Source organism: Gymnodraco acuticeps, unplaced genomic scaffold, assembly GCF_902827175.1.
Source record: "Gymnodraco acuticeps unplaced genomic scaffold, fGymAcu1.1, whole genome shotgun sequence".
Lineage (NCBI taxonomy): Eukaryota > Metazoa > Chordata > Actinopteri > Perciformes > Bathydraconidae > Gymnodraco > Gymnodraco acuticeps.
This window is the reverse complement of record NW_022991180.1, coordinates 6,085,836-6,157,924: the sequence shown is the minus strand read 5'-3', so window position 1 is coordinate 6,157,924 and position 72,089 is coordinate 6,085,836. Positions and strand designations below refer to the sequence as shown.

The 72,089-nt window shown below is 40.5% G+C and overlaps 3 protein-coding genes across 5 annotated transcripts in view; 1 reads left to right on the top strand and 2 right to left on the bottom strand.

Moving 5' to 3' along the window:
• LOC117560779 (cGMP-dependent protein kinase 1-like) overlaps positions 1-3,847 on the bottom strand; it is a 108,183-nt gene extending 104,336 nt beyond the window's left edge. The window contains 1 exon segment of the mRNA XM_034237797.1: positions 3,215-3,847. Coding sequence (XP_034093688.1) covers positions 3,215-3,519 — 305 coding nt within the window. The 5' untranslated portion in view covers positions 3,520-3,847.
• A 20,742-nt stretch (positions 3,848-24,589) lies between these two features.
• Positions 24,590-52,315, bottom strand: LOC117560769 (phosphatidylcholine:ceramide cholinephosphotransferase 1-like). Its single transcript, XM_034237775.1, has 6 exons — positions 52,162-52,315; positions 40,515-41,394; positions 39,427-39,544; positions 27,376-27,529; positions 26,200-26,366; positions 24,590-25,540 (listed from the first exon to the last, which is right to left on the bottom strand). Exons 2-6 carry the CDS (start codon positions 41,117-41,119, stop codon positions 25,364-25,366), a joined length of 1,221 nt encoding a protein of 406 aa, XP_034093666.1. The 5' UTR covers positions 41,120-41,394; positions 52,162-52,315; the 3' UTR covers positions 24,590-25,363.
• A 1,710-nt stretch (positions 52,316-54,025) lies between these two features.
• minpp1a (multiple inositol-polyphosphate phosphatase 1a) lies at positions 54,026-71,500 on the top strand. Of its 3 annotated transcripts, none has more exons than XM_034237774.1 (5): positions 54,026-54,702; positions 54,777-54,971; positions 55,632-55,729; positions 56,503-56,633; positions 57,493-58,121. In XM_034237774.1, exons 1-5 carry the CDS (start codon positions 54,126-54,128, stop codon positions 57,869-57,871), a joined length of 1,380 nt encoding a protein of 459 aa, XP_034093665.1. In that variant the 5' UTR covers positions 54,026-54,125; the 3' UTR covers positions 57,872-58,121. The 3 variants fall into 3 exon arrangements, with proteins under 3 accessions (XP_034093665.1, XP_034093664.1, XP_034093663.1); XM_034237773.1 differs by lacking the exons at positions 54,777-54,971; positions 55,632-55,729; positions 56,503-56,633; positions 57,493-58,121 and adding exons at positions 62,267-62,461; positions 62,943-63,040; positions 63,756-63,886; positions 70,544-71,500 and having other exon boundaries at positions 54,029-54,702; XM_034237772.1 differs by lacking the exons at positions 54,026-54,702; positions 54,777-54,971; positions 55,632-55,729; positions 56,503-56,633; positions 57,493-58,121 and adding exons at positions 58,710-59,386; positions 62,267-62,461; positions 62,943-63,040; positions 63,756-63,886; positions 70,544-71,500.
• Positions 71,501-72,089: the final 589 nt, after the last annotated feature.

Here is a 72,089-nt window from a genome sequence, read left to right as displayed (position 1 = left end):
GAACGTTTAAGGTCACACCAATGCTTCTCCATCAAATCTGGAGACCCATTTATCACTTTTGTGATTGATGTGATCTGTGATACTCTTTCTCCTTCAAAGAAAAACTGCCAAAGCTGTGAAGGATGCACAAAGGATGCTCATCTTAGCTCGCATACATTCTTAACCTTGGCAAGCATCTACAGATCATCATTTTCATCAGCTGAGTGATTTGTTTCTCAAATAGCACGCAAACAGATTCCAAAAACAAGGTTCTCATAAGATGTGTTTTGCATTCAACAATTTGAATAATTTTCAATTACAGTTTCAAGGTTGGTGGATTCCCAAAAGGTATTGCTTTTACTTTGACAGCAGAGATAATTGTGAATGAGAGTGAGGAGCTAAATTACTGGAGACCATTAGCTTGTTGTGTCAATCTATTGAGAAAACACAGCTTATGTACTTTGGATTTGTACCCGGTCAGAAATCCTAGTATATTGAGTTTTTGCCATTTATATGCCTCTAGACAAACATTTGTGGACATGCCTTTTCTGCCTTTATTTTAGGAAACTCCTTTGTCTGGCATTTATAGATATGAAAAAGATGAAAGCGACAGTGAATCCTCCAATGTCTCAGGACTTTTTTTTATTTGAACCAGGTTGATCCAGAGGATTTTTGTTAGATATGTTTTATACCGCCTTTGAGTGTCAGAACAAGTCTCCTGGGAATTGAGTGAGGAATGAGGTGTTGCACCTATTTTAAAATTCCCATCCTGCAATCCATGTTCTTTCCAAACTGCTCTCTTTTTCAGCAGAGACATTAGGAAAACAATGTGTTGATCCTTATGATGCTAACTGGGTTAATGATGCTTTATAAAGGGCTATAATTCCCTAAACGAACTTGAACAAATAGGAAATCCATTATTTTCCGAAGCTGACCTCCAGTCCTCTGGAAATGTGCCTCATTGACCCTCTCTCTGTGGCTTTACTCCCGGGAGATCTCTGGACTTCTCAACCCTAAACTGGACCCCCCGACTACAGCCTCTGATAGCAACATCTTCTAACCAGACCCTTGTAAAAACATCTGCCTTCCTCTCCTTTGTGAGGATGATATATTTGCCGTCATCCACTAGTGAAGTTTAGAGCTGAGCAAGTTCAGCCTTCCTTAAAAGGAGAAAATATGCTCTTTTTAGGAGGAAAAAAAGGAGAGGGGTGGCAAAAAAAGTGGGAGAGGCTAACAGGAATAAGAGGCATATGGAGGGAGAGGGATGGATAGCGTACGTGTAAGGAATGCTCTATGGGTTTTGTAATAAAGATAAATTGGTTGAGAATGAAAGAAAAATCTAAACATTTAGCCAAATCCAACAGGAATTATCGCTACACTTCCTTAACCAAAACAAAATAAAAAGGTAATGGGGTTGTTTTTATCCCATGAGGAAAGTTGGGAATTTATTAAATAAGAAATAAGATAACTTTTTTATTTTCTTAATTGAGCAATAACAAACGTTAGAACAAAATAACTTTAACTCAAATGGATTGTAATAGATGTCCAAACTAAATAAATAATACTGATTGCTAATAAGAGAACACTGCTCAAACACACTCAAGTAATTTGCATTCAACAGCCTGCAGCTTTCCAATCATGTTTGTTATTATGTTTATGGTTATTTTCAAAAAGGAAATATGAGCTAAATGTCATTCTGTGTGAAAGGGGTGGCGGATTTACAGCAGGAAATTTAAGCTGTAGTTTAAAGTCTTTGAGTTCAAACAAGCTCTTGGTAAAAAGCTGTTCATTTTTCATTTCCATAATGAAATGTTCCATTCAGCTTCCCTGTGGGCTTTATCATCACAATCATGCAATCGTTCAAACCCCCATTACTCAAAACTTTCTTTTGTGTTTGATAATACTGTCAAATCTAAAACTAACCATTGTTACTGACAATTAATTGTGTTAAAACTGAGACATCAAACTCTTCATGGAGAGAAATGTCTACATGCGGGACAAAGTCGATCATTTTGGTCGTTTTTCTTGCATAAGACTGAGCAACTCAAGAAAACATCGGAAATACTTTTTAATGGAAAAAGTCCCATATAGTGAAAGTGTACTATAATACAAGTGACCACTGTCGTGTTTACCTAATATGCCATTCCAAAACCAGTGTCCAGCCAAAGTCTAATGCTTATTTACGACAGAGAGACAAACAAAACAAACACCACAAATAATGTTGCTTTCTTTGTTATTTCGCCCAGAGCTGACAGGTGTAACATAAACTAATGGTCTTTCGTCCTCGGATAAATAATCCCTGTTCCTTTTGAATCTTCTTTGATGAAATCCTTGGAGCTTTGTTTGTTTGTATGACGAGAGAATAATGAAATTCATGTCTGACACATCTGATCTCTCTGCAAACTCTTAAAACACCAACATGAGCATACTCTCCAATCCTGATGTAATCCTGATGTTTTTAATATGTCTATTCCAATGTGCTTGGAGAATTAAGAGAAGACATTCTTCCTGTCAACCGAGTGTATTGATTAATACTAAGTCAACCTTCACGCTTAAACCGAACAGATAGCCAGATTATTTCACAGCAGGAGATCATTTAAGTGCCAATTTCAGTTTGAGACGTCAGGTTGCAAACGGAGCTCAGTAGCAGAGAGACGCTTGGTGGAGAGTTTGAAAAGAAGAGAGCTCTAGACAAATCACAAGATAAACATGCCCGAGAGCCTGTTAAGACTGCCTGTCACACAACCACAGCTTGTATAAAATAGCCACTGGTACATTACACAGAGCTGCCAACACCTGCTCTCTGAAACTATAATTCCCATCACTGGATGACATTTGATTTTCCTGTTAGGCTGTGATCAGGCTTATCGACGTCCAGCCTTTTATCGCTGCCCTGCAGAGAAAATCCTATCGATAACTGTCACTAATTAATTTAATTAGTGACATTTGTTGTGTGTGTGTTCATGTGCGTGTGTGTGTGTGTATGTGTGTGTGTGTGTGTGTGTGTGTGTGTGTGTGTGTGTGCGTGTGTGTGCGTGCGTGCGTGCGTGCGTGTGAGCATCCCTTCAGAAAGTGCTACAGGTGCCATACCTGCTGCGCCACACTTAACATTACGCACCGGCATCAGGTGTCAAAGGGTGAATCATATCAATATGTTTAGCAACTGCCAATCCAACAATAATAACATTATCGTTATCCAAAGGAAATATTGTGCGTTTGTAGTTCGGACACCTACTGTGGGCTTTTGGGGTTGAAAGGTAGGGTGACTTGGCTAAGATCCTGGATGTCGAAGGCGGTGGGTTCGGCCGAGATCGCCTGCCTCTTGGTACGCTGCTGCTCGTGCAGCTCGGTCTGCTTGACGACCTGCTGGGTCGCCGGTTTAATAACGGAGCGGTATTTGTCCAGCTCGGTCTGTAGTCTCTGTATAAGCTCGTCTTTCTGGTCGAGCTCCAGCTCCAGCTCGTCGATGAGCGCGTCCCTTTGGCGCAGCTCCTCGATCTTCTCCTGGAGCGCGTACTGGAGGTCGCGCAAGGTGCCCATTTCGGGTGGCGACAGAGCGACTTCCCAGTAAGTTTATCGAAAGGTATGCAGTCTAGTCTGTATCTCCTCTCCTCTACCACGGTGCTCATAAACTTTATCCGGCATGAACAGCTTCAGATGATGCAGCCCCGGTCTCTCCTGAGGGGGAATCCTCTCCTCTGTTCTGTCCAAAGCGGATGTTGGGAATTTACGCGAAGGTATGTTCACTGGTTGACACGATAGCCAAGGTGAGCCCGCGTCTGAGCCACTATCACGCAAAGTTTGCCCTCTCTCTCCCCTTTTCTCTCTCGTTCTCTCGCTCGCTCTCTCCCTCCCTCGGCGGAGTGACAGCGGAGGACAGTCCTCCCCGAGTGCGTCAGGCTGCGACCCAGAGAGAGTGCATGGTGAGGAGGGCGCCTACAGGAATCTGTGGCACAGTGCAGTCTGCCACACTCGTCTCACATGAATAATGGACTCCGTGAGAGAGCCACTGCTCGGAAAAGCATGTCATCGTACCTCGTCAGATCACCCCGAGACTGCTCAATTACAAATAGATGAGCACTGGAGCCCTAAAGGAAGTTGAATGTGATGGAAACGTAATGACCCTCAGTGTTCAAATAAACAATGCGTGTTTATATCTTTTGGGGAAGAAGGCAGATTGCATTGTGTATTTTTGTCCTATATGGACTAAAGTGCTGTGAAATGTTCAAGAGAAAATAATAATGTTCTCAAATACCTGCTGGCAACTATTAATTTCGTGACAGATTGAATAGAGGAGCAGCAAGTGAAGGTGCTAAAGGCGAAGAATCGTACAGATTGTCAAAGAGCAGCTGCAGACGTGAATCTGCCAAAATTACTGAGGCTCAAGGCAGCAGCTCCTCAGTGACAATCCTCATTTGATCTTGTTTTGTGTGTTGACTCTGAGCAAGGCTGGTGTCACTCACTCCACATTATTCCAATGAGTCATCGGAAGCTCAGCGAACAGCTTTTGGCCTCACGTGCTCTGGACACATTCAGGAGGAGGATAAACTGCCAAGGACAATCTGATAGGATGAGGAGCTACAATAGCAATTACTGTGCTGAATGAGTGGGGACTCTCCAGCTTACAGCGAGGACACATAATATGTTGGTTGTCTTCGGCTGTAAGGATAGGTGTTTCGGTGTGGCAGTAAATAATAGCATATTTGTCCTGACAGAAAACATGTAAACAACGCTGTAGACAGGAAGTTGGTCTAATTGTGGATCACAGATGCCCTCTTGTGGTGGGAAAAAGCATCAACGCAGGCATGTTTCTGCTTGGCAAACATGTCCAACAGTTAATGATGAGTTTCTCTTTTAAATGACTGAAAGCTATAGCTTTTACTCTGCAATTAATTATATCATTGCAAATATACTGACATGCAAGTGACAACAAATGAACACCAGCATCCTGCTAATAGAGCAAATACATATTGGAAATGTCAGCTTTCTGCAAGACTTTAAATGTGATAAAGCTACTGTGAGGAACACATAATAAATCTTTATATTTCCTTCCTAAACAGAGTAGTTTTATTGGGCTCCACTCTGAAAATGTTAATGATGCCTAGGCAGCCAACTAAACACCATATTTTGTTCTCCTTTTATCCCTGTCAGGGGAAGGGCACAGGGCACCCAGCCTGAGCAGCAGCACATTTTCCCTTCATGTCAGGAAACTGCAGGTGCCCAGAGACTTCAGGTTCTGTCCTGTCCAGTGATACATCCCCACATCCTCCCATCATCAAAAGGCCCTCCCACTGCCCTTCAAAGCACCTCTGCGCTTTAAATTTCACCTCTCTAACCATCTAGCTCAGCCCTTTTCCTATGCAGATCAATAGAAACAGGATCCGAGGCTTCATGCTGCGGTAATCCGATGAGCAGGGTGGGCCGCCGGCTGGTGCTACGTCCTGACTCTAATGGGGGTCACACCGTATCTGAACCCGCAGCGGCCCAGCGGGCAGGTGGACCCCTCCTCCATTCTCACAAAAAGCAATCACGTCATCTCACCGGTACTTTAAAAAAAAAAAAATACAAACAGGTTTACTTCTATTTCACTGCACATTGTATGGCCATGTGCAATTAGCCTGCTGTCCACTGAAAGCCCATTCAAGCACTAATAGTGACTCATCAAAAGACCCTGTCAGTTTTCAGAATGAACCCTCATGAGAAAGGCTGAGAATGGATTATTAATATTTGTCTTGGGTTAGCTTGTTAGTCGTTTTTTCTCAATGAACCTGGGTCATTCATGACGTTCATGCTTCATTCACATTTTATTGCATTTTCCTTGCCCGAGGACTTCTTCTGGACTTGTATTCTTGTTTGAAGGCTCACTGATCATCAGTTAATGAGGACCTGCCCTGTCTGCAGTTCATTAATGCAAATGAGGAGTGGAAATTGTCTAGCCATCTTAATAAAGTTAACCTCATTGTCTATTGAATTAATTGAGTCAGCAGTGTAGTTTCTGCCTGTGTGTGTGTATGATTATAGCAACTAATTTGTTCTGATGGGGTTGTTATAATGTAAATGGAGATTAAAAGAAATGTAAATCTGAGGACAAAGAGTGTCAAACTTTTTTGCTGTAAGTAATTAACGCAAAATTAAATTGAATAGACTCAGACAAAGTCTGACAAACTAAGAGATTATTATTGAATGTTCAGAACTTGTGAAAACTCAAAATCAGGATAACCATACAGTGAAGCTAAAACGAGCACCTAAAGGTGATGAAGGAAGCATATGGTCAAACAAAGCGTTTTCTAATGGAGTATTAAATATCCTCAGACATGCACTTCGGGTCCTCAGCGTCCAGCTACTAAAAGCCAATAATGCATCGCACTTCCTCCTGTCTGAGCCCCCTGGGACTGCCATGATGGATCTGATCAATTAGGAGCTCTTTCTGAAGCTCGCCTTGGAGCTGCGTCATCGGACACAAGAATGAAAGTGCTCGTCCATTCATGGCAAACGACTCACTCTCATTTAGAAAAAAAGGACAAGAAAAGGGAGAGAACAGACATAAATAAATGCTTTTTGGACATATCAATCAATGTTTATTTATATAGCCCAATATCACAAATGTTACATTTGTCTCAGTGGACTTTACAGTTTGTACAAAATATCAGTATGACAATACGACACCCTCTGTCCTTAGACCCTCACATCGGACACTGAAGTGTCACAACAACATGTGAAGTTACTGTCATCACATTCAGAGATAGTTGTGTTTTAGATGTAGTCTACACCATGCATGGCAAACTATTATTGATTCTGGTAGTGACGAGAAAACACTTTTAGGGTTTGAAGATGGTACACAACGCTGGCACATGTGTGTAATAGAGCATTAAAGTGAAAAAGCTGGCTAAGTCTTACCAGTCGGACTTGGCATATTTCCGAAACGCCTGCCTTGACAGGTCCTGGTGCGTTTGAGGCTCCGCGGAGATGCCCTGCGCCCTGCGGGTCCTCGGTCCAATAAGTTCAGCACTGGGCAAAACAGACTGATATTTGTGTAATTTCCTCTTCAGTTCTTGAATATCGTCTTCCCTGTCCGCCAGACGCCTTTCCAAGTCCCGTATCCTCTCCTCCTTTAGCAGCAGGATCTTGGCAAAGTCGTCCTCCAGGTCGCTCATGTTGAACGGTAAACTTTGACGCGATTCCTCGAACACAACAAAAAAAACGATTAAACTCCCAGTACTCGCACAGGTTGTGAAGACGGACACAAATCCCCCTCTAAATACGCGCAGAGTGATGAGGCTCCGAGGATCCCCTTCACTGCCCACTTGTTTATTTCAGGAGAAAGGAGCAAAGCAGTGTTTAAAGCCGGGGAGCGGACGGCAGAGAGAGCAGCGCTACGCTACAGTCCAGCAAACCTCCGGGGAGCTGCTGATGATCCTTCATTGAGAAACCAATTACAGCAGCTCTTCCTCTCCGAGGACGCAGGCAGGCCGTCAAACTGGGCACTAAAGAGCTGAGACAACTCCTGTATAGTTCACCGCCTCTCACGCTGCAAACACACTACAGAGAAGCCCAGCGCCGGTGCTGCCTCTGCTGCTGCTGTCAGATATGTGTTTACCATCATCGGCACAATCCTGATCCCCCTAAACACCCACATCACCTCCCCCGACCTATTGGAAAATCAATTGTCCCGCACTCCATTCACAGGACACTGCACTGGACTATATTGTTTGCATCGGTCACATGGTGCAAGCTCACATCAGTAAGTGGAAAGTAATAATGGAAATAGCCTTTATATAGACTGGAGGTTGCACTTCTGTATTGATGTGGAGATGAATTTATCTCTGGATCATTGCACATTGTTTTAATCAAGGTGATTGTGGGATTGATCCAACCTATTTCAATCAAATCTTCTGAATAATCTAGTGTACATAGTGTGAAGAGGAGAGTTCATTATTTACCTAAAGGTTGTGAAGTTACTACACATTAGATTTGAAAACTAGAATTCAACAACAAATTGGATGATTCAAAGTTGCAGATTTAAAAAAAAAGAGTAGCTGTTATATCCGTCCAACATTAGGAGAAGTTAATTACTCAATGGATTCAGAGTCTGTCAAATTCCTGATTAGAATAATCAGGAATAATAACTTTGGCAACACGCTCATCACTTTCATCCTCAGTGCTGTGCGGACTGAAGAGAGTTCAGTAATAAATCATCACTTCTCCTGCTCTAATATTAATCTCCAAACCCAGGCAGTCATTTATATTCATCATTTTTCATTCTGCTGCCTAAATCTGTTTCAACTCAATGAATTCATTGGGGGGGGGTGTTTCATTAAGATTCAGAGTTAAAAATAGTGTGAACAGATCATCCCTTTGCTGGTGAACCTGAACATCTCTCACCCTTGTCTATTGCTTGCTTTCTTATTATTCAAGCTTGTTTGGATATGTACGGATGCTTGCTGGAAAACGTAGCTGTATGTGTCCTCTTGCTGAGTTTTACTACACATCATTTGACATTTTATTTTCCCATTTCACCTTGCTGCTCTTCCAAATGCATCTTGGATGAGAATATTACCATAATTCGTTGTAAACCCTCATCGTCTCCCATATGAGACTCGTGACAACCAGTGTTAGTGTCGAGAGTTATCATGTGTAGATTGCAGTGGTTCTCATAATGAAACACATATGATCCACTTATTTACTGCTGCTTCTCTCTGCCAGTGTGTTACATGTCTCACAGTTATGGAGAGCAGTAAGGTGAACGCAATCAGCATTCAAAGACAAGGTGAGGACTCGGGTTGTGCTGTTATCAATGTAGCAAACAGGAATCGATTAATTATGTATGCAGCAGCAGACACTGTGCCCATAATGACAGTGGTAAATTCAGTGTCACCTCCTGTGACCTTATCCATATCCACAGATAATATTGCAGCACTGAAAAAGCTACTCATTCAAGAAAAGGGCATTTGTTGCATTTGGACAAAAAGGGTGCAGGATATCATCATCCTCAATTGTGTTTGATCTAATGTTATATGTTACCCCGATACCAGCGTCTGGGCCTCTGCACACTTATTACCACCTCACCATGGCTATAACAGCATCATTGGTCTAAAAGGTGTGTCTGTGTGGCCTTCACACTCGACTATTCCCATGTTTAGGATTAGCAATGCTGCACTACCGGTTTCAGCGTGTGTTGTCTGAGCACTACACGGGTCATCTCACTTGGATGTAAGTGATGGACGACAAGTTAACCTCACGACATGTGTGAGAGTGTGATCAGGATCGGCTGTTTACTGGGTGCCATTGAGTTCATGATTGCGAAGTCTGGCCGCGCCATAATAAAGGCTTGAGGCACTTGTCTCTGCAGCGTTTTCTGAAGCGTCTCTGGGCCGAGATAAAGCCGGTGCCTTCTCGTTCGCCTCAGGGACAGATCAGCTTACGGAAGAGAAGAGGGCAGACATTAGTCACTGTTTTCCTGTAATACACACACAATTGAGATACAGAGAGGTATCTTGGGTATACCCAGACATATGCTTGCACATCATTATCACCCACGCACACACTTGCATGCAAAGATGTATGTCACCATTCACAAAGCTAAAATCCCCGCACACATACACACACACACAGACACACACACACACACACACACACACACACACACACACACACACACACACACACACACACACGATCATGGCAGAATGGAAACTTTAGAGGGGATTACTGTAAGTGCAACGGTAGGAGAGGAATGCTTCTGCGTCTCTGGAGAATCATCCCCCTGGAGCCCCTGATGTCTTTGATACTACATCTGACTGTGCTCTGATTGTCTCTGCTGCCGTCCCAGTGAGACGCCACCAGCTGCCCTGCTGTCCCGGGAGGGGGGGTGGTGGTACGAGCGCTGAGTGGAGAGAGACGTCCCGGGACGAGGACAGGGAAGTTGCAGATAGCCGAGGGGCAATCTATTTCAGAGCATCTCCTAGTGCCGTCAAACAGCAAATCCTGCACCATCACACGCGGACTTCACTTCACATCGATGCTGTCTCACAATGTAACATGATATGATATCCAGAGCTGCAGATTGATCACTCGGCTCACGCTGGAGATGGATAGAAACAGAGATCAGGAAATTGACTTAGCAAATACAATGATGATACTTCCTTCCTGCCTTCCTGTATTAGCACTATCACAATTAGATAGGTGAGAATGAGGTGAGGTTCACAGATTTTTATGAAGCAAATTTCAGTTATTTTTTATCATAAATTAAACTATCACAGTCAAGACTCTTGGTCAAATACAATGCTATTGGTGTGGATAAAGAATTAATACACTTAAAAGCTGCTATAAGGTTTTGGTTTTAGTGACAAACCCACATGGGAGCATTTTAGCCTCTTTTGACTCTTTTGTTTTGGTTTTACAGACGGCAACTTAAGGGTTTTAGTTCACGCTCACTGGTAGTACTCTTTCCAAAGTTATCGAATAAGAGAATAATGGTTATTGAGCAAATGTTCCCCATACACTTTATATGAGATAGTATTTCAGTACTAAGTTTGCAACTTATTAACACTACACAACAAAAGCAAAACATTTGCTCTTTTAAGAAGTTCAGTTGGCTTTGATGTAGCGCTTCAAGTCTTAATTGAAACCTTCAGTCATATAGGCTTATCATAAAAAGCTATACGATAAACATAAAAATGGCCATCACAATTCTCCTGTCCTCAAGTTGAAATCATTAAATTGCTTATTTTTTTCCAATCAACAGTCTAATAATACCAAAATATTTTCTATACATTTTTTTTATAAAAACCTTCACTCTTAAATCTTGAACCAGCTGATGTTGGACAATGTTTGTTCAGTAAATTACTTCAACAAATAATCGATTATCAAAAGTGTCAGTTCATTTTCTGTTAGCCTACAAATCATGTAATCCTTTATTTGGTTCAGCCCTAGACAATGCTTGAACAGGAAAGTCGGAAAACACTGCTTTGATCCAAAAACAACATGACAGTGAGTGTGAGAAAGAACACAGCTTCTGGTGATACAGAGAGGAGAAATGTGTCTGTGAGGCGAGCAGGAGGTCAGGGGTCGCTGGTAGGAATGTTGGATTCCCATCATCCAGGTGTGCTGGGTGACTAACAGTGATAATGGCCTGAGTCAAGTGTACGGTGGCCCTGAGAGCACAAACCAATACATTAGACACAAAAAGAGATTGTACAATGGCAAATAGAGAAACAAATCACCTAATAGATAAAGAATACAAATACAAAAACATATTCCTATTAGAAGTAGTGACCGGAGTGGATTTAGTATTTTTACATTTTCTTTTCTGATTGCATCTTCCTTCAGGTAGGCAGTGTTTCTCTATTTGCATGATAATGTGGCTAATTCTGTCTTTCTATCTGGAGCGCATTTCTTTATGCTGTATATGTGTTGTCATATTGAAGGAAACATGGTCATGATTTCGTTTTTGTCATGTCTATTTGCATTTGTTTGCGCTTGTTCAGGGCCAACATACAGTACGCTGATGGGGTCATCAACCTTGTAACAGAGGGACTTTGTCTCAGAGATGCATCTTTTGATTAACTGAAAATAACAATTTAGAGGAATGAAATATTAGTATACAGCACACAATATGTCTTTTATTTTCTATGCCCTTAGCGTTAGTGTTATTCAATAAAGTAGCATTAGCAAGTGAAAAAAATACGTTTTGGTTTGGCTTTGTTGTCACGCTCTTAGTCCGCTGATGTGTTCTAGTCCTGATAATTGAATGGCTCTGAAAGTGTTTGCTTTGTGGATAAACAGGAATATCATCCTCACCTCTTATCCCTGATTCTACAAGATCCACAGCTGATCATTCCCAAATCAGCTCGTCTTTCTTGACGTCGTGCTGCTCTGTGCTTCCTTGCTCCAACAGGATTATTTTTAGCTCCTTCAGCAATTCTGAGGTGTAGAAGAGGTGTCTCTTTTCACGCATTTCCCACTCCGTCTGACACTGTGCCATCAAAGGGCAGTGACAAAACAATTGTGATGTTGTCAGCTCACATTTCACTTTCCTGCATGTGTTTATTTTAACCGCATACATAGGTTATCAGGCTTTATTCACCAATTTAACAGGCGAAATTGTGTCAGATCTTTGGTACAAAGGGCATCTTGATCACGAGAGCTTGTTTATCTTGTTATCACTGCACTCATCACATTATGGATAAGCATCTAGAGTTAAAGACAAAGGCCTGAATGTATTGAATGAAGAGAGACAGATTACGTAAACTGTGGAGAATCCCTCTCATCCCTCAGGCTGGGAGACAACAAATAACTGCCTCTCTCTCCAGCTTGCCATGAAGACACTGCAATAAAGCAACAAATTAATAAAGCAGTAGAGGTGGTTATAATTTCTGGTTTTGTGTGTAATAAAATGACCCAGTTGACCTCAAACATGTCAGCCTCAAACACTTAAACGCTGTTTCACTCTCTCTATCTTTGCCTCTCTTCCTTGGTGTTTGTGTTGGGGAAAGGACATGTTTGAAAAGGTACCTGCTACACATTTGCGATGAATAAATGCCTGAGAGGATGAGCTGCTTTGACTGTTTCTTGGCGTTCAAGAAACAAGTTGCTCTGAGGGGTATTCTGTCTCCAGAGAAAATTATCTTTCTTGCGCACTAAGCAGGAAACACACCTGAGTGATGTGTCACCTCACTGGAGAGCTGCGATCTATAGCATGCCATTATTGGCTGTTAACAAGGAATGCGTTTAATAGAAGCTATTTTCAAAGAACACACATTCCTCCCCCGGTGTAAACCGTACCATATGGAGGCTATATGCCTGGCTTTCTTCTGCGAAGGCCAGGAAATAAATCTGTTTGCACAAAGCTTTCACATACACAAAGTTGTTTCTACTGGAAAAAGACCGGATGTTTTCTTAGCCGTTAACAGTTTTTCACAACCATTTGGTCACAGTGATATTGTGCAACCACTTGCAGCTACAATGACCCTGGTGTTGTTTTCACCCTGTGAGTGGCATCAGAAACGCATTATTCATTTACGCCAATTTCTAGATATGTAGGTGAACGTAAAATGAAGGCTGAGTTTCAAGATGTGGTTCGAGCATGGGCAACAGATGTCGGAATGGGCGTTGGAAGATTGGAAGGCATCCCTGGCCTGATTTGTCTTTGGGACTGGTATGAGCCCGTTGCAATATAGGTTCTTGTTGAAAATTGAGGTGTGCGCAACCAGAAAGTAAATTTCCAGCGCAAAGTCGAAGTACACTGAACAAAAATATAAACGCAACACTTTTGTTTTTGCTCCCATTTTTCATGAGATGAACTCAAAGATCTAAAACATTTTCTATATACACAAAATAACCATTTCTCTCAAATATTGTTCACAAATCTGAAAGAATCTGTGATAGTGAGCACTTCTCCTTTGCCGAGATAATCCATCCCACCTCACAGGTGTGGCATATCAAGATGCTGATTAGACAGCATGATTATTGCACAGGTGTGCCTTAGGCTGGCCACAATAAAAGGCCACTCTGAAACGTGCAGTTTTGCTTTATTGGGGGGTCTGGGGGGGTCTGAAAACCAGTCAGTATCTGGTGTGAGGGGTAGGGGTAGGGTTAGGGTTAGGGTAATGTTGTGAATCGAGTGGCCTGTGTTCGTCGTCCATAACATACGCCTGCCCATACCATAACCCCACCACCACCATGGTTATTTTGTGTATATAGAAAATGTTTTAGATCTTTGAGTTCATCTCACGAAAAATGGGAGCAAAAACAAAAGTGTTGCGTATATATTTTTGTTCAGTGTATATAGAGCCAAAAAGGAACGGCAGTGTTAACCATCTAGGAGGTTTGCAGTAGAAAAATAACCCAGCATGTGGGCTATTATGGAAACGTTTTAAGTAAGTAATTACCAGCTGCAACAGCGTGTGGTTGGTATTGTTATTTCGTTTTTGTGTTTGCATGTTGGTGTAGTAGTTTGTCATCATGGCGTTAATATGCCCGTGGACACATTTTTACTGAAATGGTATCAGAACAAGATACAATCACACAACTTTGAAGGTTACTTCAGCTGCAATTTGCAGCTGAAGTAACCTTCAAAGTTTTGTGACTGTATCTATTTTGTGACTGTATCTATTTTGTGACTGTATCATGTACAACCACCTTTGCAGCCTGCAAAGCCTAATCAGGCAGCGGTGGTTGTACATGTAACCCCCTGCGCCCCCTACCTCCAGCAGCACCATTGCTAACCTACACACCTGTACATTTGCCTGAATGCATCATGCATGGTTATGACTCATCAAATTGAAAAAGTCTGTCCACAGACTTGGAACAGTGACAGTTCACTGGAGGCAGTACAACTTCTTATTTTTCTCCTTTATCCAACGTCTACTGACAATGTAATGTTAAATCTCTCCCTTTTTGACAAACTCTCAAATTTAATTGGGAAGTCAGTTTGTTTATTGTTTCCAAAGAAAATGACAAATTAAATAACATTTTAAACCACGTTTGGAGTTCCTTAAAAATATATTTTTGTGAAGCTTTTACAAGTCACCTTAGCCCTTTATTTAGCTTCAGGTGAATGCGTGTTAAAAAATGGAAAGGGGTTTTATGCAGGATGAAGTTGGATGTTTCTTTATCAAAAGAAGCAGAAACCAAACCTGTTCTACATAAGCAAAGGTTTATGGATGATCTCACCAATTTTCCCACACAAAATAAACATTACACATGGAAAATGTTATTAATATAAAAGCATAGGGCTTCAGTGAGCATAAAATTAGAAGTAAAATAAAAATAAACTGTCAGCAGTGAAATGGAAGAAAAATGCACACGCAATAAATAATACAACAGTTTGAAAAGGAACAGTTCCTAAAACAACAAATAGCGAATACTGTGGGAATACATACTTTATTTAAGTCTTTGAGTTTCAGGTTTCTTACTGATTTTAGGCAGGGTTTAGATGAGAGCTCATTCCAACATGTTCAACGACCCAATTCATAAAGGGTTGCTAAAATAGCGTAACAATGAGACCAAATGGTCAAATATTTTCTACACATTTTTATACTCAATTTAAAAAAATAACACAGGATCAATGTGAATAGGAATATTAAAAATGAAGCTTTGAAAAGAGTTTTTAAAAAAGGTATCATCTTCAAATGCTATAGAGAAATCACACTCGAACACATAGGTCAAACTCCAACATCAGACTGCGTGCATTATGAATGAATGAGGAAGAGGCGTGCTGAGATTCTGACCAATGGCAGCGCCTGGAAGCGGGAATCACACCTCTTCAGTGAGAAAAAAGGTTTCCTCTATAGCTCCATGGAGCTCACTTCAAAGCTCTCTCCTCTTATTACAAGAAGATTGCATCATGAGCTGTAAATAACTCTCTGCTTTATGATTTGATGAAGAAGTGTGGAGAAGGTAAAGTCATAGGTAGCTACACAGTGATGGGGGATACAGATTTTTAAGTAAATGTACATTGCACAATGTGAAAACAAGTTAAGGTCCGGTTTTGAAATGTTACTTTAGTAAAATGATGCATTATAAAAAATAAAAAATCGAGATGCACATGACAATGTCCCATTTATTGTAATTTAAACAAGCAGCAAATCTCTCATTTGAGATGATAACATGTTTGGCAATATTTCAACTTATCCTTTCATCTCTAATTTGACATACAATGAGGTAGTTTAATGTATAACAATGCAGCAGATTTTAAAAGGCTATCACATGCATTGTTTGTGAAATCTGTAAAGTTACATTGATTTGATAACTATAGCCATCAAATCAATGCAGTCAAAAGTGCAATGAAATGAAAACTGTCCAGTTAACTAAAGTACTTGTGTGCATTTAAGTACAAGATGTCCTGAGTAACACGTCACCACTAGGTAGCTGGAAAGCAGTAGCCGTTGTGAAGTCAATCACAGCTATTGCACTTTGAATTGCCTTGTGTTGAAAAGTGCTATATAAATAAACTTGCCTTGCCTATTGGACCCCTGAATTCCTGGACACATGCCTATCTCTGCAGGGTTCCCATCAAACTCAGCAAGCTTTGCATAACTTGTGCAAAGACGTAATGAAAAGTCACGACAGAAGCTGCCCCAGGCATCTGCAGCGAGCTCCGACTGCAGCGTCACAGCACGCCTTCAATCCAACAAGCTCATAAAAGTCTGTGCAGCTAAACATAGACACATGCAATAAATCAGTAGAAGACCCCCAGGGCCGGGCGACAAAAGGGTCCTCAGATGGTGAAGCTTAGCTTGCTGCCATTCTGCTGATCCTCGGCCTTTCACTGCTCTAAGCCCCCTTTCACCATGTGGCTTAAACACATGGCTTATAGTATTCTCTGGAGCCTGTAACGGTGCTTTGTTACAAACGATAACTTTTAGATTCTGTCGTACCTTTTAATAGACTAACTGTACTAATGTAAGCTAAATGCAATGTAATGTAAGCTCTGCAGCTTCTCCTGCCTTCACGCTGGAGCCCAACACCTAAAGGGCCTCCACATTCCTGACTCAGCTGGACACTCAACAGCATGTCAACAAACTGCACAGGGTTAACAATCCCCCCTCCCCTCGCTGTGAAACCGTTTACCATCACCCTGACTGTAAAAATAGTGTCTGGGAGAACCTGATAATGAATGCTGTCCAGTAATTTAAAAACAGAAACATCAAAGCAGTGATTGAAAATGAAAGATGAGATAAATAGAAACACGGATAACATAGATTATACAGCATACAGAAATAACGCAAACACTAAAGAGATGTTGAGGAATCAGCTGATGTAACAACAAATGGCTTTGAGTGACATTTTCCCACCATGGCTGGCAGTGTTAGCAGTGGGGGAAGGAGAGACAGCAGACTTGTCTCAGCTGTCACTTCAGAGCCTGTGGTGGGAAAATGTAAGAAAAAATGCCAACACTCTCAATCACATCACAAGCTGAGAACCGCTGCACCACCCTGGAACATCTTTTGTTCTTCTCCATCGCTTTGTATCGTTTCTTATTGTTTTCTTGTTCAGATCGTTGTGAGTCAGTGTGTGATCGTTAAGATTTTGAGTGTTTTCCCGAAGTCAATTGCGTTAAAAGAAGCATCATTTATTTTCTGTGGCAGCCGATCTGCTTTGATGTGTGATTTAAGAAACCATCCTCGGGCGAGAAGGAGCTGGCTCAGGGTGCATTACGCTCAAATGCAATTTCCATATTTGCATAACAAAGACAAGACTGATTGATATTAGGAGAGATTGAGATCTTATCTGAGGCTCTTCCTGGTTTTCAGTTGCCTAGTAGCCAGTGATGCCCTCTTCATTTCCAATCGACATCACATGGCGCCAGAGTACCTCACCCAGAATAACTGGACGTGGCCTCCAGAGGCAACTGCTCTCTAATGTAATATGCACGAGCTGAGTGGCCATCTCTTTCTTGGATATCACGGCAGAGAGTCAGTGTGAGAGATATTAACAGCAACATTCTCCATAGATGCTTGGATGAATCTGTGCCTCGTGTTGCATAACAGCGTACAGTATACTGACGTTTAGATAAGAGAGGCCCCCAGTACAAATCTGACCGTGTTTTCTGCATGAGCACATTTTAATGTTCATGAAAAAAAGAACTGGTGGATGACTCAGCCCCAAGGAGCGCTCGGAGATATCTGGTTAAATGTCAAGCATGGCTGCCGGGAAAACACTCCTCCTCTTCATGTTCCAGGCGTGTTCACTCTTCATTTGCGTGTGCTCCAGTAAATCAGCCATGCAGGTCTCCATTATGGAAACCTTTGACCCTTTACATGCTCATCAAGACAAACAGCATCACTCAGTGCACATGCTCATCCTCCATTTAGGTTTCCGCTGCAGTGATCCGTCATTGCCACTTGACGATCGTATATACATTATATTTATTTCTCTCTATCTGATCTCTGCTATTTGTCACACAAACCATTTTTTTTTTTTAAAGCAGAGCCAAAGGCAATGTTCCCACGGCCAAAAGAAAAGCATGATTACTTTATGAAGTGGACTTGAGAGGATCAGGTACATAAATCAGCTTTTAAAAACACAATAAAGAAGAGACAGTGACTGAACCGGCTTTTACTGGCTCTTCCCTGTAGGTAGTTTATAACATCCCTGAATCAAGCTGCTACAGAACACCGATTTATTTGAAAAGGAAATATTACAGATTCAGAGTTAGACGTTCAAAGTAAAAGTGGTCCTGAGGATTGTTTGATGTTTTAAGATCTCTTTATCTATGTGCTCTGGCACTCTACTGAATTACAGAAGAGCACCTCCAGTATTTTGCTCAAGGATGCTTGTGCTGTACATATTTAACAGCCTCATCACTCTCTATATATGGTCATCATGTTTGATATGTTGTAACCTACTGAACTAACTTGACAGTTGCATAGAGGGTTACCCAAGTCTTCTATACAGTCTGAATTTATTATGACCGAAGCTTCTTTCCAAATGCCCTCCAGAGGTAAAAAGTAACTTCCTGGATCCCAGGGGGCTCTTGGCTTTTTGAGGCTTTTGGTATTTGACCTACTATTACATGTGGATATTTTTGGGGCATGATACAAAACACCAGAGTCATCATCAGCGCTACTCACTAACCCACTGAGAATAATCAGAGGAGGAGAGAGGCTCGCTTTCAGTTGCATTGCAGTTGGCTGCCATATTTCAGAATCCTTCTGTATTGATTGGTTCCCTACTGACGGGCCTTTTAGGGCTCGTTCATGTCTGGATTCTAACTCTGATGGAAAAAGGATAATTTTCTGATATTAGACATATTCATTTTTCATTGTGGGCTTGTACAGGAAGTTGTGAATTTGTCTAATGACCAATCTTAGATTCCCATTATAACTTGGGAGACATGCGCTATAAAGGTGATGCTTTAGTGGGAGAGGGATCACTCATAGTGAACAACATTTTTAGTTCCCCTCAGCTGTTGTTTTGGATTTTGGTTCCCTTTCACTCGTTGAGCCATTTCCAGGCCCACCATCAGGCTGCTTTTTTAACAAGGTAATAATTACCAAAATACTAAGTTAACGACTAACTGGGTAATGTGATAGAGCCTTAAGCACTTTAAATATTTTTGATCTGCGGTTTTTAAAGACAATAAATAGAGCTAGAAGAGAGAGAATATTGAATACTTTTGCTGGGTGACCAGAACAGACAAATCCTGCTCATTGTGCCTTTCAGGTTACTCTTTTGTAAATGTTGGCATGTTTTAATATAATGATTGAAACAGGAGGAGAATCTTAATCCACATTCCTTCGAGCAAAAGATTCAGCAGCAGTCTCTGTCTAAGTGACACTTTGACTTCAGGATGTGACAGTGATCTCTTAGTTGTCTGCTCACCCGAACGTGTCGGCCTGTTTCCAAAGTCCATCAACAAAAATAAACTCCTCAGCAGCCAGAGAGCATGATGCATACAAAATTGGCCTGGAAGGTAGATTGGTATTTGTTCTGATGTGACAGCACTGGTGGCAAGGACTGTGGACAGATGGTCGCAGAAACTGTTTCCATTAGTCACGAGAGTCCCCTCAGTCGGCGTGAGTTGACTTTTGACTCGTTACATCACACAGTATGTCGCTCTCTGACACCACTCCAGCACCAACAGGGGACTCACTTCCATACTTGCAAACATTATAGAATGTAGAGGAAGCGATCACAAACCCAACTCATTGGTGGCGCAGTGGTCTGTGCGTTTGATCATCAGATCAAGGGGGCGTTGGGGAACTCCAGTTCGAAACCCGCTCCTGCGTCAGGCCGTTGTGTCCTTGGGCAAGACACTTCACCCGAATTTGCTCCTGTGGGTATTGTCCACAGTAGATGACCATTACATGTATGTGTAATGTGTATTTGTAAAGCGCTTTGAGAGTCATTGATAAAGCGCTATAATAAATATAAGGATTATTATTATTATTATTATTGATACGGTGGTATCTTGGGGTGACCCCCACCGCTGAAAATCCCCACCGTGCCATATTGGCTGTTACTGTGTGACTGCCAGTTACTGAGGCACCTCTCCAATGGTAGACAGACTGAAACTGCAATGCAATTTCAAGTGGGGAGAGGCTCGAGGGAGTGTTGGCCAAAGTTACGGAGCGTGGCGAGATGAGCAAGCTCTGAAGCGAGGATAAACTTCAGTGGTTAGCAGGAAAGAGGGGGGGGGGGGCTAGCACTTGCCGGTTCTGGTCATTTATGGCCCTTGAGATGTGTGAAGGGGCATTGCCTCTCACCCACACTGATAATGGTGTTTGCGATGAAAATAACTTTCATCATCACAACTGTCAGCGTCTTCCGCAGCAGCAGCCATATTTGTTCTGGGTCTGGAGTGCTCTGATAATATCGAGTCTCTTGAGAGGAAAGTGTATTATTTTCCGAAGATAGTGTTGCTTTACTGCTGATATGTTGGACCTTTTTGCAGTCTTTCACAACCCTGCTTGCAACAAAGTAGACCAAAACTACACAAAGAAGATTTCTGACGTCAGAGATATTTCAAATCTGTATCAGTCTGTATCAGATCCGTTGCAGCCCCGTTTTTAGAGATTTGGGTATGGAGGAAAAGAGAGAGGGTTGTTTTTTCTGACACAGGGGACACATATTCATGTATAAAAGACGTATAAAAGTGCACGCATGATAGGTCCCCTTTAAAGGAGAGTTAATATTGGACCTACAATCATCAAGTAGACATGACTCCATAAAAGAAAAGGTGATTCAGACAATGTTCAAATATTTCCTTTTACCTGTAGTGTTATTTATTAATCTAGATTGTGATAGAGTTATTCAAACTCAAGTATTTGAGTAAGCTGGTTGTGAGCAGTTTCATTCAAGAACTGTTTTCTTTTTTAATGAAAAGCAACCATGCATCTACTCACGGACGAAAAATCAGCATCACGCTTCTTTTGTTACGATTGGCATTTGTAGTTTATCAGAAAGAAAATAGGACCTTTGAGCACTACAAACCATCAGAAGAGGCAGACATCTCTATAGCCAATATGTCCAACACATAAATAGCAATACAGGTAACAAAAAGTTACGTTTTTTAACTGAACTGTTCCTTTAAGTACGTTCTGACTTTTTCATGCAATCCATTATAGATATAAATCACAGCTCTACAAAAAACACTCCACATCACTAGAGAAATGATTGAAAACGTAGAGAGAAGTGTGGGGGGATTATTCAACTGATCACTTGTTAACCTTTGAAAGACACAAAACAATCAATGGACTGTGTGTGTGTGTGTGTGTGTGTGTGTGTGTGTGTGTGTGTGTGTGTGTGTGTGTGTGTGTGTGTGTGTGTGTGTGTGTGTGTGTGTGTGTGTGTGTGTGTGTGTGTGTGTGTGTGTGTCTTCGTATCCATTAAGTATCCTCAGTACAAGCTCAGGAGGGGAACAAGATTGTATATATCATGACAGTTTTATTAGCCGAATCCTTCTTTCTCATACCACCCACTTTCCAAGCCATCCATTAATAGACAAAACTCCATTTGCACTCCAACAGCATTATCTTCACAGACTAAGTATGGTATTACGGTGAAAGACCGCAGCACTGCTGAGAATAGAATAGAGTTTGCTTGTGAAGCCATGAATCAGACCGGTGTTTTTCTTGGCGATTCGGCCTTGAGGAGTAGGTTACTCTGTAGCAGCAGACAGTGTTTTGTGATGCTGTTGTGCAACTATAACATTTTCTCCAATTAAGGCACACGCTGTAAAAATGTACTTCTTACAGAACATCATTGATGGACATTGAAGCGTAGAAAATGTCCAGATTGGAAAACTGGCGGTTGCAGTGTGGAGAACGCCAGAGCAGCATGGTATCACATTATTTAGGAATAATAATATGATTCCACCACTCTCATATGAAATGCAAGGTGGCAAGGCGGCAGTAATTAAGAACACAGCCTGCTTTCTGTCACAGTACAGACTAAACACCTGCGTATTTGAAATATTTGTAGCCACATTAAGCTATCTTGAGAGCATCACTGTGGCCTATTTAATGTCAGCAGAATCTAGGAGATGTTTAGAGCACAGTCCCACTCCCTCATTTGTGTACAGTGGTAATGCGTGGGAGTTCGGCTTGGCCGGACAGCTCAATCTCTCTGGGGTGCCAGCAAATTCTCCCACGGGCCAACGAGCTGGCTTCAGATAAATATATGGCCCCTTTTTTCATGCAGGGAATTATGAGAACTTGTTGCTATTTTAGCAAGCAATTACAGAAAACTCTTCCAACCCCCTTTCAACTATTTGAAAAGAGGTCATGCTCTTATTACCTTTTGTTTTCTCTAGAGGCTGAGATTCCTCAATAACCGGCACGGATTAGTCATTTAATAATTAGCAAGATGAAAATGTTGGACATGTTTACTTTACATTTTAAAGAGTATGTTTACAACTTCATTTCCTGGATGAAAGTCAGTAGCTAACTTCACATTTTGGCTGTCTTAAAGTCAAGGAAAACCTTCTTTTTTTTTTAACTGTGAGTGTTGGGATGCCTTATGAACATACATTTTTCTGACAGCTAAAAACTTTAGGTTGTTTTTATTAAGAGAGATATTGTATTTGTGTTTTGTCTGCACTCTTCTTACTGCTTAGGAATCAGTTAGTTGCCACACAGTTTAGTTAATCATTTAAAAAAGATTGTATTTTTTAAGAACCATAACCGTTAGACCTCATATTAGGCCCTTTCAAGTTTTTACAAAAAAAGTCTAACAATGGATACATGGGACTGGAAAGTGTAAATGTCAGTGTGTTTATTCGAAAACCTTGCTCAGCAGACTATAAAACATCTGGCTGGATGAGAGGTTACAAAAAGACTCAAGTTGGAAACATTAGCGAGACATGATGGAAAGGTTACCAAGAAAATAGTCAATGAATGGAGGAAGTGACTGTCGGCATACTTGCAGTAGGTGGAGTGCACAAATACAAACAGGAAGCAAAATGACATTTGGGAGGAGAGCTCCCCCCCTAACTGTACGGGTCTTATTTCATTTAACTCAATGTGTCCATCTGCTGGTTGTTAGTGGGTCTGCCATGACGTCATCTCAGAAGAGATTGTGATAAATATAGAAAGAAAGAGGCAGACAGCAAATCAAATACATTTTAGTAAAAGGTTTTATTCAAAAGCGTCCCAAGTACAATCCTTTATCATATCTTACAAACATCTGGTATACGCACAAAAAAAGGACAACATGGGTGAGAAGTTTACAGAGGAACATATAGGATGACGAACGTTTAAAAAAAAAAAACTACTTGATTGGCAAACTAAAATACGAACAAATCACCCTTATCAAAGCTCTCGAAACATTATCTGAAAGCAAAACGAAGCCGAATGTGAGGAACCTGCTGTGCTCTCAAAGAGAAACTGTTCTCTGTTAAAGTGAAATGATTGTAAAGGAAGGAGGGTACGCCTGGACTGTCATTTGTCTTAAACATTAAGACTCTTGCTGGCATTGAAATGAATTACTCTTTGAAATAATGTTATACTCACGCTCTTCTTTTGAAAACTCAAAGAAAGATACATAATTATTATTTATTTGGGATTTGTATAATCTAAAGCTTAGTGCAGTTTTTCTTCCTCAAAGCTTTTCAGTTGAATTTGAAATTCCACAATCTTTCCCTCTATAAATGTGTGCAATACTTATTCTTTACAGTTTAGTCATAGTTACACAAAGCAAAATTCAACATAATTAGGATTATCAATAAGGACGCATATTCACATTCATGGAAATCAATGTTTTCCTGCACACACACACGGGCCGTTTCTCAATGTCGAGTAAAGCTGCTGCAGAGCCACTATTTCAAGTATACTACGTCATCGAGTGGCGCCGAAGGACTGTTTAAAAGCCCAGCATTCGGCGCCACTCGATGACGTAGTATACTTGAAATAGTGGCTCTGCAGCAGCTTTACTCGACAATGAGAAACGGCCCGGGTCAAACCAGCTCTGTGCGTCATGCTTCAGCCTCTTCCCCACACACAGGTTCCACGTTGAGTGTTAGCTACTTCCAGATTTGGCGTAGCACTAAAAAGGAAGCAGTGTAGAACATACACCGTGTTAAAACTGGAAGATAGCAGCTTGATTTAGTCTGAGATCAACCGTAGAGATTACAGACATGCTCAGAAACTTTACCTCAAGCTTCTGTTTTTTGACATTCCCAAAACTCAGATCACAATTATCCTCTAGATCTCCTCACCACCACAGAGGTTACAAGACCAGACAGTAATGGAGATCATTCAGGATCTAAAATGGGACTCAATGTGGGGAACAAGCGTGGGGTTCATTAACTGAGCAAGAGACGCTGCTATGATGCAAAAAGACATGTCGAGGAGCAGAGAAACGTCACTCTGCGCCTCAGAGAGACACGTCTTCATTTTCCAACCAGGCAGTGATTCTTAGCAGATAACTAGTGGTGGAAAGTAAACCCAGCATACAACTGAACATCAATGATTGGGCTTTCAACATGGCTGGTGCTGGTTAAAGACTGATTGGTACATTAAAATGATACTGACATTTAAAAAAAGAAAATACAATTAACAATCATTTTTCTGCATTAATAAACTAAGCACGTATAGACATTGTCAAGCATCAATAAATAAACGGGACATATCACTCACTGCACTGAATTTTGGGAAAACCAATTCTCTGGTAAGGCTGGCGTAGTTGTTTTTACATTCATGGGAACGAGACTGTTAACTAAGTACCGCCTCATACTCGCCAAGAGACACAAGACACATAGTACTTGAACTGTTTTACAATCAAGCTAAGAAAGGCACTGGAATAATGTTACACCACATCGGATTCTTATGCTCTCAGTTATCCATCTTGAAAAAGGTAAAAATCTAAAAATCTTTCGTTGGACATCATTTGTTTTTGAAAAATAAAGTTTGACATACTTAAAAACATTATTTTTTGCACCTTTGACTCATTTTAGCAAGGACCGTTTACAAAAAGTAATTTGCTATAAAAAGAAAACAACAAAAACGTGCTTATGGCATTTTGCTTATCAAATCAGCATTTGATTGACACCATTTGCACTAAAAACTCTTGTAAGAACATGAAGACATTAACTATGGTTTTGTGCGGAGAAAAAAACGTTTTTGAGTCCTTGAGGCCAAAAATATTTTTTAGTAGTTTGAGGAAATGCTTCGTAAACTGTGACCCACGAGGAGGAAGACACAAAACAAATATAAATTAGTGCTCTGTGTTGACGGATACTACCAGAAGAGAAAGAGGACAAGATAAACTAAATATATATACACTAACACAAACAAAAATACTAAGTGGGTCACAGTGCTACCCATTTGGACAGGGTTTCCTAGAGGTGAAAGGACAACGCTACATTGAACCGTGCCGCCCTCCTCGGGGAGAAACAGCACTTTTGGAAGTCATAGTCCTCGCCGGCTTTGAATGATTTGGGTCACTGGACCTCCAGTTTGCTGTACTTCACGCCGCGGCTCCACTGCAGCGACCGCCACGACAGCGGCAGCTGATAGTTACGAGGAACCATCCCGCTGACATTCTCCTCGAAGAACTGGAACAGTCTGTACCACCAAACCCGCGAGAACGGGTTACTCTGCGATGTCTCCTTCAGCGACTGAAACAAACAAAACAACAAATAAATGACATGTAAATTAAGTGTGAACCTTAAATACCGGGCACGCATTGAGGAACCAAGACTTGTATTGAGTCATTTACTTCACATTTTTCCAAGACTTCTGTCCTTTTGCATCATGTCAACTGTACTTTTTGTTTGAGTAGACATTTTTAAGATACAATGTTGATCATAGCTAAAATAATAAACCAGACAAGAATATGTTTATTCTGGCTTAAAAACTAAACTAAACAACTAAAAGCTCAAGAACAGTCATCACAACTAAGCGTAAATTCCTGTAAAGTTAAACAATATTTAAGTAATACATGGATATTTTCAGAAATATTTTTGCCTTCTTTGAAATTAAGGAAAACTACTCTCTTGTCTGTATGGCTGGAAGCTACAGCTTATGTAATACTGCATCCTATCTTAATCATTTAATACCAAAGCACAAGTGTAAAACAGAAGTGTTGTCTACAAGCTAAGATGATTGGCTGCAGATTCATATTTAGGATAAAGTTATGAGTGGTATTGCTCTTCTCACACTAAAAAGCCAGCAACCAAGGTAACAAGCCTTTAACTTAAATGTTGGGGCTGTCCTTTTAAGCCAATTTACTTGACTTACTTATTTCCAACTACAAATGACAACTTAAAAAACTCACCTGCTGGTTGGCCATGGTGTGGTACCACCAAAAGAGGCGTGTAGTGATGAAATATGCAACCACCACATCCACAGTGTAGTGGTCATGGGCCAGGAGGATGCAGAAAATCCCAACAGCGCTCAAGCTCCAGCAGAACCAGTGGTACCACCAGAACCGCTTGGGGGAATCTGCCAATTAAAAAAGGTACAAAATAAATGGTTAATATGGGAGAAACACAGATCAAACCCAGCAGTGTCAACTCTAGAGGAGACCAAATCATTGTTAACAGCTCATCATCAGCCTCTTAGAGTCAGCTGTTCACTTTGGCTTTTCGACAGAAATATTAAACAAGCTGTTCTCCATTTCACCACAAGAGGGCGCTACTGTGGAGGACAAGCATTGCAGTAGCATGTGATGTAGCAGGAGGGAAAGACATTTACTGAAAGTGTCATAAAAGTACATTAACCAATGCAGTTCAAATAATCCTGAGTTCTGACACTCATGCTCTGCGGTTAACCAAGTAGCGCTTTGCAAGCCAGATGAGTCACGTAACAGAAATGCTTACCGAGTAACCGAACATTTGGTTATGCAACAGAGCAATGTCCCAATGCACGAACACTCGCATGATGCAGGTTTCCTGCTCATTTCCGTTATCATTTAGAGAAGTGTTACAAAAGCATAAGCACATGGTTTAACAGCCTGGTCACAATTTAGGAATAGTAAATCCTTATTTTCATATCTAAACTGATATTGCAATACATTATTACTTTGAAACAACATCCATAACATTAATCTGGCTGCTACTTAGAAATTATTTATCTAATATATCATATTCCAATAACTTGTATATAAACTCTTATTGCACTATTTCATCTTTTTTACTATTTTACTTTTTGCATTTACTATTTACTTGCACTATTTTCTTTCTGTTTATCTGTTTTATTGTGTTGCACTGTTGGAGGAGCCTGTGACCTAACATTTTCATCGTCATAACTACACTGTAGCTATGTTCGTATGACCAATAAAAGCCTTGAACCTTGAATCATAGCAGATGGGTTTGTGGCGATGATCTGCTTAAAATGTGTAAATATAAAGATAGACTTTGAGGAAGTGAAAGGAGCTTCATTTGTGGCATTAAAGTAGAAGCCACCCATTACATTCTTCCTTAAACGATAGTATAGGCACAGTGGAACTTACACTCCTTGATGAAGAGGTATGTTAGCGTTAGCATGACTGTGTGGCCACTGTACAGATAATCTCCACACATGGTGTGGGACCCTGTGATGGAGAGGCCCCCACCAGCAATCATCTTCATTATTCTCCTCATCTGCGCCTCCCAGTTCCCGAGAAGCTGAAAGACACACAGACAGACAGTCATTATCCTCTTAGGGTTCCTAATAACAGTGTAACTACTAACAGTTTTCCTGGAAGCTCACAAAGAATTATGTCTAAAGGTAGGATGTAGAGTGGGCGGTAACACCTATTACATTACATTGCATTTAGCTGACGCTTTTATCCAAAGCGACTTACAATAAGTAAGTTCGACCAACAAAATACAAACTTGAGGAAAACAGAATCATATAAGTACATCAGGCTTCATAGAGCAAAAACATTTCAAGTGCTACTCAACTGGCTTTAGATAAGCCAGCCCTTTATTAGTATATAAGTGCTTTGTTAATAGTTATATCGCTCGAAGTGGAGTCGAAAGAGATGAGTTTTCAGTCTGCGCCGGAAGGTGTGTAAGCTATCTGCTGTCCTGATGTCAATGGGGAGCTCATTCCACCATTTTGGAGCCAGGATAGCAAATCCACGTGTTTTTGCTGATGGGAACTTGGGTCCCCTTCGCAGCGAGGGTGCAGCGAGCCGTTTGGTTGATGCAGAGCGGAGTGCACGTGCTGGGGTGTATGGTTTAACCATGTCCTGGATGTAGGAAGGGCCAGATCCATTCGCAGCATGGTACGTAAGTACCAGTGTCTTGAAGTGGATTCTAGCAGTTACCGGAAGCCAGTGAAGGGAGCGGTAACACCTAATCAGATATTTAGTGGAAAAGAAAGAAACCCTCTTCAAATATTTCCTCTACAGGATTACTACTTGTACTCTTTTGAATAGCAGAAGTGAAAATACTCATTTAAAAGTAAAAATATCTCCATGTATTTACAGTTAAAACAGGACTTGAAGGTAGTGGAAGGTGTAGAGCAGGGGTGTCAAACTCAAATACACAGTGGGCCAAAATAAAAAGAATCGGTTCTCGTCGAGGGCCGGACTGGTTCAATGTTTATTGCAAAACTTATTGCACATATTAAACCTAACAAAGCTTAAATTATTGCCTATAAAAACAACATTAAATAATCAGTTGCATTCATTTCTTATGGCTCTATCTGCAGCTTTTCCGGAGTCATTTCTTATGATTACATTTTTTCACAGGCCAACAACAGCTTCAAAAAAACTATTTCCCTCAAACAAAAAAACAAACATGCCCTGTTGTCGCAAGAAAAAAAGAGCAGAAGGAAACATCCATGGAAACTCAGTGTGCTGCTCTGTGATGCTAGATCAAGCCAGATACTTGGCATCTCATCTTGGGTGCAAGTTCATCAATGTTTGGGCTCAGGCTCTGAGCTGAGGAAATCCTCAGGATGGAGTGAAGGTGTGCGTGCAATATATACCGGCAGGTCAGATCTAATAGTAATTCAAAATGATCCTGCGGGCCGAAATTAAATCCACCATGGGCCTGATTTGGCCCCCGGGCCTTGAGTTTGACACATGTGCCCTAGAGAGATAGGCATAAAAGTCACTCATGTTATATTGCTTACACAGGCCTTAGCTAATCTTAACTAATGTCAGAATACTGCTTTGAACCAGTATGCAAACAGTAACCAACTCCCTCTCTTGTATATAAGCATCTGAAGGACACTGTTCCTTGAGTTTGACACATGTGGTCTAGAACATGTTTGACTTAACACTAGAGGCCATGGATCAATACAAGTTGTCCCCATGACCTTAACCCTTGCAGTTCTACAATCCTGACATTTTGATAACAATGATATTTCACTAAACTCAAAGAGAGCATTTCCCATAACCACATTTTTACTTTATAAAGGCTTTTGGGTTTATGATGTGTGCACCCACATTTATATATCATTGGTGTTTTGTTTCCTATCAGCACAAGCATAAAGAAAACTCAATGACACTACAAAATTCAAAGTTGTAATTATCTTTTTCTCACTTTGCACTATTCTATTTATTAAAACATAATATTTTGTATTCCAATTATCCAACAGAAACACTGCACACAGTTGCTTTAAAGAAAGAATAGGAATGTGTTTTCTACTAAAGCCTTTGATAATAACAGGACATTGAGAAAGTGAAGCCACCACTTGAAGCCCCTCGCAATCAGTGACGTGCGGTGAGGTTCATGGCTGGTGAGGCACTGACTCTTTCAGAGTCAGATTTACAAATATCATATTTTGACCATAATCGACATATTCGGTTATTTTCAAAAGCTTATTTAGTCTGATGCTTCGATTCATTTTAAACAGACCGTTCAACAAAAGGATACCCAAAATCTAAATATTGGATTGTTCTTTCTTAGTATGATCCCATTTTCATTACAATTGGGGTCTTACCTTGACTTGAAGATGAAGTCCATGCTTTCCTTCTGGACAACAATCTCTATTACTTTTTTGTAAAAGTCCTCCTTATCTTCCTCTAGTTTCAAAAGTCTAGTTTGTTGTTTGCGTCGCGTCTACCCATGGATGTATAATAAGAACTGGATACAGCGTGGGAGGCGGGGCCTCATTCATTCCTATGAGAGCTGGGGCCCAGTCCAATAGTCCATTTAGCTTAGGAACCTTCCTAACCAAGTGAAATGACCCGGAAGGCCCTCAGTGGCAGCCATGATAAGTGCCGTTGTCAGTGTCACTACCCGATCTGCAGCTCTGCCCGATCTGCTGTGCGCATGTGCGAGATGGTCCGCCATATTGGACAACGCCGGACGGCAACCCAAGTAGGACAAAATTGACATCTAGACCGTCTGAACCATTCGCAAGTTTTTACATGTGACAAAATATGCATTGCGCATTCGCGAATTTTTACATGTGACAAACGGTGATTTGCAGAGTTTTTACATGTGACAAACGGTGATTTGCATTGCATCTGACAGAATGAAGACTTTTGCATCTGACAAAATGAAGACTTTTGTGTTTTATTACAGAATGAAGACTTTTGCATCTGTTTTATTATTTGGGGTTAAGACAGAGCCTATCATACTGAGAGAGCAAATCTCTGTTATCAGTCCTTTTCTTCAGACCATTATTGCTAAATTTGAAAGAGTCCTTACCAGCTTTGGAATTGTGTGTATATATATATACAGTGCTGGAATTGGGCCGGTACTCACCGGTACGCAGTACCGGCACTTCTGGTTCTGACCCATGGAGTACCGGCACTTCTTGCTCAGTACCGGCATGCTGGCGGTACTCCGGTACTCATGCACCGTGCCAGTACTCAACACTCTCCCGCCGTTCTTATTATACATCCATATATATATATACAGCCGCCCGGTACTCAGTAGATGCGTCATGAGGTGCCGAACGGACATTCTCATCGCTCTAACCGCTGGAGTTTCACAGCGGCTGTCAGCTGTTTACTCCTGTCATTCAAACAGAACGTGCTGGAGAGGGGGCGGGGCTTATCTTCTCCATGTACATACTGTGGTGGAAACGACTATGTCAAAATTAACCTATTTGACCGTGATTTAATAGTAATACACGTTTCAAAATAATAATAATAATAATGCCGAAGTAACAACATACTGAAAACTGTTAGTAAAACCATGTTTTAATGCTTTACAATTTACATACCTAGATGCACGTGTGTTGTGTTTATGCAGTGCAACTCCCACCCAGTGGGTGGCTATGTAGAGTGATAGAACAGAGCAGGCACGCCCCCGAGAGAAGGAAAGCAAGTCACGTTACAAATTAGCATTTCTAAAATGTTAGCATGGATTAATAAAAGTGCAAAAAGACAGCGGTTGTCGCCGGAAGAAACTTCAAATACAGAGAATGCTGTGCCTGTGTTGGAAATTGTGTCTGATGGGGAGCTTTCTTTGGTTGATCCTCCTGCTCCAAGTTCTAGTGCATTAGCATTAGCACTAGCTCCGCCGCCTCCTCCAGAGCCTCTAACGTTAGCTGCTGCTGGCTCAACTGCCACCACCAACACCGGGCAAAGCGATGCACCTGACTGCTGGACAACGGACCAGGTGCAATATTTTTGCAAGACCAATGCATGGCTCCTTCTTAAAGATAAGAAGCTAGGATGTCGGATATGCAGAGATGTCAAATCTTTGGGAATACACACTGGACAAGGACTGAAACTGTCAACTGAATGGGGTGAGTGTGCAGTGTCTCATTTCGGTGTTGACAAGGGCAAACAACAAGCTAGCCTGAGAAAAAAAATCAAAGAACATAAAGAATCACAAGCCCATGTAAAAGCTGCTGACATCCTTACATCTGCTTCACGTGAAACTATTCAACATCAAGTGCAGTCTATGCATACATCTGAATTAGACACCACTATCAGAGTTTTTCGAACCATATAAAATTGGCAAACATAGCCGGCCATTCACAGACATGCCAATTGATTTGAATGTACAGAAACTGAATGGGCTGAACGTGGGCAGGGTTTTGCACTCCAATAAAACCTGTGGCGAAATCATCGACCACATAGCTCATGAGCTGAAGAAAAAAATGGCAAAAGACATTACAGAAAACCAAAGAAAACTCTGTGTTTTGGTCGATGAATCTACCACTATTAGTGGTAAAACGGTGCTTGTTGTGTGTCTACGCTCAACATTAGCTGATGCTGAGCCCGAAACGTTTTTTTGGGAGCTGATCGAGTTGGATGGAACAACGGCTGATGACATCACAAAGGCGTTAATGGAGTGTCTTGGAAGAGATTTTAACGAGGACTTTTTAGGTCAGCGTTTCGTTTCTTTTGCATGTGATGGGGCTTCAGTCATGCTAGGGAAGAGAACAGGCGTTGCTACCCAGTTGTGTAGTAAATTCCCAAGCCTGTTTGTGTGGCACTGCTCCAATCATCGTCTAGAGCTGGCAGTTGGGGATGTGGTCAAGGAGGTCTCAGGGCTCAATCATTTCCAGATCTTTTTTGACAAACTCTATTCCTTGTTCCATGCCTCCCCCAAAAATCAGAGGCAGTTAGCGCAGTGTGTGCAAGCAGTCGGACAGCGTCTCCTGGTGATAGGGCGTGTTTTGTCCATCCGCTGGGTGGCTTCAAGTGAAAGGAGCGTCAGAGCAGTCTGGGAAAACTACCGAGTGCTTCATGATCACTTCACAAATGCTGCAAACGACACGAGCAGGGATTCCAGAGACAGAGCAAGGTACAAGGGCCTGGATGATGTGCTCACATCTGCAACGTTTGTCAGCAATCTGGGACTGATGTACGATGCGCTCACAGAGCTCAGCGACCTCTCTCGGCAACTCCAAAAAAGAGAGATGACACTGCCTACAGCAGATAGGCTCTTAACTCGAGAAATACGAGTTTTTGAATCCATGGTCACCATGCCTGGCCCACACATGACTACAGTTCATACAGCTCTAGCTGAGAAGTCCTTCAAGGGTGTTGCCCTGCGTGAGAATGGCAGGCTTGTACAGATTCATGCAGGTCAGTTTTTCCGCAGTATGGTAGAGAATCTGAGACACAGAATGACTTCCACAACCTCCTCTCATGTCAGCACAAGAGAAATCCCATTACGTGGCCGGGAGGCCCGGGACAATCAGCTAATCCAGGACATGAAAGTTATCCATCCTGGAAGTTGGCCTGAAGAGGAGTTAGACGTACAGTATGGGGACGTAGAGGTGCTACGTTTGTGCGAAGTGCTGAAAGTGGACAGAAGAGAGACTGTTCAGGGCTTTCGCGAATACAAGGAAACCAGGGCATCCCGTACACCTGCTGCCATGGAGCCTCTACTGAAAGCAGTCCGAACCATCGCTGTCTCCACTAGTGAGTGTGAGCGGGCATTCAGCTGCATGAACGATACCCTTACTGCAAAAAGGAATGCTCTCTCTGTCAGCCGACTGTCCAGCCTGGTTTTCATTAAATGTAATGGACCATCACTAGGACAGTTCAATCCGGAACAGTATGTGAGGTCCTGGCTGGCAAAGGGAAGGAGAAGTGCTGATGAAAGAGCCTGTCCTGCTCCAGCCCCTGATACTGATGTCCCCAAGGCCTTCTGGAGCCTTTTCTAACAATGTGAAGTATATTGCAAAGCAGCTCACCCAGTGAGAAGACTTTTGGCATAATGTGCCGATTTGTACAGATCCTGGAGATAGAAGGACTTCAGACCAACCAGGGAGTTATCTGATCAGCTTGGTGTTCAATGTAACTCTTTACCATGGCTCAGACTTTGTTACTTGCAGTTACAGTTTCTCATTTTAGATTGTGCAAATTTTGCATTTGTTTTTACATGTTCTTTGTTCATGCTCTTTATCATTTTTCTGAGTTGGAAAGTTAGATTGCATCATAGTTTACTTTATACATATTTGTATTCTTCAGTGGTGAAGTATATTGCAAAGCAGCTCAGCCATGTGAGAAGACTTTTGGCACTTTTTCGTTTTTCGTTTTCTGAGTTGGAAAGTTAGATTGCATTCAAAATGTACAGAAATACTTAATTTTGTTAAAGCTTTTTATAAAAAATGCTTCTGACCAGAGCTTTGTTTCCTTGTCATTAATGTTGAACACCACCAGAGGGGCTCTCACCTGAAAGGTCTCTGCTTCATGTGTCTTCAGCAGAAGATCTAGACTTTGATTGCTATATTTTCAGTTAATATTGACCTTACTGAGCTTTAGCCATATCTGCTGCCTATCATACAAAATGTTAAGTACAGTGAACCTTTCTAAAATATACAGTAGTAAAGAGACAAACCCACCAGCATTATAGTAGCCAAATTCTTGTTTGTGGGCTGTATATATAAAATTGACTTGAAAAAGTTGCTGATTTTAGAGTACTGGCACCTTTTTCATTCCAATTCAAGCACTGTATATATATATATATATATTTATATACAGTGCAATAAGCTTCTTAGTGCAATACGAAGCTACAGGGACGTTAATAATGTCGGTAATATTAACTTTATTTAATACAACATTTACGGTACAAGATTTAATCATACAGCCCATGTAGTATGATAATGAATTACAGCAAACATGTGCAATATATCCATTATTACAGCTCCGTGGGATGGCAGTAAGACGATATGGATCCGTTCTTATTGTGCATCCATGGGTAAAGATAAACGCAACTCACATTGGTTTCTCAAACAGCATCTCTGTAAACTACGTGTATTCACTGAATTTCACTCTCTGCCTTTAACGGCTCGTTGTAGCTCCAATAGCTCCAATAGCTCCAGCCCCCACCCTCCCTGTGAGCAGTGTGCTCTGATTGGTCGGGACACGTAACATGAATGTGTCGGGCGGCGCGGTCCCGTGGGTTAGATGCGCGTTCATAATGCAGAGGGAAATAACTCTCAGAATAACGTTATTAGCACATTTTTACAACTTGAGGAACGAATGTTTTTAATAAGGGCTATACAAACGTTCATACTGGGTAGTTTATTTAGTTTAAAAAAAAGTATCCAACGAGTTACAGACCACTCTTTCTCCATGTAAGTCAATGGGAAAAGGTGTTTCCGGGCCTGGCAACCAAACGGAAGTGTAGTACCGCCGTTTGGCCAGCACGAATATTTTCATCTGAGTCCGGTGTCAGTACCAGATATGTTTGGGCTACCAGATATGTGCGGGTGTATTTCCGTCGCATCCGTCATATTCGTCATATTTTACGGCAACTCAAGAGGGCCACCACGGTCAAATTCCGAACATTTAAACATAGCCGACACTTAATTCTTTACTTTGTCCGTTATTATATGTAGAAGATTATACTTTTTCTCCGTCATGTTGTTTCCTTAGCAACAACTTCAAACAGGCATAGCCTACACTTCATTCTTTACTTTGTCCGTTATTATATGTAGAAGATATTCATTTTTTCTCCGTCATGTTGTTTCCATAGCAACAACTTCAAACAATAATAACTAACCGCTAGCCGCAAAGCTAGCATCACAGCCACTGCTCCGTTTTCGGAGACTTTGCACACGTTTTCACAAACATTTTCACACGCTAGGAGTACTTCCACTAGCTTCGTCTTGATCTGTAGATGTGATTTGATGTGTCGTGTGTCCCCCAACTCCTCTCCAAAGTTCAGATATTTAATAAAATACTCAGGGGAGTTTCCTGAATTGTCATGCCCAAAACCAAGCACTAGGCCCTGGGTAAATTAAGAGGCTGATCTCGGGCACGTTTGTCCACTTTCCCTGGTGGTCGAAACTCAAGCCAGACATCCCTGGAATCGTCTCAGAGAGTAGATGATCAGTGGGGCCTTGTTTTTACTGAATGATGTGTTTTTTTTACGGGGAATTAAAATATGAGCTTATTTTTAGGATTTTTGGAGACTTTGCACACGTTTTCACAAACATTTTCACGCTAGTATATAGAGTATGGGAGTACTTCCATTCGCTTCGCCTTGATCTATAGATGTGATTTGATGTGTCGTGTGTCTCCCAACTCCTCTCCAAAGTTCAGATACTATATAAAAATACTAAAAAGGTAAATAAAACATTAAACATCATGACAAAATAACAACCTGAAATATATGTATTCCATCTACACATTTCATAATGATCTAATCTAGTGGCCTTATAAAAGTGTTGGCTAAAGTAACGCAGAATATATATATTTTTTAATTGTAAATAATTAGAAACATTATTTATGTGCACAAGTACATGGGACCCCATCATAGCACGCCACACATAACAAGCTGTCCCGAGTTCCTCCAGCTGCAGTTCCACAGACGGCCGGTGTGTGGCAGCAGAGCGCTGGGAGCAGAGGGAGGTGAGTATATGACGGATATGACGGATGACGGATGCGACGGAAATACACCCGAACATATCTGGTAGCCCGAACATATCTGGTACTGACACCGTTCCAATTCTCCAAATGAAAGGAAAGGAGGTTTCAAACTTCCTTTAATTATAACCTCCTTTAGCTTAGGAACCACTGGACCTCCCTTACCGAAAGGAGAGGAGAAAATGCTGCCCCACAATGCATTGCAGCCGCAGCATTTGACGTCACACAACAGTCGGCCGTTCACGGACACAAACGATAATGGGGGAAATTATATCATGAAAGTTACGGTGCTTATGACGCATTTTAAAACGTATGTGGTAAGTTGCCAACGTGCTTTGTTTTGAACGTTCATCAGTATTATAATCAAAAAGAGAAATATGAACGTTAGTTTTTACTGAAATGATCAAATAAAGTCAACATTTCACTGAGCTGTGTGGAGTTTGTTCAACTTTTAAAATATGTTTGAATGGTGATATACACAGTGATAGATGTTAAGGACTAACGTTTATAATAAATACATTTGTATTGATTTTAAGATATTTTCATAGTTCATACAATCATACGTATTGGGATCATTTGTATAAATGTGGACCGGAGGGAGAGGGTGACGAGCATAAGTTTCACTTTCCTTTTTTATTTCAATTCCAACTTTGGTCATGAAGAATATGTTTCTCTGTTGTCCCCGTTCATAAAGCATAAAGCAACAGCATCAGAGCACGGTGCAGAGTCTCTAGATGAGTTTACAGTAGTCCCTCGTTCTTATTAAACATCCATGTTGTAGTCCTCTGTATAGAAAACTGTAGTTTCCATAATTTCCCCACAGCAGCAGACGCACACAATGACGTCCGCTGGCGCATCATAAACACGTCGGATAGTGAAAGTGCATTCGGATTCTCTAGTACCACAGTCTCTTCTCCTAAGTCCTTTTGAATTCTCCTATCCACTATCCCTTAACCCCGTGACGTTTCACTCAGAGGTCAAGGAATAGGAGATAGGGTTAGAATTTAGGAGCTAATTTTTGGATTATCGGAACGCAACCCTGCTCATTAGCGCATGATGATAAAATGGCCCAACTTTTGAGAGAGTGAAACGTCACAGATTACCCAGCATGCCTGAGAAGTACCCGTATGTACACTCATAGAGCATGCACAACTTTAACCAAAATGCTCGTTCACATCAAGCACGTCAATTTGCGTACACGTAACAGCACCGCGCGTTCATGACAGCATGGTAATGGATGTTGTTATCATGGATTTGATATGAACGAGGCGGCAGCTAGCGGCTAGCTAGTAATGATGCTAATGTACACATCAATCGTTATGTACTTATATTACGCTGTAACAGGATCTAGTGATATCCAACAGAGCTTCATTTAGCATGAAATAATTATTGCACTGTATATATATATATATATATATATATATATATTTATATTTATATATATATATATATATATATATATTTATATTTATATATAAATATATATATATATATATATATATATATATATATATTTATATTTATATATAAATATATATATATATATATATTTATATATAACTATAAATATATATATATATATATATATATATATATTTATATATAAATATATATATATATATATTTATATATAAATATATATATATATATATATATATACTAATACATATACAGTGCAATAAGCTCTTAGTGCAATACGAAGCTACAGGGACGTTAATAATGTCGGTAATATTAACTTTATTTAATACAACATTTACGGTACAAGATTTAATCATACAGCCCATGTAGTATGATAATGAATTACAGCAAACATGTGCAATATATCCATTATTACAGCTCCGTGGGATGGCAGTAAGACGATATGGATCCGTTCTTATTGTGCATCCATGGGTAAAGATAAACGCAACTCACATTGGTTTCTCAAACAGCATCTCTGTAAACTACGTGTATTCACTGAATTTCACTCTCTGCCTTTAACGGCTCGTTGTAGCTCCAATAGCTCCAATAGCTCCAGCCCCCACCCTCCCTGTGAGCAGTGTGTTCTGATTGGTCGGGACACGTAACTTGAATGTGCCGGGCGGCGCGGTCCCGTGGGTTAGATGCGCGTTCATAATGCAGAGGGAAATAACTCTCAGAATAACGTTATTAGCACATTTTTACAACTTGAGGAACGAATGTTTTTAATAAGGGCTATACAAACGTTCATACTGGGTAGTTTATTTAGTTTAAAAAAAATTATCCAACGAGTTACAGACCACTATTTCCCCATGTAAGTCAATGGGAAAAAGTGTTTCCGGGCCTGGCAACCAAACGGAAGTGTAGTACCGCCGTTTGGCCAGCACGAATATTTTCATCTGAGTCCGGTGTCAGTACCAGATATGTTCGGGCTACCAGATATGTGCGGGTGTATTTCCGTCATATTCGTCATATTTTACGGCAACTCAAGAGGGCCACCACGGTCAAATTCCGAACATTTAAACATAGCCGACACTTCATTCTTTACTTTGTCCGTTATTATATGTAGAAGATTATACTTTTTCTCCGTCATGTTGTTTCCTTAGCAACAACTTCAAACAGGCATAGCCTACACTTCATTCTTTACTTTGTCCGTTATTATATGTAGAAGATATTAATTTTTTCTCCGTCATGTTGTTTCCATAGCAACAACTTCAAACAATAACAACTAACCGCTAGCCGCAAAGCTAGCATCACAGCCACTGCTCCGTTTTCGGAGACTTTGCACACGTTTTTCACAAACATTTTCACACGCTAGGAGTACTTCCACTAGCTTCGTCTTGATCTGTAGATGTGATTTGATGTGTCGTGTGTCCCCCAACTCCTCTCCAAAGTTCAGATATATAATAAAATACTCAGGGGAGTTTCCTGAATTTTCATGCCCAAAACCAAGCACTAGGCCCTGGGTAAATTAAGAGGCTGATCTCGGGCACTTTTGTCCACTTTCCCTAGTGGTCAACACAGATCAGTGGAGACATTTTATTATTATTACTATTTAGTTTTTCTTTAGTTGTTTTTCCGTTACATTGGAGTATGACAGGTGAGGCTCTGCCTCCCCTGACTGCACGTCGCTGCTCGCAATATAACAGACACGCACATATCTTACGACGGGAGGTCAGCGGAGAGCACTCAGAGGCTTTCAGCTTTAACAAGAGGAATACTTTTTTTGCTGAATCTGCCCATTCAGCATGTTGTATAAGAAAGAAGTCTTTCAAGCTCAACAAAGCTACAATGGCGAGAGGAATGAAAGTGTGTGAATAATACCTTTGGAGAGCATTTGAAGTGCATCCCAGGAACAGGCAGAGTGGTGATGTACATTGTAATACACCGGTACAGATAGAGTGTGCCAACAATGAAGAAGAATCGCCTGCCTATAATTGACCTGGAAAAAAGACAAAGAATATTAATAATACAATGTTTTTTTAGGTGTGTGTCAAACTACTAATTCAACACTACTTAAGTATCATATCATCACGTATTATGTTCTGTGATACAGTATTGATTCTCAAAAACACTGTATAGACATTTCTTATTAATTTACAAGCAAATATTTGTGAGAGTTAGTTTTGTACTGTGCCACCATGTCACGTAGTGATCATCTTCTTAATAAAACATCTTTGCTGATGTTTTTTCGAGTCTTCTGGCCAATCAGAATGCGGCAAGATTGTTGCCGGAAGTCCCCACGGAGAATAACTTTGCGGTAGAACTATTCTTTATACATCCATGGGTAAAACTTCAGATACAAATGAACACATAATGAAATATGACCGCCGGTTTGATGATTGACAGGTCGCAGAACAATGGGAGCTATCTACCCTTATCCACAATTTAAAGTAATTCACACAGACTCTCTCCTCTTTGCTCTTCTCTCTGTGTGGAGCAGCAAGCTGTCAGAACAAAGTGAAAAACAAACAATGGCATAAAATATTATTAATATGTCGGGTAGCAATAGATTTATTAATTTTCTTCTCAGAGTGTACCAGAATTTGTAGTTTATGTTAGTATTTCAAAAAGTCTCCTGGGGGACAATCCCCCCAGACCCCCCTTCTGGGGTTGGGTTTTCAGCATGTGTGCCTTTTTATGTTAGTTCAGCTTTGATTCCATCATCTCATTAAACCTTTTTTTTAAAGCATACTTTAGTTCTGTGAAGGGATATAAGGCATATATGCACTGTACTTCATTGTAATTAATAATATATGCTGAAAAGCGTATATATACATATATATATATTACAGCACGATTTTTTGTTGAATAGATTTGAGTGGTTCAAAATATCAGGTCGCGATATATTGACAAAGGAACAAGTGGGTCCCGAGGCCTGACCAGTTGAGAACCACTGTGCTAGACTGTACCTGTGCTTGAGTAGAATCCACTGTATCAGCCAGAGTCCCACCAGCAGCATGCCGTTAATCTCACAGATGGAGAAGGCCCACTCCACCCTGTTGAACAGGTCAAAGAACTTATCGGGCAGCGGAGGGGTGTGCTCCTTTGGCGGTACTCTCTCGTGGACCACTGAAATTACGATGGTGGTGGTAACAAAGCACACCACCGCGTAGGCGAACGCTATGCCCGTCTTCCCCCACTCGGTCGGGAAGGAGGGCCGTGTGGTTTCCTTCGTAGGGATGGGGATGTGGACCATCTCCATCCTGTAGTCCTTCATCCCGTTCCTCTGAGGCTTGCTAGTCCCGTTAGGTAGCCCCCCAGCGTGTCCGTTTGCGTGGCCGTTTTTGTGATCCTCGATGTGAGTCTCTATCCGCAGCGTCTCCAGTCGCTCCAACAGCTGCTGCCCGCCATCAGACGACACGAGCGACAGGGAGGGCCTGTGGAAATCTGCCTCGTTGAGCCTGAGCAGACCGGGACCGTCCGTCTGACGGAGGGCGTCGATGTACTCCAGCATCCCCTCTTTGCTCAGCCAGTCATAGACATCTTCTGCAGACCATGCTGCCACCTTCTTCATCTTGGCCAGTGGGCAATGTGGGGGATCAGGAGGGTCCTCAAGACTAGAGGGGAGGGTTCACGAGAGGCTTGGCGGACTATGGGGCGGTGGTAAATCCTCTCCAGTTTTGGCACATGGTGTTTCTTGCACCCAGAGGGAGCCAAGCCTCCTCTCGAAGTGAAACGCGGGAGTGTGCAGCGGTCACTCAGAATCAGGGCTGAGAGAGAGCAGGCGAACCACAGTGGCCTCCTTTGGCTTTCTTCACCTCATCAGCTCTTCCCCCTCACACTGCACCCCTGTAAAACAAAAAAGGAAGGATACAATGCTGTGAATCTGAACAAAGTCATAGCTGCCATATCTGCTTACACAACTCCACTGGGTGTGTCACGGACCGGATGCCTGGTCAGACCTGGAAGCTAGTGTGTAAACTCTGGATAGTAGAGCAGCATGACACAGGTTGTTTGGCCAACTCTGAGCTGCTGAAAATCACGGATGAAAGATTCAATGAATTATTCAAGTCATTGTAGAGCTTTTACAACAATAACAGCAACATGAAGACTCAATGGATCAGCAAGTTTCCGGTATTTGTGTATTGGGTTACTGGTTAGAAAACAATATTTTTGGACAAACAAATAAATCAAAATGTCTTAAATTAAAGTAGCTTATAGCCGATAAAACCCCTATCTAATACGTTATATCCTAGATATGTTACATCATAGATTCTGTTTTTGTTTGTTTTCCATAGTGTGTATGTTTCTCATCCAGCCTACAGGCAACAGCAAAGGTTAACAAGGAGATGAACTCACATCTGTTGCGTATCACGCGCTTGTTTATAGAGCGGGATGTCGGTGGGGGACACAGGGTGGCCCTGCTCGTGTTCGGGGGAGTCAGAGATGCAGCTGGAGAGCACTAATCTACTGCATGGATGTGAGGAAAGAGGGAGGATAGGAGGGGAAACAGACTGCGAGAAGGAACTCATATATCAGAGTCAAGGTCAGCGCCGAGCACGGAGAGAACGCAACCCCTGTGTGGCGGGCAGTCAGCCAACAGTCAGCCAACAGTCAGGCCCCCGCACGGCCAGGACAGCTCAGGCCACTAGCAGCTAAACACACTGGCAGGCTGAATGGTTGGCAGGACAACAAACTGCACATCAGTATCTCATCTCACCTCAGAGGCCTGTTTATTGAGGCCAGATAAATGGGCTATACAGTGGACAGCACTGACACCTGGCGTCACGTTTATTCCTGTTGAGGCCTCGAGGACCATGTGGCCGAATAACACAACAACTCTAACATATAAATACTAGAAAGCAAGTGTAATAATAAACATATGCATAGCATGCAAACAGCACAGCAGGAGTGCCGTCATTGCAACAGCGTATCTACGTGACAACCCAGCTGTGTGCCTTCACATGGTGCAAAGAGTTCAAAGAAGAGCAGTATGTAGTGCAAATAAAGACACACATAAATACAAAGGGCAGTTGCACCGCTCTGTGAACAGAAGACGATTGAGACGGATCAAAGATTAGCTATCGCTGACTCAGCTGTGTGCGCAGGACCTTTGGTCTGGGAAGCAGTTTATAGAAGAAATAATCTCACTCAGCTAAACTGGGGAGAGGGGGAAACTAATCCTGGAACTAATGAACTAATTCAAGCATGCTGAATAGTCTTCCAGAAATCATGGAAATGAGTGTTAAATTAGGATGCCTTTTACTATTTATATGCTGACATTGCATGAGCATTTGCATAACTATTTGGGTAGTGTTTCTGGGAGACAATGAAAGTAATGTGGAGAACTGAATTACATTTCCTTGGCTGTAACAACACTCTGCAGAAAAACAAAGGTTGTGGAAAATACATTTTCTCTTGAGCAAATTTCCGTGTGCTGAGGATAACCAACACCAGACGACTACATAGCAGGCTTTGATAAAGGTTCCTGCCAGAAGATAAACAGATGTGAATCTTCAGGACAATATAGTTTGAAGGCAAAGAGCTACAGAAACAAAGGAAAGTCTAGAAATGCTTAAGCCTTATTACCTTGTGAATTTTGAAGTCAAACGAAACATTGAAGCTACTACCTGAACAATTTCACCTTGAAAGCCTTTTGTATTACTTCAGAACTTAAGTAAATATTACAATTTATTTAAGCGTGTGGGTGTGTGTTTACTGAGTGAAAACACGTGGATTTGCTATCCTGGCTCCAGGATGGTGGAATGAGCTCCCCATTGACATCAGGACGGCAGATAGCTTGCACATCTTCCGGCGCAAACTGAAAACTCATCTCTTTCGACTCCACTTTGAGCAATAGAACTATTAACAAAGCACTTATATACTAATAAAGGACTGGCTTATCTAAAGCCAGTTGAGTAGCACTTGAAATGTTTTTGCTCTATGAAACCTGATGTACTTATATGATTCTGTTTTCTTCAAGTTGTATTTTGTTGGACGAACGCACTTATTGTAAGTCGCTTTGGATAAAAGCGTCAGCTAAATGCAATGTAATGTAATAATGTAATATCATGGTGTTTAGAGAAGTAGCCTTTGTTTTACCCAAGAAGCTGAGAATCGTTTAAAGGGATACACCCAAAATGTTTTGAGTATACATTAAGGTGTCTGTAAAAAGTCTGTAGTTACCGGTAGCAGGCTGTGCTCAGCTCCGATGTTTATATGGATTCATAGATTATAAAAGTGACAAGTACAGACTCAAAGTCCCAATGTACATTTTAAAACACTAGGTACGATATCATCAATTGTTCACTTTCACAATTCTACCAAGTCTCGGTTCTCTAATTGTTTGGAGGAAGTGGAGCATCAGTTGTGGTTTTTTCTGTGAAGCATTACTACAAGAACCCTTCTTCAAAACTGGCTTTGTAGAGTTTCCTTATAAACAAAAAAAGGTTCATGTTTACATTTAGTGTTACTCACCAAAACATTGCAATGAGTGTATTTAACAGATAATTCAAGTGCCCTTCCTGCCTCCTAACACATTTGCAAATATGTATGAACAGTATTTTGTATAAAAGTTAAGTGGCTTGCAGTATTCCTGTTCCCTGCCTTTGAGCGCCTATTGTTCGTATCTTGAGATGTTATCACTGCTTGATCAGTGAACTCCACGGGGCACCTTAAAGGTCCAGTATGATTCTCCTGATGACTTGCCAGACCTTCTCCCCACCACACCTCGCAGACTGTGTACCAACCATTTCTGTAACCTTCTGAGAATCCGTCATTGACACTTGTCCGTTAGTGTGGTAGTTAGAAATGAGCCAGAGTTTTACGTTGTCTCTCTAGCTCTTTTCTTTCTTATTGAAACATCACAGGCATTTTGCACTCTTATGGAAACAATCATGTTCCATGCACTTCTGTGACTTGTGTGAGAGTTAATTATATTCAGTAGTTATGCTTATACTGTAGAAGGTCAGAATGATGTGTCAGGTGATAAACCGAAAAAGGGGGTTGGGCTCTGTTCAAAAATAAGCATTTCCTGTTGTTGCACATTTTACACCCAATCACGCATAACAGGAGGTAAATGTGTTCATTCAAAAAAAATGATGGATTTGATGGAGGCCTGACCAGTTGAGAACCACTGATCTACATAATAATGTGGCCTATTACTGAACAAAGGAAGTTCATCTCTTAGGTAACAGCAGTCAATATAAGTACTTTTCACAACAGCATGTCTGTGCTTGAGCTAGTGGCAGAACCACATCTCAAACTTAGTGTCATCATCAATTGAAACTCAACCATAGGCATGACTAGATGGAATATAATTCATCCATCCTTAAAGCTCACTAACCCATTGCTGATCATAGCTTTAACCCTTAACATACATTTCAAATGAGCTTAGTGAAAACCAGAAAAGGTGCTGATGAATTAGGAATCAAAAACGCTGTGGTTACAGCAGAACAAAAGAAGAAGCTGAATGCATAAAGATTAGAATGCCGGTATTCGGTTTCGCTGGGTACAATCTGTCAGACACAGTCACCAGGTCTGGTTCTAGTAATGTTTGACATGACATAAAGGTTGCTATCATCCACCCAGGTATGTCCGGGCCAATTCATTGCGTCTTTGTGTACCACTGTATTGACTCGTTGGCCAAGTATTGTTTTATGATGATTGAATCTGTGAAGTACTATTGCCCATGAAAGTTTCCTCATGAGGACAATAAAATAGATTTCATAAATGCACCCGCACTGCGAGGGGGACCCAATTTCCCATCAGCAAAAACACATCAATTTGCTATCCTGGTTCCTAAATGGTGGAATGAGCTCCCCATTGACATCAGGACAGCAGAAAGCTTACACATCTTCCGGCGCAGACTGAAAACTCATCTCTTTCGACTCCACTTCGAGCGATAGAATTACTAACAAAGAATTACTAACAAAGCACTTATATACTAATAAAGGACTGGCTTATCTAAAGCCAGTTGAGTAGCACTTGAAATGTTTTTGGCTCTATGAAACCTGATGTACTTATATGATTCTGTTTTCTTCACGTTTGTATCTTCTTGGTCGAACGCACTTTGGATAAAAGTGTCAGCTAAATGTAATATAATATTAAGCGATGCCCCACCACAAACAGCCAACTGACTCGCGTGTCGGCACTGTCAAACCAAAATTGCCATCATTCATAAAGCGCAAAACAATGGTCCTATTCATCGTTTAACTGATACTTCTATTTGACGGCTAGTGTTGCATATAAGCTGGATATTTGTGACACGTTAAACAAAATGGCCAAATATTTGAACAGAGCAAGCCAGATAGCGCAAAGAATTTCACATAAAGGCCAAGAAAAAGATTATATTCTCAGTACGAAGTTTTTAGAAAGGAATGCTTTGTTTGCCCTCTCTGTGTTGTGTCCTAAGGGTGTTGTTGCCCTGTTCTTTATACACACTTTTTCAAAGAGTAGTATTTCTTTACAGGTTGTCTTATCTTGTGAGGCAAACGGACAATGGTTGAACAACAAGCTCTCACCTGTATCCCTTTACACCTTCAATACAAATGCCCCACAGGTAGACAACACAAGGCCAGTATTTACACAACTGGGCCAGCATGTTTAAAGTGATGATGGTTAAATATTAACTGTGTATGATCCTGGTTGCACAGTAACTCAGCACTATTATAATGATGATTGTATACACCTACACCCAGCTTAAAAGAGCATGGTGTTGTAACAGGTATCATTTCTAAGAAACTCAGTTCACAAATCAGAAAAACTGTGGTGAGAATCCAGGGTATATGCAGGAATCCTGAAGTCAAATGTAATACCTTTTATAAGACCCTTTCCATACATTTTAAGACCTCATCGCCACTTGGAGTTTTAACCGGTTACCTTGGCGACACACTTTACCTCACATTGACTAAATACACGTATTGATTGTCCTTCCTCCTTATCTTCCAACCATTTGGACGCAAACTTGCATTTCCCCATAACGATGTTTAACAACCGGCGTAAATCGCGCAGCAGTCAGTCAGTGTGCGATGTCCTGTTCAGATGACGTCAAACCCAACGGGATGCCATAAATAAACTACACAGAATCCCACTACACACCTACGCAATGATTACATTCATGCAAACTGTAGAATACGACCTCTTTGGACACTTGATATACTTATTGAATACAAGCTACAACATGTAATACCTTGGAAAATGCCGTTTAATAGCCTTAATTTTCGCTAAATTGATTTATCAACTTTTAAATACTTTTTAAGACCCCACGGACCCCCTGAAATCACTCAAACACCTCAGGCGACTTCCATTATAAACGACGTATTCGATGCTCAGCGACCAGCAGTGCATACACAGCCTTTCTTCGTTCAACTATTTAAGAAGGACAGACTAAATGAAACGGTGTTGGGCTTCAGTGACCACAAAGCAGATTAATAACACGCTTGGAATGTGCAGTATTTTAGAGATTAAGGGTCAATTTACCTAAAGATCACTAGAAAACTAAACAAACATTTTACCACTTACTCCATGTTGATAGTTTGTTTTACTTATGAGATTTCTGCCACCAACCAAATTGAAGTTGAACCGATTTACCTTAACTTGTTTTACGACTAAAAAAGGATCATAAACATGTCTTTCAACTTGCGTACGCTTACAGATAACATTGATTTCATTGAGTAATTTACTTACAAAATTCTATTTACTATATATACTCTGTTGTTTATAACTCACACAAATGTCTTGTTTATAGCAAGCAATGTATATATGAAATAAACAATACATGACATCAATACATCACATGATGGTATTGACTGTATAATCATGCTGTTGTTTTGTATACAAGCAAACAATCACTGTTGATGCATCTGTAGATTGTAGAAATTAGCCGTGGAGCCATCAAGACCAAACTCAACATGATGCAGGGGGGGGTCTTTCAGTAAACTTAACTAAGCACAGGCATCATTTTAAACTACACATGCTTAGTTTCCTATGGTTAAGAAATGTGCACTCTACGTCCTCCTTGAGCAACAGATAACCCCAGGTCAAGGAACATTGACCTATACAGCAATCTATCAAATAACATATGCCACGTTGACACGCATACAACTGTTCCTGGAGACGTGGAAGCACGCCCTGTTCATAGACTCATATTAGATCAATCATTCCATTGTCATTTTGGAACATCTTGTCAGACACAAGGTCTCCACACTATCACACAAGCTATTCAAGGACAGGAATAGTATGAACCGGAGAAATGTAACAGTGTGATGACCGTGAATGACTGCAGTTACAGTGACCGAAGACCTGGCACTGACTGCGAGGTCTGATATTTGATGTGTCAGGAAATAATAGCTAGCCATAACAGTTGACAACAGAAGCTCCAAAACATGCATTACATAACATCCTCCCACAATACTGGTCAGAAAACTACACACAAATGTTTCTATTGTGGGCACTTTAAAGTCTGCTCAACTGGGGTCAATTATCCAAGCCTGTGCTGTTAGTAAACAAACTCAACTATATTAAGGTGTGGTATAATTTGATTTACAGTTTAAAAAAAATACACCATTGAAAATTCCATTTAATAATATTTATTTTTAGCGATTTTCATTCCTTGGCAAAGACGGTTCATTTCAAATGAGTGACTAAATACCTGGAAACTGTTTATTTTACTACCATGTTGCAAAACCACTCAGCTGATCTGGCATATTGCTACTAGGAAAACCAAGAAATATGATGATATCTACAATGCCAAATAAACCCATTCTTTATCATTCACTGGCCTTAGCAACCGTGCAATCACAGAACAATATTATATCCTATCAGTCTGTTAACTAACAGAGCAAACTGTTATGCCAAGGGTAAAGATGAGACAAGGCATAAAGCATGGAAAGCTCGTCTCGGGGGGGGCTGAGCTGCGCGGCACAACAACTCCTGTACTCGTAGGTGAGATCTGCTAATGAGAATACCATCTGTGGCTTTATGAGTCACTCATTAGGACGGCAGGCCCTCGCGGCCCCAGAGAACCGACGCGTTCCCCTGCATGTGGTGCAGGTGTATCTAAGATAGCACCCAAAGGACCTGCTGTCAACTGGGAGTAATCAATGTGTTCATATACAAACTTTCCAAACTGCAAAGGTCTTTGTCCACAACAGTGGCAGCTTGATATACTTGTATGGACTTTGCACCTTTTGGTAGTCATTTCCTAACTTTTTTTTAAATAGATGACACAAAAAAATGGTGATTCTTAATTATTACCTTGTTTGAGAGTCCTTAAAGACAGTCATAAAAAGTATTTTAATTTAAAAGACATCAACAAATCTTGCAGGTTACCGTCTTTTAAACACACCACTACGTTTAAACAGTAATAAGGTTTTAAATTGTATGCTGTGTTTATGTTGTTTTATTATTAGTCTGTATTTCACATTCCTCTATAATAATAATATGGTTTTAATCTATGTATCTTTAAGAAATATTGTGACCAGCCTGCTATTGGCCAAAGTCACACCAGCTACTCTCAAAATAGCATCATGATGCATTTTGCATTTAAAATAGGTCACTCATAACGTGCTAAAATTAGGTCAGGAGCCGGTCTAGGGCAATTACGCTTCTTTGGTGTTTACTGATTAATTATATTGGTATGCCTTCATTAACACAAAACAACCGAAGGAACTCCATTAACAAAGGTGGAATGTAGGAGGTCCCCTGAGTGTAGGAAGACATTTGAAACAAGTCAGGACAGGGGGATACGGAGCTCAGGTGTAAGCAGGCCAGGTAATTGCACCAAACACACAAAGAACGATGGCCTCACAGCAGTGGCTTGCTCTACTTAACATTCCAAACCGATACTACCACTCCCCTCCTTGTCCACAAGCATTTGTCATGTACCCGCATCACTTGCTGGAATATAGAGCCTTGAATTAAAATCCTTTCCATTTGTATAACGGGGCAAATTTCACTTAAAGTCATTTAAATTCTGTCCCAAAGGTGTTATAGTTCTCTTATATTTGGACAATTCATTTTCAGAAATAGACAAAACAGGGTACTTGTGGGTTATCTGTTGCCACTTTTTAAACGGCCTAACCTAACCCTTTCAAAGATTCGTTTGGGGTATTTAGAGAGTCTGAAAAAAACAAAAAGTGCGTATTTAGAGTCTAAAAAAAACAAAAAGTGCGTATTTAGAGTCTGAAAAAAACAAAAAGTGCGTATTTAGTCTAAAAAAAACAAAAAGTACGTATTTAGAGTCTAAAAAAACAAAAAGTGCGTATTTAGAGTCTAAAAAAAAAAATCGAAAACAGGCTACTTCAAAGTGCTACTAGCCTATATTCCAGCAGTTGTAGGCCACAGGAAACTAGGACGTCATGTGATTGGCAGTAAAACTTCATGCGTTTCTAATTATGGCAGAAACAAGATTAAAGCCATTACAAACAAATTCTCTGGAGGGAAACCTATGAAAGATATCAAATGATCAATGGCTATTGGTTGGCACTAACGTTGTACTGCTATAGGCTAGAATAACAAAAAGGCCAATGCCATCAGCTAATAGCATTAAACCCTAGCTGTAGTTTGAGTGTTGAGGCTCAAGTAGCTGAGAAGAGCAGATTCAAACATTTGCAATAGTGGTATTGTTATAATAAAGACCAATAAGAGTGTGCTGTGCCAAATGTCTAATTGTAGATGCATGACAACCCACACAGTGATTTCTCTTTGTATCTGAGGTCCTTTTGTAACATATTTAAAACCCAACTGAAAGCTAAATGTATGTTGGCCTCATATTAGGGCTACATGTTTTACTTACAGTTCCTTAATTGTCAGAGAATGAAGTTTATTTGTGTCAACTGGACAAAGAGGAATACACCTTTTATTCCTAGAAAAGGTAGCTTTAATAAGATCATACTGGTGCTTGTAATGCAGCCGACCATATAACATCAGCCGAACATGTTCTCCATTATGTTCTGACAGATAAAAGCAAACATCACTAAGAGTGATGCTATTACCAGTTATGGAATATCTGGGTGTGACTAATTAATCCGTCATATCCAGTAAAGACAAGCTGTTTCCATTCATAATGATTACACTGGCCTCTTGTATCTTAAAGTAATCCGTGCCTATGAATGTAACAAACAGCCACTGTGGTGAAGCAGGAGGGTAACATCCAGAGTAAAAACAACAACACTTGTTTTCCTCTTCCAAAAGCAGAAAACGTAATAAAAGCGCTAACTGACAAATGTCCAAAGACAACAAAGCAGTTTTTCTAGAGGATGTCAATATGTTTAGTTGTCAGAATAGGGCGTTTTTCAAGGCTGAATCACAGCTGTGGCTACAGAAAACGAATTGTTTCCACTTGATGATGGTCTGACATGCTTTGCCTTGGCAATGAGGCTTCCTCGGCAACTGGGCTGGATGCATTGACAACAATAAACCCCATTGACTCACTATACACATGTTGCCTGCTTTGACACTGACTGCAGTCATACTGTCTGTGTCTATGTCTGTGAAAAGTTGCTTCCTCACCAGTTCCGCCACAAAAGCACCTCTGTGTATTCTGACCGATGTCTCTGTCGGCTCAGCTGTCTACACAGGCTTTGTACTGCTTTACTGTATCTTGAGTTAGCCGTCATACACAGAATGTCAGCGGTGGCTTTTCTCCAACAACGACACAACTGTTCAAACATATGGGATCACAGTTCCCCCCCTTTTCCTCTTAAGGGACAGGGACGTGTCAACAATTTGAGGGGAAACAGTGAGGTCACCGGTTCCACTGTGCTTTGAAAGAGAATAAACGAAGCTAAACATCTGACCCTGCCAGGAAGCACATCATTGACTACCAATAATAACTGAGTTATAATACAGAGAGAGACAGCAACTGAATACATATGATATACCGCGATTGAATGCATACGTTGGTAGGCACACCTGTGAGCGTTACCTCAACACCATGGCTGACACAGGTGGTTTCATGTGATTAAATCATTGCTCTCATTCACACCAGGGCCTCAGCAACCATTGTATAGAGTAGTTTAAGAGCTTATAGTCTGAACATCTAAAAATAGATAGGCAAGCTGGCGTCTTCTGTGCTTTAGCTTGCTAGTTCGCTAGCTAACACATAGCCATGGCTCTTGGATTCATAGCGCGGTTTGGGGTAACGGGTTAGCTACATGCTTGTAGAATACTAAAAATGTGTTCATATGTAGTAGTAACCTTAATATCAACTAACGCGAGATCACAGCAGCGCAAACCGATATTAAGGTTAGCTTCTTTGCCAATTACATTGGGTCGGGATTAACGATAACGGGAGAGGGTTTTGTCGACAACTGATACAATGTTTCAGCACAAGGCCAGTGAGCAGCACTAGTTAACGCTAGTTTACACTACGTTAGGTGATAGATTAAACGTCAAGAAGTAGTCTGTCAAAAAGCGAAGACGTAGAGCAATTTAGCGAAACATAATACAACGGTGAGTTTTTTTTACTCAGTTAGTGCTACAGCATTAACTAACTGTTACCTTACCACGATTTGGAGCCAGTGTTAAGTGACCAAACACATACACAAGGAGGGCTCAGCGGATAGTTTTGTCTTCTTTCGACAAATGAGTAGTAAATGAGTGTAGTGTATGTACCTTGCTGTGGAAATGTTGAAGGACTTCTCTTCAAATAGTAGTGGCTATCACCGCAATGTGGCTCACATCCCTCTGTGGGTCTCTCTTGTGTTTTCATGGGTAGACGGTGTGACTGGAGAATCTGGGAGTTCCCTACATACCGTCACCCGTGCTGCCTTCATGTACCATCTGAAATGTTGTACGAGACAGATTATCTATACAAAAATACGGAATGCGGTGTCATGGGTTGCAATAACACAAACAAAACAACACTACGATGGACTTCACATTTCATGGCATTTTTTTTTTTTTTATTTAGGCAAAGGATGCGTGAGAAGACATGTTACCACCATGGGAGCTCTAAAGTTGTAGCACAGGAGGAGCATTTGAATGCAGCAACAGTGTTTAATGCACGTATCATTTAGCTTTTTAGATTAAAAAACATACTAAAGTACACTCTTTGTTGTGAGGGTTTTTAACCAAAGCTCAGAAATGGGTGGAATTGGGTAATGGTGGAAATCCATATAACAATATGAACCAAACATATGTATTCCAACAATATAGTGAAATCTCTATGTAAATGCAAAACTTGCAAAGACCAAGTTAGTTTATCTAATTACAATATGCTTCACAATAATTATTTTTGACAGCTAGACACATATGATCATGATCAATTCCAATGTTGATATTTGTATTATACTTAATTGAGCTGGACAGTAGTGGGGGAAGTCATCCATCATCTTATAAAGTCCATGAAGTTGCACAAAATAAAACATTTCTGATTTGTTTTTGTTTGAACTTTACAAGTGTCATTTGACATCTTAATAAATATATTCGCACTAATTCTTGCTTTTCACTCACACTACTTTTGATACCACTGATCAACTGTTTGACGAGTTGGCATATCTTGAAACAGCACTGAGTGGATTTTCTTCAGTTGAGCCTGACAATACATTCACTGTCTCTATTGGTCACTTTACATCCTTATCAGCCTACGTGTTGTAATTATTTCATGGATCAACAGCAGATCTGTTTTACTTAATCTTTTAAGACCTATTCGGGTTAATTTGTAAAAGCCCTTATGCTGTGTAAAGTGTGATTGTCTGACTGCCATTTACTCACATAAAAAACAGGAGTGCTTGTGATTGACACTGATAACAATAAAACATCTTTACGACCAAGGAAGAAATCCCTCCGGATTATAAAAGACCCCCAGCCACAAACTGTTCTGTCTGCTGCCGTCTGGCAGGCGTTACCGAAGCATCCGGACTAAAACCACCAGACTCAGGGACAGTTTCATCCCAAAGGCAATAAAACTGTTAAACACCTGAAATGTTGAAGCAAAATCTGTTAAACACCTGAACAGTTGAAACAACATCCTTAATATTCATCTGGCTGCTACTTAAAAAATATTTTAAAATTATTTATCTATTTACCTATATATCATATTTAACTTGCATATAGACTCTTATTGCACAATTTCACTTTTTAAACTATTTTTCTTTTTGTATTACTATTTACCATTTACTTGCACTATATTTTCTGTTTATCTGTGTTTTGTGTTGTACTGTTGGAGAAGCCTGTGACTCAAGATTTTTATCGGCATAACTACACTGTAGCTATGTTCGTATGACTAAATAAAGAACCTTGAAACTTGAAGCTCAGACCATGGCGTTTATTATAAAACCCTATAAAATGTGTGCAATACCTCTTTATTCAGCACTCAGGAAAAACAGATAATTGTATCATTAGAATTATGAAATGTAGCCAGCTTTGAACGAGGACTTTATTTTCCATTCTTACTATTTACATTTCGGTGGTCATCAATTGCTATTGTGAAATAATATGTTTACTTTACCTTGCAGTGAGGACACAAAGTTGACTGGACTCTGCTCAGTCCTATTTTAAACACTGTCACAGTTGTTTTGGATTTAGATACATTTTGGGGACAGCTGCATTTTAAACCTTTTCTTGCGTGGAAAATTATGAATTTTTTTCGGAAGTTCACTGTCATTCATGTTCTCATCATCCCCTGCTGTGTAGTTAATTATGTAACTCCTGAGGACAATTTGGACATACCATCAATTGCCAAATATTTCAACACAAAAGGGAGGTATGAAGAAGTGAACCCGCATCTCCTAAAGGACATACTCGCTGTAAACACATCTATCCTGCAGCCTCCATCTGCACAATGTCAACCATTTCATCTGACGGCGATAATAAGACACGGCACGAGGTACCCGACGAGCAAAAACGCCAAGGAGATGCAGCATCTCTACAACATGGTTCTTCACAACGCCACAGGCGAAGAGAGCTGGCTGCGGGAAATCCAGAGCCAGTGGCGGATGTGGTACACTGAGGACATGGACGGCAGGCTGGTGCAGAAAGGTGTGGAGGATCACAAGCATCTGGCCATCAGGCTGTCAAAGCTGTTCCCCTCACTGATCTCAGAGGAGAAGCTCCGAGGAGGATTCATCAAATTCATAACCAGCTCAAAGCACAGGTGTGTCAACAGCACGCTGTCCTTCAAGGCAGGACTGACAGAGCTGTGGGCGATTACAGGTATGACTGTAATACAATGTATCATGATTTACAACATACATTTTCATAATAACGTTTCCCTTTTTTCTACCCAGATCAGGACTTTGACCATGCAATTAATGATTCTGTCATGAGGTTTTTTGACCATTGCACCAGGTACGTGCAGGACGTTGATAATAAAACCTCAGCTCTGTCAGAGATCAACAAGTTCAGGCAGGGACCAGAGATGAGGAGGGTCACGGAGAAGATGGCAGACCGTCTCGGAGTCCAGTACAGTCTCATCACACAAGGTCATATCTGCAGAAACACTACTTTTCTACACTGTTGAGAGTGTTGTGTACATTTTCTCTGAAATCGTGTAGCCTTTTTCATAACTTGAAATTACCCATGTGCTATCATAATCATCCAAATAATAATGACACAATATCTTTTTTTGTCTAGCACCCTTCATACAAAACTTGCAGCTAAATATTTCTTACATTAAACAAATGTAACATGCAAAACAAGCTTACTTAAACCAATTTACAGAATTACATGTGTGTCACTGCCTGAAACCACATTTAAATTAGACACTGTATATCAGTAATTGCACCTCAGAGTTTACACTTAGACTGTCAAGTGTTTGGGATAGTGTTCTCAACATTTCAATTATCACATTTCACACTGGGTGGAGCTGTTTACTAATTTGGTAGTGCTGAGGCCTCTGTAGCAGGTTGTAGTGAGCTCTTATTCATAGCCTTGAATAAGTATCATAGTCTTCCAAAGGATGCAATAATAAAGTGTCTTTTCAAATGTTTTCATGTTAAGATTAAGATAAACTACTTTCTGAGCAATTGTAGTGTTTTTGTTGTATAGAAGGAAGTCTTTTTCTGGCATTTCAGGTTTGTAAATGGCTGAGTCTCCTCCATGCTTTCACCACTAAACATTGTATACCCACCCTTCTCCAGCAGATATGGCTGATGCTGCATTTGACCTGTGTGCTTATGAATTTGCAATCAAGGCAGTGAACTCGCCTTGGTGTCAACTTTTCGATGAGGAAGATGCAAAGGTAGGAGAAATTGGCATTCAATTGTATGTAGATCAAATGTGGTAAGTGCATGTTCATTTATTCATGGGGTATTGTATTACTGTGAGAACAAACAGGATGCTCCTCTGCACAATATACCATTTTCACAGGCTCTCGTGATTGCAGGAATGGCACAGGTGTCACAAACAACATTACTGATGGCTCTGTTCTATTTAAGTGTCCCAAGAAGACATGACAGTGTGACAGGGAGCCAGCGTGCACAACCAAGAAGATACGCTTTGTCTGCTGTGACATGTCATGATGAATATGAGATGCTACTAAAAATGTGCACTTGTGAAAATGCATTGTATACACATCTAAATAAATTACATCATTTCATACAAAAATATAATAAAGTAAAGTAAGAAATCAGGGGGAAGGAAGGTAAATAAAATGATAAAAATCTATTCATAAAATATAATTAACAGACACTTAGGTTAAACAGCTCGGTCTGATCTGGGTCAGATATACACGGCAGCTTCAGCTTTATTCATAATACAAATAATTTAGATTCCCTAATGCTCGTTTCTAAGGAGTATACACTAAAAAATCTAAATGTATTGCTTGTTTTCCACACCATTCACTCATTGAGAAAATCCTTTGGCACTATACTGTCTGTATGTGTAAAAGGAAGCGTGTTTACTCATGCAGTTGAACATGTCGTCTCAGAAAATGCTAAATTGACCCTTCTTAAAATATATTTTTTTAAAAAGCCGCCCACTTACAGGTTACATTTATACTATCTGCACCAACAGGTAATAGAGTATGCAAGTGACCTGAGGGAATACTGGAAAAGAGGATACGGTTATGATATTAACAGCAAGTCGAGCTGCATTCTCTTCCACGACGTGTTTAACCGACTTAACAAGGCAGCAAGTGAGAACAAGTAAGTACGCTATAATAACCTGCAGTCCGTACACATGTAGGTTATACTTGTTGAAAATTTAGATTAATGCATTCATTGGATTAGGAAAAATAATCATCTGTGTCATTGGTTTTACTCAGCTTGTCCCATAAAGTATAGTTAGTATAGAGGTTTCAAATGTGCCCTTAGACTCATATAGACTATAATCTAACTGTGGTATAAACACTTGTCCAACACCCCACATTTCTTAAAGATTTCATTTTCTCTTTTATAGCCATATTGGCAGGCGATATTACAGAATTTGGTTTTGATACAATTCCAGGGAATACCAGAGCCAGGATCACCAAAATCAATATGATGTATTGTTAAATGCAGCTAATTTGCTTTCATGTTAGAAAGAAAAATATAGATTTTAAATACCAGCAACTCATTTGCCACTCAACAACCATTTATTTTTATTTTCTCTGTTAAATTCAGATTCACATGCATGTTTAAACACAAGACTACTACGTTGTCTTTTTAATAGCAAATAACAAATGGTGATTGAGCAAATTCTCTGAATTAATAAGTTATTGCAAAGTAAATGCACACAGCACCAGCCAAAACGCAAATATTGCAGCACTAAGAAGAGAGCAGGATGTGTCAATCCTATTGATGTTATAGTCAGATGATCTGCCTGATGAAGGGGTCAGTATTATCTTGTGTTTTAGTTATACTAAACACTTATATTTATGTAATGCAGATCCTTGTGTCACAGCAGAACATATGTTTAATTCTGAAGCCCATTTGTTGGACCTGTGACCTAAGATTTTCAACGACATAATTACTCTGTAGCTATGTTAATTTGACAATAAAGAACCTTGAACCTTGTGAATGTCAGGTCAGGACAGCAGGTGACTGAAGCTGTCACAGTCCAGGTGGGCCATGCAGACACTCTGCTGCCACTGCTCACCCTCCTGGGTTTCTTCAAGGACAACGTATCCCTGAATTCAAGTAACTACGCCACACAGACCCAACGCTCCTTCCGCACCAGCCACATGTTGCCCTATGCAGCTAACCTCCTCCTGGTGCTGTACGACTGTGGAGCCGGAGAGCTGAGGCTGCAGGCGCTGCTCAACGAGAAGCCTGTGACTTTCCCCGGGTTGAGCGACCAGCAGGCCTCCATGCCTCGCTATGAAGACGTCAAAGATAACTACAGCGAGCTGCTCCAAGGCTGTGACTTTGAGACCGAGTGTCAGCTGTTCAAGAGTCCTGCTTAACTTTAGGAAGACAGGGAAGATCCTGGAAAATAGGTTTATAGTCGCTTTGTATGTATTATTTGCTAAGCTAAATAAACCCTATACTCTTACCCTGAACATGTTGCGAGATGAATGAGCATCTTCTTAATGTACTGCTTTAGACATTTCAAATATTGATTTTGTAAGTTGATTACATTGCTGCTTGCTTTAATCAAACATGTTCAGGATGCACTAACTTTTTGAAGCACTGGATTGAAAACTGAGAACTTAACTAACTGTTTCTGGCTGTCTTTCTTTCAATACAAGATTAGCTTGCAAAAACGGAATATATTATCCGCAAAACAAAAATAATAGACTATATAAAATGGCAGGATGATGAATACAATAGACAGTACAGTAGGCAAGGTAATCTTCAGTGGGTCATTAAATGGTAGATAGCAATAATGTTAAAATGTATACTAAGTACATTTACTCTTAGTTTATTTACACATTTGATGTATTTTATGGATACAACTTTATTAATTGTGTGGTTGAAATCACAAGCTACAGTATATGGTTACAATACCAGCCCAAAATGTATTTATAACTGAGTAATATTTTACATTTATATAATTGTGAAATGGGCGATGCTGCTGAATAAGTATTTGTATTTTTGTATTTTAGTAAAGTAGCCTACACTTTATGATAATCCTTTTTTTCTTTAGACATGCAGGACTTTGACCCTTAACAAATAATTGCTACACTGTGAGTCACCTCACCTACTAAAGTACAAGCAGTCACGTGATCAAAACTGATACATTTTCATTATTTGTTATTATGTAAACTTAGTGCAATTTATGGGACAGGCTCTGATTGGTTGAAAAGTCCAACGTGGTGACGCGGCATCAGTTGTGAGGTCTGAGAGAGCACGCGGCCATACAAACAAAAAGTAGCCTACATGTCTCATCATGCTGGTCGTTTTGTGGATAAACATTGTTGTTTTTATCACGATCTCAACTAGCTTTGGCATCTGTTTTCGTGACTATGTGAATCATGAGGACAATTTGGACATACCAGCAATCGCCAAATATTTCACCACGAAAGGGAGGTATGAGGAAGTGAACCCGCATCTCATAAAGGACATACTCGCTGTAAACACATCTATCCTGCAGCTTCCATCTGCACAATGTCAACCATTTCATCTGACGGCCATAATAAGACATGGCACGAGGTACCCGACGAGCAAAAACGTCAAGAAGATGCAGAAACTGTACGAGCTGGTCATGAGCAGCGCTTCGGGCAAAGAGAGCTGGCTGCGGGAAATCAAGAGCCAGTGGCGGATGTGGTACACTGAGGACATGGACGGCAGACTGGTGCAGAAAGGTGTGGAGGATCACAAGCATCTGGCCATCAGGCTGTCAAAGCTGTTCCCCTCTCTGATCTCAGAGGAGAAGCTCCGAGGAGGATTCATCAAATTCATGACCAGCTCAAAGCACAGGTGTGTCAACAGCACGCTGTCCTTCAAGGCAGGACTGACAGAGCTGTGGGCGATTACAGGTATGGCAGCAGTGGCGGTTCTAGAACATTTTACATGGGGGGGCAAAGGGGGGGGCAAGAGGTCATGCAGGGTGGCATGGGAGGGCGGACAGTACGTGGTATTTTATACTGTATATAACCTATTTATTGTTAATTCATGCCCTAACACAAGTGTTCTTAATGCACAAGAGAAACAAGGTGTTCAGAAAAACAATCGGGTGCCCTTTGAGTCCCCCAAGCTTACCTCAACCATTTTAAATGAAAGGAAACTACAAAATGTATTTTTAAAGCAATGAATTAATGGAACAGGTTTTTTTGCATTACAATGTCAAACTAAATATATATTTTGTTTTAAAAAAAATTGGTTTTCTTAGTATTAGACAGACATATTTGCATGTCCTCACTAAGCATTATTACATATTAATTTAATATCAAACCAATCAAAATGGCCAATTATCCCAAAATGTTGCTGCTAATATAATCATATGCTTGTCAACTTTAACTGATCAAAAAATAAATTCTGAAAAAATACTTGAATTATCTATGAAATTGCAATATTGTCCCTCAGTTTGTTTCAACCCCGTCACGCCATACCATTTACCCTCCTATTAAAATAATGGATCAGTCCATGTGTGATCTGCATTGAGGGAATTACATCACAAAAGTGTCAGTTTCTTCTCTTACCTATATTTCAGTTTTTGTATTTTCAGATTAAGATTGACAAACTGAACATTTCAACTTATAATTAAGTACACAAATGACATCACCCATCTCTTCAGAGAGCTGAAGGTGACCTGTGCAGCAACACATTTCAATCAATATGTGTCAATACTAAGAGCTGCTAGATTGTGCTGTTGTGATGGAATATGTAAGGAGAATAAGAACATACCATGTGGTCCAGCTGGAGTTTCATCTGCCTCCTGATCCCTGCCTCTGTCCCTCTTTCTGACACTTCATCTTTATTCCTCACATACATTTCTTCTTCTTCACTAATGTCTTAATCTCCTCCTCCTGCTCTGACCCTCCTGGTCTCTTCATCTCCTCCTCTTCCTCCTGCTCTGACCCTCCTGGTCTCTTCATCTCTCTTTTCCTTTTCCTCTTTCTGTTCGTCCTGATCACTTCTCATATGTCTTTGTGTTGTTGTTGAATCAGTCCTATACTCTGGTCTGCAAGAGTCTACTTGTGAAAAGCACTGGTACAAATGCTTGTATAACTTTACGCGTTAGGGCCATGTAGCCTAGCTAATATGTAGCATATCATATAACATCAGAAAGTATTGATCAAGCGCACACAGGCAGCTGTGTTTGGATCCAGTTTTTACAGTAAAGGATGTATCCTGGTTTCATTGATCTGGCCTCATTGCTGTGATGTGTAGTTTACGTGGATTTAATAGTAGGCTACCGCGTAGTTTAGCAAAGTGATCGATCTCCCAGCTAACGCTGTCTGCGTAGTATTTTGTAACGTAACACCCCAAACAGCGCCCGTCTGTTAAATGCTATCGATTCAAACGGCAGCGTTTTATTAATATTTAGTTTCAAGCTCTCGTCCTTAGTAAAAACAAAACTAGTGGAAAGGGAAATGCTCCCAGGGGAAGCTGATCCATAGGTGCTGGGACAGCTCGCTCCCTCTCTGCAGCGGTGTGAGCCGCGGTCTGTGTGAACGCCGCTCGGCAGTTTAATGCAGGGCCGTAGCTGCGTTTTTAACGGACCTAAAATTATATTTAAAATGATTCACTTTTAACTAATGTAATGCTTGTTTTGTTGCTTGAGAAGCTTGTGGAAATAGTGTAGGTTTGTTTTAGTACAGTTTTAGGGAAACAAAAGTTAGGGGGGCAGCTGGGGGGGGGGAAAGGCTCTACAGTGGGGGGGGGCAGCTGCCCCCCCTTGCCCCCCGTAGATCCGCCCCTGTATGGCAGTGATCAAATAACCGAGGTGATGTTTGTTTAAGGGTTGATATTATTTGACAGACTTTCACTCCATTCAGCATCTTTTTCCTCAGTTACACAGATTGTCAGGGGACTGTTATCTCACACAGAGCACACAGGGTTTCATTTAGGGTCCCTAAATGAAACCCTGTGTGCTCTGTGTGAGATAACAGTTTACAATTAGGGACTGTCAATACATTGTAAGACACTGTTATATCAAAGTGACTGCAAAGCCCCGTCTATGGTGGTAATTTTTTTAGTAGTCATCACACCGTTAGGCCCTGGTTAGTAACTGTCGTTTTTATGAAAAGAAAAAGCTTCTGTGTTTTATTTCGTAGAACAAAGCATTACAATCTGAGCTTGTGTTAACAACAGACCTTATCATCTCTATTGAAATGTTTATGTAAATATCCAACCTCAAACTAACTTTACCGCCAATACAATATAAAAAAAAAAATTGTCGGGACGGGTGGCGCAGTGGTCTGTGCATCCGATCTTCAGATCAAGGGGGAGTGCTGGGGAACTCTAGTTCGAAACCCGCTCCTGCCGCCACTGCGTCAGGCCGTTGTGTCCTTGGGCAAGACACTTCACCCGGATTTGCTCCTGTGTGTATTATCCACAGTACATGTATAATACTAATGTGTACTTGTAAAAGCGCCTCGATGACCTCGAGGCGTGAAGATGGACGGTGTGGCGCAGTGCGCTGTGCAATGATCATCAGATCAAGGGGTGAAACCCGCCGCTGCTGCGTCTGTAAAGCCGGTGTGTCCTTGGGCAAGACACTTCACCTGAACTTGCTCCTGTGGGTATTGTCCACAGTATCTGACCATTGCATGTATGTGTATGTGTAATGTGTGTATATGTAAAGCGCTTTGAGTCATTGAAAAAGCGCTATAATAAATGTAAGGAATTATTATTAAAAGTATTCACCACTTTAACAGATTATCAGAGTAATATGTAACTTTGTTCCTACACAGATAAGGAGTTTGACCACGAAGTGAATGATGCTCTCATGAGGTTCTTTGACCATTGCCCCAGGTTTGTGCAGGAAATTGATCAGAACCCCACAGCTCTGTCAGAGGTGGACAAGTTCAGACATGGACCAGAAATGAGGAGGGTCACGGAGAAGATTGCTGACAGTCTCAGAGTCCCCTACAATACCATCAATGACGGTCAGTCGTAGAGCAAGTATTCTGATTCTTTATTTAATAAGCATGCCTGTGAGACGTTTAGAAAACATTGTTTTGCACAATAATATAGGAAAAAACAATTTAGGGAAGTCTTGGCCTCCCCTAGCCTTATTTACCTGCCACTGGTAAAATGCATGAAGTCAACCAATACATGTGGAAGAACTAGAGACAGGGCTACACTATTGCAAAAATAATGCAGGACCCAGTTGGTATTGTACTTTAGTGGTGAACATTTTCAACGAACTTACAAGTAATCAAATCAACAAATCATTTTTTTTAAATCTATGTTGGGTGTTATTTTTCATTGTGAGGAGCTAGTGCTGGTACCTTCTCCGTATTAAAAAAGATTTGGGACAGGGCTGGGTTTTTCTTTCTTACTTTAGCTTGCTTTTCTGATGTTACTTAACCGAGCTTTAATGGCCGACTGTCCTCTCTGATTTTACTTATCAACATTTTGCTGCAGATATGGCCGAAGCTGGATTTTATTTGTGTGCTTATGAGTTAGCCATCAAGACCGTGAACTCCCCCTGGTGTCAGCTTTTTGATGAGGTGGATGCACAGGTACGTCACTCAGCTACTGAACAATTGTTTGGAGGAGATGTTTATTAGTCAGTAACCTAATTTTGAGTGGAATTACTCTTGTTTATTTATCATAATAGATTACTTTGTGAAGTGTTTTACTTTTTCAGGTTTTTCTTTTTCAAATCAAATGTGTACAAATCAATATAAACTCTACACTTTATAACTTAACATGTTCTTAAATGCAAGTCCGCAAGGAACATAAAATCTAGATAAAAGACAGAGGGAAATAATCCAAGTTTAAGCAAACAAACAGACCTATCTTATCAGTTTAAAAATACCTATTACTATCAGTGTTAGACCCTCAGTCAATGCAGGAACAATGTCATCAAAGGTCGGAAATATGTCTAATCGATTTATTTTAACTTGAATTTAATTTTGAATTTCACTGCTGCAAATTGACTTCTGCTGAGTTGATTACATTGGTAAAACGGTATTGTCTCTGTTGAACAAACAAAATGAACAAATAAAAACTGTTGAATGAAAAAAAAAAAGGTTGTATAAAAGCTGTCTAATTATTTATCTGCATTTTAACGTAATTCATTTGTCGAGAAACCTTTTGCCGTTATCCATGTCACAAATAGTGTTTTGTGTCTTGTGTTACAAGCCGACCTATCACTCGGGAAGACTGAAATGTTATACCCCATTACAAAATAATGAAAGCTGTAGCAATAATTTGTACTTTCTGGTTCAACAGGTTATGGAGTATGCCAACGACCTAAAGCAATTCTGGAAAAGAGGTTACGGTTATGATATTAACAGCAAATCGAGCTGCATTCTCTTCCATGACGTGTTTAATCGACTGAAGAGAGCAGCCGATGAGAACAAGTGAGTACAAACATATGCTCCTAAAACATATTCAATACTTTTTCAGACAATGTCTAACTCTATATATTAAATTGTGCTACATTTTAAGTTTTCTTACTTTCAGACTAATCTTATTTTAAACTTGAATTTAAATGTCTGGGAAATAGCAACATCCTTACTAAAGATGTACAACTTGCAGGGAATGCGTTGGGTACTATTTTTATCTGTGGATGAATACACATTTGGTTTCTCTAGACTCCAGAGACGTATTTACAGCAACAGTTTACCGTATATGAGAGTGTCCTAAACTACACTGCCGCTGTTAATTAAAACAAACGAAGGTGCAACTGTGTGGCTCATTAATGTATTTTTAATACATTTTGAACAGCGATGGAGGTATTTAGAATTCATATATATCAGGCATTCAACACACAGACCATATTTGTTCTTACATCAATTATTTGTTGGTTTACGTCTTTAACTAATGTGTGAACAATAGGAACCATTTTGAATATCAATAGTCTTGTCTTTCAAATCACTGCATGGTAAGACACTGAGTTATAAAACAAGACACTACACGTATAACTCTTATAGGTAGAGCTGAAATGATTTGTAGATTAAATAAAAAGCTCAAGCAAAATATAGGTAGACAACTTTTGTTGCTGTCAAAGCAGATTCTCCAATGTCATGGTCTTGTTATTTTTCTCAGTTTTATATTATTATAACTTTTGGTTGGGTATAAATAATATCCATTTAATTTTGAAGTGAATGTGAATCCAGGGACAAATTATGTTTCATTATAATTTAGTTCGCAAAAGTGCATTTGTGCTGCATTCGTGTATTTGTGCTGCATTCGTGTAGTGTCAGAATAATCAGCAGGGTTCGTACTATGGTCATTGAAAACCTGGAAAAGTCATGGAAATTCAAAATGCAAATTCCAGGCCCTGGAAAAGTTATGGAAAACAATATGTTTCCCAAAGTTTTGGAAAAGTCATGGAAATGTAACTAAAGTTGCGTCAAATATAATTTACATTTGATCTAATCGTCGAAATAATCTGCGGTCGCGAGCTGTTATGTGCCATCATGACGCGCATGGTGTTATTTTTTAATATATGAAGCGCGAGCTGTGTGCTCGAGTCGTCCTGCCTGTCGGCTGAACTCTGCTGCGCCGGGATGAGGGTCAGCTACATTATCTACGGTGCGTTCGTGTTAACTGTGCGGAGTCTATGGAGTCAGATTTGGGTCAATATTCTCGCGCGTAAAACAAGCTACTCACGAGCGGAAAATGTGCTTTTACACGCGCATAAAATGACCCTCGCGCGCAGATTAAACCCCTGCGAGCGGCGCTCGCTCGCGAGAGAGACAGCCCTCTTGCTTGCTCGCGGGAGTGTCAGCCTCGCGGAGTCTGTCTACTAGAGATGGGCGAGTCATGATTCATCCGGATCATTAACCCGGATCCTAGTAATGAGCCGGTCGTGACGAGTCTCCCTCTCGATTAACCCGAGTCCTTTGAGTCCTACACCTGATGTGACGTAACAATTAAAACTATAAATTGCGTCACTCTTTACTCTCTTTATAACGTGTACAATCACATTACAACGTTGTTGTATCCAGAGATCCAGCAGACTCGTCGCCATGCACGAATCAACAGCAAATTCAGCCCCTCCTCCGGCTCCCGCGAGAGTCCCGTGAGCCGTGAGTGAGCCGTGAGTCGTTGGACTCGCGGGAGCCGTGAGTGAGCCGTGAGCCGTGAGTGAGCCGTGAGCCGTGAGTGAGCCGTGAGTCCGCAAATCTCTGAGTCTGCTGCGACTCGTCGAGGGAGCCGTGGGACTCGCGGGAGCCGTGGGACTCGGAGGAGGGGCTGAGTCTGCTGTAGATTCGTGCATGGGGACGAGTCTGCTGGATCTCTGGATCTGCTGCCTGCTATATGTTACGGCTCTGAGTCCTCGTAGGCTACTGGTCTCTCTCGATCATTGACCTGGATTCACGGATCCCGCGATTTTTCCGGCTCTAAATTAAGTTTCAGTGTAGACTTCTAACAAAATGGTCATGTTGTGCAACAGTCTCCTGTAATAATATCTGCATTTCCAATAAGGATCTTACTTGGAAACTCGTTTATTTTGAACATGGCACACAAAAAGAAACAAATGATAGAAAATTGCAAAACAGTTAGAATATATAAAATGTAATTATACAATTGTTATTAATATTATTATTATTATTATTAAATGAAAACACAATTGTGCAAAATTAGCTTAAGTACAGGAACATATTAAAATAACTATATACATATAATGCAAAACACTTATTTTTTAAAATGCACACACACACACATGTTTTATTAAAGCAAAAGACACTGTGTAGCGGAGGTTAATGTAACGTTAGTTTAATATGCTGGTTAAATGCAACAACTTTTCGGTTTCACCGGTAGGATTTCTACGGTCTTGGTCATGCTGACTCATATGACTCAAATGACTCAAATGACTCGTATGATCCGGATCTCTTCAATGATTGACTCAGAAGACTCCGAGTCCATAAAATGATCCGGATTTGCCATCTCTACTGTCTACGCGCGCGTGAAAAGTTTCTGGCACTTTGGGGCGGAGCCACTGGACTTTGATTGACAGCTGCCAGGAAACCCGGGGTTGCCAGGTTTGATAAATGCCTGAACTACCAAGAGCCGAGCAGTGACGGCAGCAAAATCTAGGTGCGTACAGCAGACAGTAGCTAGCAGTTTTCGACGGACACAGCCCACTGAAAAATATATTGTTTTATATCAAATTAATGTATATTACATTACATTGCATTTAGTTGACGCTTGTATCCAAAGCGACTTACAATAAGTACATTCGACCAGGAAGACACAACCTTGAAGAAAACAGAATCATATATATATATATATATATATATATATATATATATATATATATTAGCTGTACACTTTACGAATATAATAGTTTTTTATGGACAACTTTACCATTCAATCTCGTCCAACTGATTTTGCTGCCGTCACTGCGCGGCAGAGCCGCTCGCGGGGGTTTAATCTGCGCGCAAGGGTCATTTTATGCGCGTGTAAAATCACATTTTCCGCTCGTGAGTAGCTTGTTTTACGCGCGAGAATATTGACCCAAATCTGACTCCATAGAAGTCACTGTGGCACAGACTGCACCGCTGGTGAACAGCTGTTAGAACGGGCCGTTCAGGTGTTCAGGTGTTCAGAGCAGAGCGGCAGAGCGTGATGTGAACTGAAACGTTTTTCTGTCGCAAATATTATTTAAGGAATCGTTGAGCTAGCTAGCTAGCATACATTGTCACTATCTGCTAACGTTAGCTTTAGCCTTCGTTTTCTAATCGTTTTTTTCATAGGCTATAAACAGAGGTGGTATAATTATAGATATTGTGCTAGAGTAAAAGTAGAAGTACTCCGATCTTGTACTTTAGTAGAAGTACTCAGATCTTATACTTTAGTAGAAGTACTCAGATCTTGTACTTAATAAAAGTAGAAGTACCAGAGAGTAGGAATACTCTATCACAGTAAAAGTCCTGCATTCAAAATGTTCCTCAAGTAAAAGTAGAAAAGTATTATCATCAAAATATAGTGAAAGTAGCGACAGTAAAAGTAGTCATTGTGCAGATTGGTCCATTTCAGAATAATATATATGATGTGTTTTATAATGATTGATCAAAGTGTTCTCAAAGCTGGTAAAGGTGCAGCTAGTTTGAATGACTTTGTATACTGCAGGGTAGCTTGTATTAAATACATGTAGTGGAGTAGAAGTACACCATGTACCTCTGAACTGTAGTGCAGTAGAAGTACACCATGTACCTCTGAACTGTAGAGGAGTAGAAGTACACCATGTACCTCTGAACTGTAGTGGAGTAGAAGTACACCATGTAGCCTACCTCTGAACTGTAGAGGAGTAGAAGTACACCATGTACCTCTGAACTGTAGAGGAGTAGAAGTACACCATGTACCTCTGAACTGTAGAGGAGTATAAATACACCATGTACCTCTGAACTGTATTGGAGTAGAAGTACACCATGTACCTCTGAACTGTATTGGAGTAGAAGTACACCATGTACCTCTGAACTGTAGAGGAGTAGAAGTACACCATGTACCTCTGAACTGTAGAGGAGTAGAAGTACACCATGTACCTCTGAACTGTAGAGGAGTAGAAGTACACCATGTACCTCTGAACTGTAGAGGAGTAGAAGTACACCATGTACCTCTGAACTGTAGAGGAGTAGAAGTACACCATGTACCTCTGAACTGTAGTGGAGTAGAAGTACACCATGTACCTCTGAACTGTAGAGGAGTAGAAGTACACCATGTACCTCTGAACTGTAGAGGAGTAGAAGTACACCATGTACCTCTGAACTGTATTGGAGTAGAAGTACACCATGTACCTCTGAACTGTATTGGAGTAGAAGTACACCATGTACCTCTGAACTGTAGAGGAGTTGAAGTACACCATGTACCTCTGAACTGTATTGGAGTAGAAGTACAAAGTAGCAAAACATTTAAATACTTAAATAAAGTACAAGTATCTCAAGTAAAATTGTACCCAAGTATAGTACTTGAGTTTATGAACTTAGTTACTTTACACCAGTGGCTATAAAGATAGAAAGACTAAGCCTTGCACAGAGGCATGACAATACATTTTCAAAATGCTCAACAGTGCTGCCAAAATTATAAACTGACTACTGCTACACAATTAAAATAAATGCTTTTATATATTTCTATTAGATGTGACTCTTTAGCATTTCTGTTATTATTACCTGCTGCTTTAGTTGTTCTGACTGCTAACATCCTCTGTTATTCCTCATTTTAAAGCTGATATTCCGTGGGCTCGGGTCCTTGTCACCTTTTTCATACCTGATGAGTTTGCATCCCTGACTACAGTTGCTTTCGCGTGTAGAAGCTAGTAAGCCTACTATTGGATTTGTTTTAGATAGGCACTACATGTTTCATATGCAGACCTTATTTTCCTGTTCCATGTTAAAATTAACCATTTTCAGTGGTCATTTTTTTTGGTCATGGAAAATGAGGTAAAGGTCATTGAGAAGTCATGGAAAATCATTGGTGAAAAAGTGTATAAACCTGAATTAGGTTCTGACTGGAAAAATCCATGTAATTGCACAATTGGCCTTGGCAGAGGTCAGCGCTCTCTGCCAGTCTATTTAAACAAGTTGGTTTATTTATGCAATTTTAAAAACACAGGTCTCTGTCCATCAATGTTTCTATGAACTGCACTGTTTGGGCCAATAAGTCCACTATACCCAAGCTCTGCTGGTCATGTAGGCTAAAGGTCACACTTCAATCTGAGTCCTAGAGTTACTAGAAACAAACACAGATGAACACAAAGTTCTTACTCCAATAGATTATTGACAAATTGTTAATTTTTTTACTTTTAAGTAACAGATTTTTTTTTTTAATATTGAAGTGCAACCTGGTGCATTTTGAGAGCAAAATGAATTTATGGTAAACAGATTTTCTTTTTCTTTATGGATATTTTACAAATCACTCCCCTTTTAAACTGTATTCTTCTTTTACTGTCAAATAGTATTTCATAACTGTTTTTCATTTATTCTCATAAATGGTGACCAAAACGTTTGAGACCCACTGAGATAACTAGACTAAAGTTAACTATCTACACAGAGAGTCCCTTACCTCACTGAGCTGTAGTTATCTCTCTCAGTCTGACAGGACAGAGCTCTCCCTTTCCTTGTTTTAGAAACAGCTTCTAATATCCGTTAAGCTAACCAGATGCTAACAACAACAATGCAAATAGTGAGTTTGGTAGAAATATACTGTATAATAGTAAAGTTATTTAAGATGATGCCATATTTATTAAAGATTTTACATTATAAATATTCCCCAAAATTATTCAAAAGCATATTCTTCCAAACTCCTTGCTGTAGTATGACACACATGAGACTTGATGTGTGTAGTGAGTTTGGTAGTAATGAGCTGTATAATAGTGATTGAATATTATTGTATTCTCTTTTTTCGGAGTTGCACTTTGCAGACGGTCCCTGAGCACTCGTTTCTTCTCCAGCTGCAGATAGAGACCAATGTAATGTGTCCAGCTCGGAGGACGGCGCGTATTGGCTTTTTTTGATCAAAATGTGATTGTAGTTCGTTGTCAGCCTTACCACGGTACTTAGGAGACGTCATTTGTGTCTGAATAACGTTTTGTTCATGAGTTATTGATCCGTGAAATCAGAATCTCCCAATATCGTTCCAACTTCACTAAACTAAGCCAGAAGAACGTCTCATTTCGTAGACCGCTCGGTTTGCCGTTCCTTCACTTTATTTTTATATACATTTATATTGGACGAAAACTTAGCGTGAGGAAAGGCAAGTAAGGCGTGAGATATGGGTTAATTGTGTGACTCTCACGCTCAATGCGTGAGTGTTGGCAGCCCTGTTTCATGTAATCTACTATTTAGGTTTTTTGTCAAATTAAATGTCTTGTCTCTATAGATTGATTAAACAAATCACGGCAACCAACTAATTGATTATAACACCTTTCGTTTCAGCACTAATATCTACAACATCTAGTTTAAGGTGTCCACATGACTTTTTTGCTGGTTGGTTCAGCATCAGGCTTAATTGTCCCTGAGCAGATTGTGTGTTTAACACCTGAAACTGATGTTTTATGTTGTGTATGTCAGGTCAGGTCAGCAGGTGACTGAAGCTGTGACAGTCCAGGTGGGCCATGCAGAGACCCTCCTGCCACTGCTCACTCTTCTGGGATTCTTCAAGAACAACGGATCAATCACTTCCACCAACTACGCCACACAGACTCAACGCTCCTTCCGCACCAGCCACATGTTGCCCTATGCAGCTAACCTCCTTCTGGTGCTGTACGACTGTGGAGCCGGAGAGCTGAGGCTGCAGGCGCTGCTCAACGAGAAGCCTGTGACTTTCCCCGGGTTGAGCGACCAGCAGGCCTCCATGCCTCGCTATGAAGACGTCAAAGATAACTACAGCGAGCTGCTCCAAGGCTGTGATTTTGAGACCGAGTGTCAGCTATTCAAGAGTCCTGCTTAACTCTGGGTAGACAGGGAAGATCCAGGAAAAGAAGTCATTATAGTGGCTTCAATGTATTTTAATTGCAAAAGGTGTGAACATTGTGATCCCCATATAGGAGTGTCAGAGTCTAAATTCCTAAACCATGTTCAAATCATTGTTTGGCATGGCCTTTTATCTGGAAGAAGAAAAACATAAGAAAACATTTTGACTCACTTCACCTTAAGGCTGAGAAAATGCAGATTTGGTTTCAGAAATTGATTCAGGCCTAGCTTTTAATTCCATACAACCTGTACCATTACAGTATTGCTTTTGCCAAGGTTTCTCTCCAGCAGTTAAATTGTGTTTGCAGTGTACACATTTTATTTAGCTTTTACCAAAATCCTTTCTTCTTGGTTTGAAAGAGCACAAGATTGTGTGGTCTGTCTGAATGACGACATGAATGGTGGTGTTTAATACATTATACTTTCCTTACAAGTCCTTTTAGTTTCCTATTCAAATATTTTTGGCAGGCGTGTTTCCGTTTTATTGCTCTGGCTACTCTGAATTTCATGATCATGGTTTGATTAAACTGCAACCTAAGTTATGGGCTAACTTTACAAGTTCTCTGGTCCTTATTTCACTTATCGTACTTTTTGTCTGGTCAATTATTTGTTTTGTGAACGTGTGTTATTTATTTTCTTTTTATAAAATATATATTATTCATGATGTTACTGTAGGATTTAATTAAAAATAGTAAACTAATTTAGATACTTTTGATAGAGTATTCCATGCATTATCGATGCATCTATGCATTTTTGTCATTGTTAGTGGTTGCCGTCGGTAAAGTGTAACTTAGTTTCATGCATAATAATCAGTCACTAAGTAAATTTACTCAAGTACTAAGTCCAATTGTGAGGAACTTGTACTTCACTTGAGCATTTTCCCATGATGTTACTTTATAGGGGAGACCAGGGACAGTTGCAACACTTTTTGGGCTTTCCCCAATTAGTAAAAAAACATTTACAATAGGATAGCCATTTTGCTATATTATACATTATCAATATGTCAGCTACTGAAACAATGTAATTAAGATGTTTTTATGAAATAAGTACAGGTTGGAAAATGTATTTTTTTTTTAACTCAACTGTTACAACTGTCCTTTTGTACAGGGACAGTTGTAGCACATGCCAGGCACGGTTGTAACAT

What these genes read in the sequence shown, in the direction of transcription:
- minpp1a (XM_034237772.1), top strand. Translation starts at nt 58,798, where the DNA reads ATGCTGGTCGTTTTGTGGATAAACATTGTTGTTTTTATCACGATCTCA. An exon ending in CTACAATACCATCAATGACG is followed by an intron (nt 62,462 to 62,942) that starts GTCAGTCGTAGA and finishes ATTTTGCTGCAG; the next exon opens with ATATGGCCGAAGCTGGATTT. An exon ending in TTGATGAGGTGGATGCACAG is followed by an intron (nt 63,041 to 63,755) that starts GTACGTCACTCA and finishes CTGGTTCAACAG; the next exon opens with GTTATGGAGTATGCCAACGA.
- LOC117560769 (XM_034237775.1), bottom strand. Translation starts at nt 41,119, where the DNA reads ATGAAGAAGGTGGCAGCATGGTCTGCAGAAGATGTCTATGACTGGCTG. An exon ending in ATACCTCTTCATCAAGGAGT is followed by an intron (nt 26,367 to 27,375) that starts GTAAGTTCCACT and finishes TTTAATTGGCAG; the next exon opens with ATTCCCCCAAGCGGTTCTGG. An exon ending in ACACCATGGCCAACCAGCAG is followed by an intron (nt 25,541 to 26,199) that starts GTGAGTTTTTTA and finishes TGTTTGTTTCAG; the next exon opens with TCGCTGAAGGAGACATCGCA.